At 50.9% G+C, this 69,923-nt stretch overlaps 2 protein-coding genes across 4 annotated transcripts; both read left to right on the forward strand.

Moving 5' to 3' along the window:
• The first annotated feature begins 278 nt into the window (after positions 1–278).
• WNT6 (Wnt family member 6) lies at positions 279–15,685 on the forward strand. Of its 2 annotated transcripts, XR_001438772.3 has the most exons (5): positions 279–1,271; positions 12,142–12,362; positions 12,585–12,919; positions 14,462–15,257; positions 15,477–15,685. XR_001438772.3 is itself a non-coding variant. In XM_001095541.5 (4 exons), the coding sequence occupies exons 1-4, from the start codon at positions 1,192–1,194 to the stop codon at positions 14,921–14,923; spliced, it is 1,098 nt and encodes a 365-aa protein (XP_001095541.1). In that variant the 5' UTR covers positions 279–1,191; the 3' UTR covers positions 14,924–15,685. The 2 variants fall into 2 exon arrangements, 1 of the variants encoding a protein (XP_001095541.1); XM_001095541.5 differs by having other exon boundaries at positions 14,462–15,685.
• A 5,888-nt stretch (positions 15,686–21,573) lies between these two features.
• Positions 21,574–35,531, forward strand: WNT10A (Wnt family member 10A). Of its 2 annotated transcripts, none has more exons than XM_001095740.5 (4): positions 21,574–22,376; positions 23,437–23,699; positions 31,615–31,994; positions 34,391–35,531. In XM_001095740.5, the coding sequence occupies exons 1-4, from the start codon at positions 22,264–22,266 to the stop codon at positions 34,886–34,888; spliced, it is 1,254 nt and encodes a 417-aa protein (XP_001095740.1). In that variant the 5' UTR covers positions 21,574–22,263; the 3' UTR covers positions 34,889–35,531. The 2 variants fall into 2 exon arrangements, with proteins under 2 accessions (XP_001095740.1, XP_077813792.1); XM_077957666.1 differs by having other exon boundaries at positions 21,870–22,376; positions 23,520–23,699.
• The last annotated feature ends 34,392 nt before the right edge of the window (positions 35,532–69,923 follow it).

The raw sequence follows: 69,923 nt of genomic DNA on the forward strand, positions 1-69,923 counted from the left end.
GGGGGCTGGGGCATCAAAGACATTTTTGTGGCATTAGAAAATCAGATAAACGCCATCTCACCTGCAGCTGGCTCTCCCACCCCTTCTACCCGGGCCAGGTTGGGGGAGGAACTCGAGGCAGAGACCCGTGGACACGGGAGGCCGGGCTGCAGCGAATTCTGACCCCTCGATCTCTTGAAAGTCTGCGACCTGCATTCTCCCGCTCGCTTACACTTGCCAGCGCTTGCGCGCACGCCCTGGAGCGGCTCCTCTTGCCGTCTCATTTCCCCCACCTCCCCGCCCCGGAACGCGGGCTTGAGAGGTGGAATGGCTGGGGAGCGAGAGCGGAGGCCCATGGCTTCCTCCCTTCTTCAAGGAGAGGCTGAGGAAGGGGCGTGCAGCACCGAAGAGGGACACGGAAAGAGATGACCCCTCCAGCATCCGCCTTTCGGGCGGTCCAGTTTGACAACCCTCGCCGAAGCACCCCGCGCCCCAGGCCAACTTCCTCTCTTGCCTCCGCGCCAGCATCTCCCTCTGCACCGCCCCCCGCCCCAAACTCCCTCATTCCTGGGAAGTTTTCTCTCTTTACAGTCAACAAACCTGTCAAACGTCTCCCTTCCAGCCCGTCCCCCATTCCTCAGCTCCTCTTTCTCCCCCCTTCACCCCTCTCTACTCTTCTTCCCCGCTCTTCCTTGCCCCCGACTCCTGGCGGCCGCGAGCGGCGGGGGACTCGAAGTCCGGGAGAGGCGAGGCGAGGGGGCGAGGCGGGCGGGTCCCACAGCCAGAAGCGCGCTGGGCCCCGCCCCGGCACCCCGCTCCCGCCCTCCACCGCGCTCCGCGCCCGCCGCCCCGGGGCGCACGGCTCGCTCCCCAGAGTCCCGCCGCCTGACTGTCGCAACTGCCACCCCCCTTCGGCCCCCTGCCCCCCGCCCCCGCCTCGGCCCCGCTCCCCTCCCACCCCCGCCCCCGGCTCTGATTTCTTCTCCCGAGCGAGCTCCGCAGGAGACACAGGCGCTGGCTGCCCCGTAAGCTCTCCGCCTCCGCCGCGCCCTCCTAGCCCGGGATGGGCCCCCCCGCCGCCGCCGGAGCCCTCGCCTCCCGGCTGCCGCGGTTGAGCTCGCCGCGCTCGCCCTGAAGCCCGGGCCCTCGCGCGCAGCGGTTGGCTCCGCAGCCTCGCCCCCTGCCCACCCCGGCGGCCGTAGGGCGGTCACGATGCTGCCGCCCGCGCCCTCCCGCCTCGGGCTGCTGCTGCTGCTGCTCCTGTGCCCAGCGCACGTCGGCGGACTGTGGTGGTGAGTCCGGCTGTCCTGGAGCGGCTCTGGACGCTGGAGGGTGGGGACTCCGGGACCCAGGACCGATTGGGGTGTTCCGCAGCCTCCGGGCTCTACCTGCTTTCAGAGCCCAGCTTTCTGGCCCCCACCGGGGGCCTTTCTGAACGCCACTTCGAGGTTCCTAACCCCTGGGCACATTCTATTGTGTTTCCTCCTCCCGGATTCTCCCCCCCGCCCCCGCCAAGTTATGCGCTCACCCAGCTCACCAAGGAACAGGCGGGTGGGTAGGAAAGAGCTTTCGGAAAGACACATACCCGAGGAAAAGAATGTGTGAGGAGGGCCCTGGATTCAGGGTAGGGGGCTGGATTTGGAGAAGACAGGAACGAGGTGGGAAGCCACAAGGCAGAGAGGACCACACAGCTGCCCCTTCCCCGCCCTGCTTTGCCTACCAACACACCAGCTTCTCTCCGGGCTCCTGTGGAGTGGATCGTAGTGGCGAGAGAGGGAATATAAAGGGGAAAGTGAGTCAGGACCCTGGTTTTCTCTACCTTGTCCTACCCGAGCAAGGAAAAGGAGGAGAGGAAGGAATGGGACCCAGGCGCCCAGCCCTTCCAGACGTGGGGGTCATGACTGAAAAAAAAAATGTGCAGCCTGGGAGATAAGGGACCGGGAGGGTCCTGCGGGAAGGGAGAGGGGCCTGGTCAGCCAAGGGACGGGGGCGTCTTCCCAGGCTTGGCCCTAGCTAGAAGGGACACCTAGGCAGTGAAGGTTGCGGGAGCTTCGAGCCCTGGGGGTGGGGCCGAAGCGGGGAAGGAGGGTGCCCGGCCGGGACGGCTCAGAGATCCAGATCCAGAGGACTTTTTTTCCCCTTGGTCTCCAGAGCCGCAAACCCTCGCCCGGAATAGCTCAGTGTTTAGAGAGGAGGGACTTGGACTACAACGCTGACGGGTTAGCCAATCTTAAGAAGGCAGGGTCGTGCCTATTTGCATATTGCCACGTGATTGGCTGGTTGTCGACCCTCCGCTCCTCCCTCGCCCCCCAGATTTGAAAGAGAGGCAGATCCCGGTGCTCTGGAGAGATAGGGAGTGGGATGCCCACACAGGGAGCGGCGGGCCGCAATCCTCCGTGATGCGGAGAGCCGTCCCACGCGAGTGTCACGGAAGGGGCGAACCGAGGACGACCCAGGTCCCAACTAGGGAACACATGCCCTTTGATCCGGCTTAGTATAATGCAGTGGCAGCTTCGAAGCAGATAGATCTAAGATCTAAACATTATGTTTGTGATCTTGGGCTAGTCACTTCCTTTCCCTACCTCTCAGTCTTGACTGGAAATAGGATAACAGTCTCCCCACCTGGCAGGCTTGCTGGGAAGGTTAGGTAGGAGGACGTGTAGAATAACAGGACCTTAGGAGGTACTTAGTATGTGCGGTGCCCTCCTCACAACCCAGCTTCTCCTGGCCAGGGTCCCCAGGATTGAAAAAGGGGATTCATTTAAATTTAAAATCCAGAGTTTCAAGGAAAATGTTGTAAAGGAATCTCTTTTCCCCATAAACGCCTTTCCTAACTTTGCCCTTTTTCAAGGTATGGGGATGGGGTCCCTCCCTGATGGCCATTGTCTTCCTTCCTCTCCCTCCCCGTCTGTCTAAATCATTCTTATCCTTACAGTTAAAATACCACTTCCACCCTGAAGCTGCCCCCTTGTCCTCCTTCCATTGGCTTCTCTGTGCTCCCACTGTATCACATACATTGGGCAACTATGCTAGTTACTGCATTTGGCTGACAACAGTCCTTTAGGTCTCTCTTCCCTGCTCCTGGAAGGCAGATACCTTGTCTTTAGGAGCCCTGAGGCCTAGGAGAGTGTTGGTGCTGGAGACGGGTTTGTGGAGTGTCATTGGACAGGCTGATTCACCTTTCTGGGCTCTATATCTGTGGGGGTTCCTTTGTTCAGGAGGGACTCCTGGGTGGCAGCCAAGCCAAAGGAGAGCGGCCTGGTCCCTGAGAGACTGACCCTGAAGCTAGGAAGAAGGGAGTGGGGGAGGAGGTGACACGGGCAGGTGTGGGAGAACACAGAGGCCTTCATGGCCACAGCTGCAGGGTGTGCCGGGTGAGGAGTGAGGGGCCCCGGTGATAAGGTGTCCAACTGCCTTGCTCAGATGTGCCTCAGAGGGAATGAGCCTCTCCTGCCTGCCTTGGCCCCTTCACTCTCCTCTATTTATTTTGTTTTTCTTTCTTTATTTCTATATTTCTATATTTATTTATTTATTTATTTATTTATTTACTTACTTAGAGACAGAGTCTCATTCTGTCGTCCAGGCTGGAGTGCAGTGGTGCGATCTTGGCTCATGGCAACCTGTCTCCTGGGTTCTAGTGATTCTCCTGCTTCAGCTTCCCAAGTAGCTAGGACTACAGGCGCCCACCACCATGCCTGGCTAGTTTTTGTATTTTTAGTAGAGACAAGATTTCACCACGTTGGCCAGGCTGGTCTCAAACTCTTGACCTCAAGTGATCTGCCCACCTCCGCCTCCCAAAGTGCTGGGATTACAGCCATGAGCCACCACGCCCAGCCTCTTTTATTTTTTATTTTTTGAGATGGAGTCTCGTTGTGTCACCCAGGCTGGAGTGCAGTGGCACAATATTGGCTCACTACAGCCTCTACCTCCCGGCTCAAATGATTCTCTTGCCTCAGCCTCCTGAGTAGCTGGGATTAGAGGTGCCCACCACCACGCCTGGCGAAATTTTGTATTTTTAGCAGAGCCAAGGTTTCACCATGTTGGTCAGGCTGGTCTCAAACTCCTGTCCTCAAGCAATCTGCTCACCTTGGTCTCCCAAAGTGCTGGGCTTACAGGCGTGAGCCATTGCGCCTGGTCACCTGTCTGTTTCTGACACTTCATCTCTTTGGTCTGAGCCCAGACCCCCTTCCCCTGGATCTTTGACTCTGCTTACACTCCTGATCCCTCCCCACCCCACCAGTGCCCTCCAAGGTCAAGTGTGGGTTGATGGGTTGGACCAATAATTCCCACTGGCCTGAGGCTCTTCCACTCCCCCAGCCCCCCAGTCTCACTTCAGCTGGCATCTTTCCCAGTAGGGACTTCCAGGCTGTTCCCCGATGCCCAGCACCTGCTTTCACTGGCCTTCTTCTCCCTACTTGTCAGAGAATCCTGGCCAGGTCAGAGCTCCAGTGCTGGCCAGGAAAGCAGCTGCAGCGGCCTCTTACATCCCACTCTGATATTCTAGCAGCAGCCAGGCTGGAAGCAGAGAGGACCCCAGGACCTTTGAGTGACTCGACTGTCTTGGTCAGGAAAGGGGAGTCCTGCAGGGGTGTGGCCCATGCCCTTGGAATTGGCTTGGAGACCTGACTCCAGGTTCCTGAGAAGTTTCTCTCCCACCTTTTTCACTCCCCCTCCTTACTCCAATGTGATGCATGCTTTCTAAACTCTGCCTCCAGGCCAGGCACAGAGGCTCAGTCCTGAAATCCCACCACTTTGGGAGGCTGAGGCGGGCAGATCACTTGAGGTCAGGAGTTCAAGATCAGCCTGGCCAACATGGTGAAACCCCATTTCTACTAAAGATACAAAAGTTAGCCAGGAGTGGTGGTGGGTACCTGTAATCCCAGCTACTCGGGAGGCTGAGGCAGAAGAATCGTTTGAACCTGGGGGGCTGAGGTTGCAGTGAGCCGAGATCCATGCCACTGCACTCCAGCCTGGGTGACAGAGCAAAACTCTGTCTCAATCAATCAATCAATAAAAATAAACTCTGCTTCCAGCCTCTCTGTCTTTCTCTCATCTGTAATAATATCTTTGTGAATTATAGAATCCCAGATTCCAAGACATTGGCCAGGCTCTCTGGAGGTCATCTTGTCCAGCCTCATTGCATCCAGGTTATCCAGCCTATGCTGTGGCCCTGTCAAACCCTGTCTTGGGAGTGAGGCAGAGAAGGAGAGCTTCCCAGTCACCAGTTTCCCGCTTCCGCTCTGTTCCCTGCTCCAGCCTTGCCCACCCCCAGGAAGTTCTTTACAACATCTGACCCATCGTTATTTATACCTCCAATCAATGAATGTAGAAAATAGCTCACTCTCATAGAATGGTCAAATCAATCGCTCTCTTCCCTCTTCCTCTTTCTGTTTTTTCTTTTCTTTTCTCTTCTCTTCTTTTTCTTTTCCTTTCCTTTCTTTTCTTTTCTTTCTTTTTGAGACAGTGTCTCACTCTCTCACCCAGGCTGGAGTGCAGTGGTGCGATCTCAGCTCACTGCAACCTCTGTCTCCAAGGTTCAAGTTATTCTCCTGCCTCAGCCTCCCAAGTAGCTGGGATTACAGGTGCCTGACACCACGCCAGCTAATTTTTTTAGTATTTTTAGTAGAGACGGGGTTTCACCATGTTGGCCAGGTTGATCTTGAACTCCTCACCTAAAGTCATCTGCCTGCCTCAGCCTCCCAAAGTGCTGGGATAACAGGCATAAACCACTGTGCCCAGTCCTGTTTTATATTTTCTATGAAAGAAACTAACCCTCCCCTTGTTCCACTAGGGAAAACACCACCCAGTGTCACTCCCTTCCCCCATCCCATCTTGTCTTTCATCCACCCCCCTCCTGGAAAAGGAAATGGGAGCCAGAGGCCTAGGACAGCCTCATCTGGCCCCACAGGGAGGCAGGGAAAGGACCCCAGCTTCTTTGTGGCAGTCAGGTTTTCTAGCTGCCACCCCCAACCCAGGCTGGGCCTGACCACCCTTTCCCATCCTGTCTTTATCTGGGGCCCTGACCCATTGCGGGCAGTCCTGTTGCTGGCCCCTGCTGAGCTCCAGGGTGGGGTGCAGAAGGGGGTGGGTTGGCCATCCATTCCCCCCTCCAGGCCTCCCGCCTTGGCAGCTTCCCCTGAAGGGAGACAATGGGGCTGTGAGCAGAAAAGGGCAGGGGCAGAAGGAGGCTGGCCCAATCCAGGCCAGAGCATGCCCTGAGCCCACCAGAGTTCTGGCACTGAGACGTTTCCTGGGGGGTGCAGCCCCCTCCTGCCCTGTTCTCATCAGAAGCCAGGAGTTGGTGGGGAGAGGTTAGCAGGAGGTTTGCTCACCAGGCCCAGCAAGGCGGGGTTCCAGAATGTGCACTATGATGGAGAAATGCCACTGTGGAGGGGATGAGGCGAGGGCAGGGTTGTCAGGCTGGCGGAAGGGTGGCTGGAGGCACTCGGAACATAGACGCCTGTCCTTTGTGGGTCAGTGACAGCACCCCCAGCCTGCACCCTCCTTCCTGCCTAGGCCAGGCACTCCCTCGGGTGCTTCTCCAGAACTGCCAGAGGAGGAGCTGAGGGAGAGAAAGGCCTCTGGGAGGCTTCCACCTTGGCCTCTCTGGCTGGTTCCTCCAGCTCCGAGACCTCTGTTTAATCTAGAAAGTAGATCTAGAAAGCACTTAGAGACAATCAGGTCCAATATTTTCACTTACATGTGAAGGCGGCAAGGTCACGGACAGGCAGTGAAAAGATGACTTGCCCCTGGCCACCCAGAATCCAGGCAGCTCAGAGCTGGACTGAGTCCACCTCTGGCTCAGTATCTCATTCTTGTAAGGGGGTGGGAGATCAGGAAAGGGGCACAGGATCTTTCACAGGCCTCTCCTGCTCCCCCGTCCCACCCTCAGATAGGGCGAGTAGAGGGCCCAGGACAGTCTCCTGGGGCACCTTCGCCTGCTTCAGCCCTGACCAATAGGAAGCCCATTGCACAGCGAAGTCTGTCAGAGAAGGGAATGCCTCCACTTCTCCCAAGAGTGATGAAGACAGATGGGTGAGGAAGGGCAGAGGGAACCAAGTTGAGTTAGGAGTGGTGAGGGGGGAATGGGGTAGCTGGGGGGCAGTGGGGAGGCAGGGGTTAATGGAGCTGGGCATCACTGGCTTTGATGTGGTGGTTTGGGTGGGGGTAGGGGCTGGGGGAGGGGGAGCAGTAATTACCGAGTTAGACAGAGCAGGACAGGACAGGCGGGCGGGCACAGGCCCGGGCCCAGCCGCCTCAGCAGCCGTCAGGCAACATTTTTCTGCCCCTTCTCCACCACCAACCTCCCCCACCCCCACCCACAGCCCCAGGGCTCAGGGCTCCCTCTGCTGGCTTGTGGGAGGTGGGGTCAGTGTGGGGACCTTAGGAGCAGGGGCGGGGAAATAGAGGGAGGCTGACTTGGAGATCCTTCAGAGGGCATTGGGCAACCAGTGGGCTGTGATCCCTTTGGCCTCAGTGATCCACCCAGGAGGGCCTGCTGGGGAAGAGGAGGGTCCTAGAGGGTACATTTGGTCCAGGAGCAGGGCTGGATGGAGGAGGAGGAGACGCAGGGATCCAAGCTGAGAAGAAATAGCAGAGAGTTGGAGAAAAGGTTGTTCTTGGAAATCCACAATGCTGCCTGCACCCTACGGTTTGCCCTAAACTGGGCAGGCTCAAAAGATGAATAAGGGTGTGAGTGGGAAGACAAACACCAGTAGTTGGAGGAAGCCCACTCTCTGGACAGGTTCTCTGCATCTGTAATCTGGGAGGGAGGTGGATATTACTATTTTCATCATCCATCTAATGAAGACTAAGTGCCAACTTCACATGCTAGGGACTCACTCAACATCATAGAACAAGCAAATGGCAGAGCCCAGATCCAAACTCAAGTCTGGTGGATCCCAAAAAACCCTGAGTGTACTCCATGAATGCCCATGCATGAGCTTATTGTCTTTTGATGAGTTTTCTACCTAGTTGGAAAGATAAGACAAGCAAACATGAAAAATTAATTATACCACTGGCAGGATAACAGACACTCCCCTCCCCGCCACAAATGAGTGACACCTTGGGAGATGCATGGAGGAAGGTCGGTGGGGATTGGGGCCCAGGGAGGCTCCTTAGGGCAAGTGGGATCTGAGGTGAGTTTGGAGAGATGCTAAGATTTTGATGACTTAGGGTGGGTCTGAGTCCAGAAGTTTAGCGATGTTATCTGGAATATATTTGGAGTTAATCAACCCTGCTAGGAGTACGGGGCTGTGTGGAGGATGCTGTGGGAGGCCACCGGAAGTCTTCTGATATCTAACGTGCCCATTTCCCTACAGCACTGTTTGTGTTTGAAATATTCATCTACTGTGTCTTGCAATAGGGATCCCCCCACCAGTGGCCAGAGTCAGTTGTCTCCTGTCTTGCTCATCTGCATAACGAGGGTGACATGGGTGGGGCTGAACTGGGGGATCTCTGACATTGTTCTTGTCCCTCTGACTCAAGAGATGGAAAGGTAGGTTAGGCCAGAAATCTAGGACCTCCAGGGCTTAGGTCTACAGATGTTGCCAACAGGGACTGGCTGGCCCCTGATACCACATCCCTGGGCAATTGATCCTACCAACCATGGTCCTTAGTAGAGAGACCTTGGTGCAGGCCAAGCCGGTTAGAATGACCATCCATAGGCTTGCCCCTTCTTGTCCGCAACTTATTTCTTTCAGGGGTAGCCTCATTTTTTTCTATGCCCAGGAATGGCTGTTTGATGAGGATCCTAGATCCTATATATTGTGTATGACCACCACTGTGCGTCAGACCCAAAAACAGGCAAATTCTCCCAAAGGAGCACATCTTCTCTGGGCTGATCCCAGGCCAATGCTGACCCAAAGGCCTGAAAAGCAGAGTTCACTGTCTAAGGAAGCATAAAGGAAGGAAGGTGAAAGGTGAGTGGGGATGGGGGAGATATTACTTGATGTGGTGTCAAAAGCCAAAGTTATAGGGGGTATGTGAGTCTCTCATGCTAACTCCTCAGTTTTACTGAAGCCCACAAAAGGAACTGACTTGCTCAGAGTGGCTCAGCCCACACAGAGTTGACAGAAACCAGAGATCGGAAGCAAAGCTTGGTGTTTTGCCCAATGCCCCCTGCCACGCCCCTTCTGGAGTTTCATTTCCTATGTATTTAGGATGGGAGCAAGGACAGGAGGGCAGGGAACAAACTGGTCCCTTGGGATTCTAGCTGCTACTACTGCCCATCCCTCCCCCTGACCAGCTTGTAAACAAGTCTAGTTCCCAGGCAGCCAGCCAGCCTGGGGAGCCAGACCCAGACCAGGAACTGGCTCTGGGGCAGCCCCCCAGCCCCAGCCCCACCTCCTGAAAGTCCCTGGCCTCCATACTCCTCATGATTCTCCCTGTCTCTAGTCCCTGCGAAACAGAGAAGGTCAAGAGGTTTTTGTCTTTCTGTCTTGCTCATCTCCACTCCCTCCTGCCTTCTTAAGGGAGGAGGAGGGAGAGGAGAAGGATGGGGTAGAGTAACCTTGGGAAGATAAAGCCAGTCAACCCTGAGAAAGTAGGGAGTTAGCAGAGGGCAGGGTTGAGGAGGAGGGGCTGGGGAACTTAGAAGTAGGGGCAGCGGGGGTGGGGAAGATGAGCTTGCAGAGTCCCCGACTCACAGGTGGAGCCCCAGACATAAGGAGCTGGATGACTGCAGAGAGGACTCATTCCCTGCCTCTGACTCTCAGTGGGGGAAAAGAGCATGTTTGAGGAAATGAACTAGGAGTCATGAAATAAGATGTGGACAGGGGCCTGGGCTCAAGTGAGAACTTTCTCTTAGATGGCTTGTTTATTCATTCAAAACCACATATTAAATGATGTTTGTTGTATAATATACTACAGGTATTATTCACATATAGCACAGAATTCATACTATACAATTTCATTTGTAATACAAATTGGGGTTGGGGGAGGATATAAACTAAGTACCTAAGTCTTCCAGGAGATGCAAAGGAAAATAAGGCAGTCCTAATGCTCAAAAAGCTCATAGTCTTATCTCCTGACCCTGCACAGCCATGTTGGAAGCTGCCTCCAATCCTTCTTATAATGAGGTAGGATATATGGGCAGCGGAGGGACAGATAGATGGATGGATCCATAGAGACCAATCAACTCTCAAAAGTCACTGGGTCACTGGGGTGCCCTGACCCACCCTCCATTGCTTTACTTATCTAGGCTGGGAAAGGGTGGGGGCCAGTGCTGGGCTGGTCTTAAGTACACAGGAAGGAAGATGTGGACTGTAGCCTCTCCATTGAGAGACATCTGGTTCCTGAGCTACTTGGGTAAGGATGACAGCAGCAACCTGATTTTGTGTGTGTGTGTGTGAGTGTGTGCGCGCGCCATGAGAATGCATGCGCACACACACGTGTTTGTGTTGTAGACCGTAAAGGACTGAGCTTATTACACATCTTCCTGCACCACCTCTTCAAGCACTTCTGTCCTTAGTGTTGAGAGTTCTACCTTAAGACCTAAATTCCTCTTGCTTCTATTTAAGACCATCACATTTCATTGTTGTGGAGCCAGAACATGCCTGGGCAGCCTGTACTTGTGGAGCAAATGGGGACAGTGGGGCGGATATGCACTAAAGCAACACTGAAAAGTAGGCCACCTTGACCTCTGGCACCACCTACCAGCATTCTCTATATTTTCTATCTCCTGGGACCCCTACCCCCACCCAGTTTTTTTTTCTGCCCTCTGCTGAAGAACTTTTGGGTGGTCTCTAATTACCCTCTGTTCCCAAACGCTCTACTCATTCCTTTGAGATGGGGATCCCAGCTAAGTGTTCAAATAGGAGCAAGCTGATGAAAGTGGTTCCCCAGGTGTGAATCCCTACAGAATTAACCTTCAGGGGTCTGCTGTACAGAAACGAAATGTCAGCTCTCTCCTCAGGCAGAATGAATGTCAGGAGTGGAGGGATTTCTGGAAGTGCATGAAACTTCCCATGGAGTCTTCCCCTACCAAGCCAAACATTGCCTGCCCCCCAGCAGTGATGTCACCCCAATAGGTAGGGCTTGGTTCACTGCCATTCTGCTCAGAGAAGGCAACAGATCCTTGGCCGTGTGTGGTGGCTCATGCCTGTAATCCCAGCACTTTGGGAGGGCAAAGCAGGCAGATCACCTGAAGTCAGGAGTTTGAGACTGGCCTGGCCAACATGGTGAAACCTTGTCTCTACTAAAAGTACAAAAAAATTAGCCAAGCGCGGTGGTGCACGCCTCTAGTCCCAGCTATTTGGGAGGCTGAGACTTGAGAATTGCTTGAACCTGGGCAGTGCAGGTTGCAGCAAGGTGAGATCGCGCCAGCGCACTCCAGCCTGGGTGACAGAGCGAGACTGTCTCAATTTAAAAAAAAAAAAAAAAAAGCCACAGATCCTGGAGCAGGAGAAGGGTCAGTGTCACCTACTTTCCAACAATGCTTCAGAGACCTGGCCCCCAGCTCCTTCCTCCTGCTCTCCAGTTCAGGGACACAGAAGATATCAGGGTAGGAGGTCCCACCTTAGAGATGAAAGCCCAACACACCCATTTTACAGGAGAAACTTGGGCTACAGAGGGGGTGTGACTTTTCTCAGCAAGGCTCCATTCCCAACCCATTCTGACATCTTGTGGCATTCTCTCTTCCTGGGATTGTTCTTGCCTTTCATCCGGGCTGTTCAGCTGACACATATCCAGCTTGTGGTCCACTAGGACCATATCATTCCTTGATACTGCTTACTTTTCTTTGGTATCTCTTGATGACACATACTTTCTTTCCCTTGACAGCCTTCTTGATCTTTCTCCTGTGATTTCTTTTCCTTGTCACCCTTTTGGGCTACACGTTTGAGTTTTAACTTTGGTTTACCTGGTGCCAGCTGCTTTCACCTTCAGTCAAGTTTCTATAAGGATTTATTTACAAAGATGTGCGCAGGAAGATAAGATTGAATCTTTGCTCTGTAGCAATTATCAGAATAGACTAGTTAAGAGGGGACGCAGACATGGAATAGTAGGAGAGCCAGGCAGGACAATCTCAAGTGCAGTTTGGGGGTAGGGTGGGAGGGCATGTCTCAGCTCCCGGCTGGGGGCTAAGTAGGGCTGGTCTCCCTCCCTTCCACCCCAAGCCTTTATAAGGGTTATACCCCTGACTTGCTATTATCTGCTTTCCAGGGCTGTGGGCAGCCCCTTGGTCATGGACCCTATCAGCATCTGCAGGAAGGCACGGCGGCTGGCCGGGAGGCAGGCTGAGTTGTGCCAGGCTGAGCCGGAAGTAGTGGCAGAGCTAGCCCGGGGCGCCCGGCTCGGGGTGCGAGAGTGCCAGTTCCAGTTCCGCTTCCGCCGCTGGAACTGCTCCAGCCACAGCAAGGCCTTTGGACGCATCCTGCAGCAGGGTCAGTGTGGGGAGGGGGCGGAAGTGGGGCTGCTTTCTCCAGGCTGGGGGACCCGAGGAGTGGGGAGCTGGTTCGCTGAAGTTGCCTGAGCCCCACTTCCCCGTCGCATGTATCTGGGCACTCTGCAAGGACCCTGCCTCCCAGGCCCCTGGTCCCAGGTTTCAGGTCCCAGGCCCCAGCTGACCGCCCCAACCCGTGCTGATTGCACCTCTGCATTCGCAGACATTCGAGAGACAGCCTTCGTGTTTGCCATCACCGCGGCGGGCGCCAGCCACGCCGTCACGCAGGCCTGTTCCATGGGCGAGCTGCTGCAGTGCGGCTGCCAGGCGCCCCGCGGGCGGGCCCCTCCCCGGCCCTCCGGCCTGCCCGGCACCCCCGGACCCCCTGGCCCCGCGGGCTCCCCGGAAGGCAGCTCCGCCTGGGAGTGGGGAGGCTGCGGCGACGACGTGGACTTCGGGGACGAGAAGTCGAGGCTCTTTATGGACGCGCGGCACAAGCGGGGACGCGGAGACATCCGCGCGTTGGTGCAACTGCACAACAACGAGGCGGGCCGGCTGGTGCGTAGGGGCACGACGGAGTGAGTGTGTGCGGAAATGTGAGTGTGCCCGCAGGAGCGTGCTTGAGAAAGTGTGGGCAGGAGTGAGGGCGTGTAGGTGGAGGGGGCGTTAATGTGTGGGGGAGTGGGCATGTGCGGAAAGACGGGCTGCAAGCATGGATGGACATGTGGGAGGAGGGGTGTCCAACCTCAAGAAGGAGTCACTTGGGGGTCTGAGAAGGCCAGATGCTGGGCGGTACAGTGGGCAGAATGGGGAAGGGATACTCAGGGAATAGGACTGAGGGTCTTTAGTGACCCCAGGTAGAGAGGGCACAGCTTCAAGACAGGACAGGTGAAGCAAAGCTTGCAGTGGGTAGGGGGTCTGGATGCCTGGGCAGGGGCAGAGGAATAAAACAAAGGTGGGGATGAAAGACAGGATAGAAGCTAGGGCAAGGTCTGGGGACTGGGTAGAGGGAAGTCAGGGGGAGTGAGAGAGGCCTAGAAAGAGTTTGAACATGTCTGAGGGGCAATGGAAAAGAGCGAAGGACAGGGAACCAATCCTGGTGGAGGTTGGAGGGAGTCAGGTGGAGGCCAGGACAGCTGTGACCAATTCTGGGCACTTGCCAACTGGCTGCCCAGCAACCCCAACCCAGGTCTCACCTGCCCAGAGCTATGGCAGCCTCTCCTCTCCCCTCTGTATTGAGGAGAGCCCCAGGAGCTCTCCTTCAGGAGCAAGAAGGTTGTCTGGGTGTGATGGTTCCAGGAGGGGGTAGGGTAGACTCAGGCTGTGGACAAAAGGTCAGGTTAGCCCCTGGATTCTGAGCTTCCAAAAATGATTTTCTTGGGCCATCAATCCTTGGTGGGGTTGGAAAATCTTAGACCCTGCTTCAAACAGTGAATAGGGGAGAGGCCGCCTGGGTTCCACTCTCAGTACTGCATTCCCAGCCGGCCCTCCTGCACCCTATGCCTCAGTTCTAGGGTTCTCCAGGGACACCGCCATACATACCGTGTCCTCTAGGGTTCGGGCCTGAGGCATCGGGCAGGGAGAGGAGGGGGCCCGAAGAGGAATGTCCGGACAGGCCCACATACCTGCCGAGAGGGCTGGGGCGGGATGGCGGAGACAGACGCCCAGGCGGCTGGCTCTGCATCTCTGTTCAGCCCCGCCTGGGGCTGTGAGGGGTAGGAATGAGGGGGCCAGGTTGGCAGGGGGCTAGGCCTCCACAGCTGCCACCTCCCCCCTCCTCCAGAGAGAATCTCATCCCTGCTGTCCATTCTGCTTTCTCCCCCACCCCCTGGCTTTGGACCCTGGAATCTCTGCGCTGCATATTGTCCCCCGTCTCCCTGCTTCGTCATCATCATACTACTCCATCCTCACCATTCCTCCTGCTCCTCCCTTCCGAGCTGTCCTTTCCTTGATTTCCTCCTCCTGAACTTGCGGTCTCCTTTTGTCTGCATTTTCCTCTTCCTTTCACTTCCCATTCCCAATCTTATTTTCTGTCCATCCACTGGGCCCTTCCCTGCACCCCCATCTGTCCACATGCGTCCGCCCCTCTGCTCCCCGCAGGCCGTACGGAGCCACACGCGCACCGAGTGCAAATGCCACGGGCTGTCGGGCTCGTGCGCGCTGCGAACCTGCTGGCAGAAGCTGCCTCCGTTTCGCGAAGTGGGCGCGCGGCTGCTGGAGCGCTTCCACGGCGCCTCACGCGTCATGGGCACTAACGACGGCAAGGCCCTACTGCCCGCCGTCCGCACGCTCAAGCCGCCGGGCAGAGCGGACCTCCTCTACGCCGCTGATTCGCCCGACTTCTGCGCCCCCAACCGACGCACCGGCTCCCCCGGCACGCGCGGCCGCGCCTGCAATAGCAGCGCCCCGGACCTCAGTGGCTGCGACCTGCTGTGTTGCGGCCGCGGGCACCGCCAGGAGAGCGTGCAGCTCGAAGAGAACTGCCTGTGCCGTTTCCACTGGTGCTGCGTAGTGCAGTGCCACCGCTGCCGTGTGCGCAAGGAGCTCAGCCTCTGCCTCTGACCCGCCGCCCGGCACCTAGACTGACTTCGCGCAGCGGTGGCTCGCACCTCCGGGACCTCAGGGCACCGGCACCGGGCGCCGCTCGAGCCCAGCCTCTCCCTGCCAAAGCCCAACTCCCATGCCTCAGGAAATGGTGAGGCGACGGACTTGAGAGAACACCCACCTACGAAGGCCCAGGGCGCCGGACGGCCCCGAAAAGGCGCTCCGGGAGCGTTTAAAGGACACTGTACAGGCCCTCCCTCCCCTTGGCCTCTAGGAGGAAACCAACAAGTCAGTCTAAAGGCCTCTGGATACTGGGCTCCCCAGAACTGCTGGCCACGGGATGGTGGGTGAGGTTAGTATCAATAAAGATATTTAAACCACTAGGGCTGGACCCACAGTTTGCGGGGAGACCCATCTTCAGGCTGCCAGGCTCCAGAAGAAGGTAGTTTTGCTAGAACTAGCACCTTAGGGGCCATCACCTGGGTCCCTGTCTCCCGACCAGGTTGGCCTCTCCTGGAAACTCACTATCCCCCCTTGGTATTCTTCTTGTTCACTCCTGTCACACATCTAGGGCCTGGATCTGCAAGCCGGAGAAGAACTAGCAATTCCTCTTTAAAGGGACAGGGGCATCAGAAGCTTCCGATGGTATGCTCAGCTCTCAAACTCGTCCTTGTCTTAACTTTTAGGGGATTGTGTCTGTTTCTGTGACTCCTGGGGAATTTCTGGGTAAACTTTTGGGGATACCTAAGCCCATGGGATTAAAGCACTTTATAAACTGTAGAATGTGATGAACACATGTTATTAGCTCCACCAGGTTTTGTTACCATCAAAACTAACTTCACCCCCATTCACATTGAAAAGACTGCCCAGAACAGCATTTCTAATCACACTTAGAGGGAGAGGAAGCAAGTTTGTCCCAACATTTCTCTTGGCACCCAGTAATATTTCCTTCCTTCTGGTTCCTCTTGGGAAGCTGATGGTGAAAGTGAGGAGACAGAGAGCAGTTCTGGATTCTCCAGAGCTGAAGCTTGAGCTCTCATCTTCCTCCAGAGAGAAAGAGGGAGGGCATAGCCCAACTTCCAGGACTCAGAGCCTCCAACTTTCCTCCAGTCCAAATACTGCAATGGGGAATGATTCGCCCATGAAGGTATGGAAGACAAAAAAAAAAATGAGCTTTGGGGTCAGACACTCTGGGTTTGCAGTTGGTGCTGCTGCTTAGAACTTTACAACATAGGCCAAGTTAGCCTCATTTTCTTTATACAAAGGGATTTCGCTCTGTTTCAGTTATCCATTGCTACATAACAAACAACCCCAAAGTAATTACTTCTCAGGATTTTTGAGGTCATGATTTGTCAGAACTCAGCTCGGTAAGTCCGCTCTATGCAGCAGAACCATTGGCCTGGGTTCACATGGCTGCATTCTGCTGCAGTATTGGCTGTGCTGTGCTGGACAGTCCAAGAAGCACCCACTCACATGTCTAGGACACAGAGCTTCTCTTGTGCTCTCATTCTCTCCATGTGGCTAACTTGGGCTTCCTTGTTGCATGTTAGCCTTAGGATAGTCAGACTTCTTACATAAGACTGACTTTTTTTTTTTTTTGAGACGGAGTCTCACTCTATCCCCCAGGTTGGAGTGCAGTGGCAGGATCTCGGCTCATTGCAAGCTCCGCCTCCTGGATTCATGCCATTCTCCTGCCTCAGCCTGCCAAGTAGCTGGGACTACAGGCGCCCGCCACCACACCTGGCTAAGTTTTTTGTATTTTTAGTAGAGATGGGGTTTCACTGTGTTAGCCAAGATGGTCTTGATCTCCTGACCTTGTGATCTGCCCGCCTCAGCCTCTCAAAGTGCTGGGATTACAGATGTGAGCCACCGCGCCCGGCCAAGACTGGCTTTTAAAAGAGAGTGTACCAAACTTGAAGGCAGAAGCTGTAAGTCTCTTAAGTCCAGCTTTGGAAGTTACATAGCATCACTGTAACTCTGTATTGGTCAAAACAGGTCACAGAGCCAGGCAAAATTCAAAAGGAGGGAAAATTAATTCCACCTCTCAATGGGAGGAGTGGCAAAGAATTTGCAGCCATCATAATCTGTCCCACACCCTCGCAGGATTGTTGGGATAATTTTTTTTTGAGATATGAAAGACTGTAGCATAGCTCATGATACATAATTTGTCAAACATATGTTTAATAAATGATAGTTACTGTGAGAATGGGGATAGACATATGATGCTTTGCAGATATTGGGCAGGCCCTGATTGCAAATGAAGGTACCTGACTTTTAGCTGAGGCCAAACAGAATTAATGAATGGCTCTTATACCAGGGAAGTCCAGAGATTAGTTTGAATTCAGGTACAACTGAACCCAGGGGCTCACATGGTGTCACAGGCTTCTTTCTCATCTCCTTCCCTCTCCCTCACCTCTGCATCTATTGTTTCTGCTTATCTCTGCCTCTCTTGGCATACTGTCCTCATTGTCTCCTCCTGCAGACTTTCTCCATGACAGCTCTATATGCAGTCTTAGATCCAAAAAAAGGAAGAATGACCTTCCCAGTTGTCTCCAACAGAAGTCCCAAGGACTTCTGTTCAGCTTGGTCATTTGCCTATTCCTGAACCAATAATGGTGTCCAGGGAGATGATGTCTAGGGAGATGCCTGCAATTGACAGCCTCTCTAGAACCACAGGGGGGCGGGGTGGGCACCGGGAGCAAAGCACAGTTCTTCAAATAAAACAGAAGGAAAGGGAGCTTATTCTGGATGTGACAGACCGTGGCTTCCAGGACCCCTGTCCTTCCCCCGCAGTGTCCCTGCATTCACTTGGTGACCTAGCCTGCTTCAACCCTCAAGGCTCATGGTGGGGAGGGGTGTCAGGCTGCAGTGGGAAGGTTGAGGCACCAGGGTTTTCCTTTCTGCCTCTTCTTGGCTCCCTTGGGTCAAATGTCTGGGCTTCAGAGAAGTCATGGAGAATTTGGACTTAGAACTCCTTGACCAAAGGAAACTCTGTTAACTTACCAAAGGAGACAGTGGAAATACATTATGGTCCACACAGAGGATAAATGAAGCTCCCTGAGGGCAAGGTTTATAAGATCTGCCTTCCCCAAAGCTCTGCTCTTATCTTCAAACAAAAAAAAACCCCAAAACCCAAACTCCTGCACTTCTCTCAGAGACCACCAGGGGGCATGCGGAGCCCAGCTTCTCTATTAACACAGAGAGACAGGACCTGCAGGACATCTGGGAAACTCAAGGGAGTGGCGGGCAGGAGAGGATAGGACTGAAAGGAAGCAAGGACCTACAAACAGCTTGGGTCAAGCTTCTAGGGTTCCAGACTGTCTGAGACGTCTGGGCAGGCCCAGTCCTAGGGCTGGGATGCCAGCCTTCCGGTCTCTACCACTGCTGGGTCCTGCAGGGGGTGAGATAGGGTGGATGATGCTGGACATCTTCCTCCACAATGCCAGAGAGGGAAGCTGGGAAAGTGGCATGAACTGGCACCACCCTAGGCAGGTTAAAAGGAATTCAGAGGAAGTAGTATGATACAATGAAAAATGCCTCGTTTGCTAGCTTGACCTTGGTCAATCAGTTAACCTTTCTGAGCACTTCCTATCACCTAATAGGGGTCCCTGATTGCTTTTTAGCACATTGGGAGAATGCACTTCCATCTTTAAACTGCTGGTCACATGTTACTAGTCCATCTTCTGTGACCAAGCCCTGAAGGCGTCTGGGCACTGCCTTCTATGAAGATTGGGAATGATGACCTGGGAGGCACCATTGGGACTTCTAGCCTCATCTTCTTTGAGCCCTGAGATAGATCTGTGCTCTCTCCTTGCTGCCTGGGAAGGGGCCGGAAGTAGAGCTCCCACCACCACCCACCCCTGCTCATCCAGCTGCTCAGCCCCAGAAAGTCTGAGCCATCAAAGTCCCCTGCTGGCTGAGTGGCAGGGGACATGTGGAACTGGGGAGATGGGGGAAGTGCACAGAGGCACCCCAGATGTGCGTGTGACCACATCAGGAACAGGCAGAACACAGGCAGATGGGTGAGGAGGCCGAGTGGAAGGCCTAGGATCAGCCTGAGACCACGGGCTCGGGGAACATTTCCCTTCTCTTTCAATGACCAAATACATTAGGAGTTTGGGGAGACTGGAGCAACAAGCCATTCCCCCTTACCTTGCTGAGGGTTGGTGGCCCCTAAGGCCTGGACAACGGAATGAAGAGCCCCCCTATTGGTCTGTGGCTCCTTGGCTTTCTTCTACCCCAAGACAAACTTCTCCAGCTGGGCACCAGGACTGGGCTGGGGCTGGACTGGTCTAGGCTCGGGTTGTGAGGGTCCCACCTGTTCTCACCCCCATGCTTCCCCGGCCCTTCCTCCCTGTGACCTTCTCCAGAGCTGCCACAGCTGGAACCATTCTCCAAGCTGCCTTTCATCCCCAGTGCTCCCCCGCCCCCCAGTGGCCCCTGTAATTGTGGTCTTAGGCGGCGGCTGCGGGGGCTGGGGCTGGGCTGAGGGCCAGGGCCCAGGGCAGGGCCAGGGTGGGGACTAGGGGGTGCCGATAGGGGCTTGGCCATGGTGTGGGTCATATGGGGCTGGAACCCCAGCTGCAGACATTCTCTGGGCCTCACCTACATACTTGCCAAGGCTCTGGACTGACACAGACCCTCCCCTCCCTTCACTGAGAAGTGCTCTGACTTGGGTACTCCTAGACCCTCCTGACACCAGGGCAGAGCCACGCCTGAGTGCAAGCCTCAGGAATCACTGTTTGCCTCCTGAGTTGTTTTTTTTAAGAAAAGGTCTTCTCTGTCTCCTTTGCATCTCTGTATTTCACAGACAGTGGAGGTGGGGGAGCAAAGAGACCCCCCTCATCAGAGAGATGCCAAAAGAAACTAAATCAGCTCCTCAACCAGGTCAGCAGCATTTCCCAAAAGGAGTCCCCACCAGAATCACTGGGGATGCTAGCTAGAAAGACAGACTCCCAGGCCTTTCCCTGGAAAGGCTGATTCAACTGCATGGGGCCTGGAATCTGCATTCCCGCAATGGCCCACCCCAGGGGATACTTGTGCTGCATCAAGCGTGGGAAATGCTAGTGTGAGTGGAGGATGGAGAATAAGGACATCTGCAAGCTGATTAAGAATCCCTTCCCTGTGTCATGTTCTTAATTCTTTCTGGGCCTCAGTATCCCCAACAGCCAGTGAGAACATGACTCTCCAGCTTGCTGGTGTCTTCTCCCATCCTGGGCTGGTGCCTGCCTCCTGTGTTGAGTCTGGTCCCACCCCTACCCTTACCGCTTACCCTTCCCAAATGCTAGTCCCAAGCTGTCCCCGTTTCTGCAGCATGGTGGGGAGAGTGGGGAGGGCAGGGGGCAGTTGGGGTCAAATAAGGCTCTGGCTGACGCAGTCTGCTTGCTGCCCCTGGCTGTTTTCCTGCAGTCCAGCCAGACTGCTCCCCACCCCGCACTGCCCCACCCCCACCCCCAGCAGCCTCAAGCCCTTAATTCCTGACAGCTGCGGTGGCTGCCGGCAGAGATGAGGGGGAAAGGAGGGGGGAGTATGCCGTCAGCCTGCTGTTGCTCAGGCTGCCCCCACCACCTGACAGTCTGGGGACAAGGAGGGCCCCACCCCCCCCTTCAATTCCCCAGGGATGGGCAATTCCAGGAATGGGCACTTTTTTGTCTCTGAGCCCAGAGGCTCCCATAGTTTTGTCCCTAAGCCAGCAGGGGCTCTCTTCAGAGAGAGGGGCGTGTGTGTAAAGTGTGGGAGGCTTGTGCCCATTTTACAGAGGAGGATGCCGAGGACACAGGGCAGGAGCAGGATCCACTATTAAGGCCCAGGCTAGCAGCAGAAACAGAAGGCAGAGCTGCCTTTCCCCTACCTTCTGGCTCTCAGGCCCTTGCTTGGGCCCAGCACACTTGCCCTATATCGAGGAGGGGCCCAGTGTTCAGTTGGGGTGGAGGGACAGGAAGATATCTCAGCGAGAAGTAGACCTGAGCCAGGAGGCTGGTATTAGGGAGCTCCTAGAGGACCATGTGCAGGTGGGGCCAGGGAGGGCCAGGACAAGACAGAGTATCTGCGGGCGCAGGCAGGCGACACTCAGTGTTGGGGCGGCAGCTGCTGCGCTGGGAGTCAGGAGAGCTGCGTTCAGTGCTAGTTCTTCCGCTAATTTGCTGTGTGATCTCTTTGAGCCTCGATATTTTCTTGTGAAATAAAGGGGAGCTAAGTAAACTATCTCAAGGGCCACTTCTAGGGTTAAAAGGCTCTCCAACGCCTCCTCCCAGGGCGTGCCACCCAGGGCGCTCCTACGCAAGCATTTACTGGGGGCCTGACACTGCTGCCTCCCCGGGCTCACTGAGGAGACGAGGTGGTTCCTATGAGCCGCATTTCACAAAGGGGCAGGGGTGTCTCCGTGAGCAGGAGCAGGAGGCACCTGTTTAAGGTCACACAGCAAAGGAGAGTAGAAGCCAGAGGCTGCCAAACTCCTCTGCAGGAGCCCACACCTGCCTAACACCAGGCAGGCCTGGGGGAAGTCCCTCCTCTGGTCGGGGAGGCGAAACAGAGAGGCCGGCCCCTCTCCGCCAGCCCCTGCAGGTGTGTGTGTTGGGGTGGGGTGGGGGCGCTCCCCAGCAGCTGCGTCTCAGCCAGGCACACACACCTCGCGGTAACACATATCCCCCACACAACCCAGCGCGCTCCACGCACAGGCTTCTTCCTGTGCACGCGCGCACAGACCCCAACACCTTTCCCTTTCCTGCCCTCAGCAGGGACGCTCCCACCCCCAGTCCCCAGCGGACGCAGTGGCCTCGGGAATCGTACACGCCTCCACGCCCCGCCGCGTGACGTCACGTGGGGTAGAGCCCTGAGACACTAAATGGTGGGGTGGGGGGAGGAAAGGGAAGGCGGCAGAGCTCCCCGAGCCGGGACAGTCACTTACTCTCCAGGCAGTGGGGCCCGACACAGACCGCGCCGCCCCTGCCAGCCCGCCTCGCACGCCCTCGGAAGCGCAGGCTCCCGGCGCTGCGCTGGAGGGCTCCCCGGCACCCCAGCCTCCCGTCCCCAGCCCGCTGCACCTCCAGGCCCCCCTTACCCTTGAGAGGCACCAGGAGTTGTCGCGGGGGGGCCTCGGGAAATTCCCCGGACCCCTGTGCCAGGAGGTGCCCGGTTCGCCCGCTCTTCACCCCCCGCCCCCCCCGAGGGCGGTGCCCGGGGGTGCTGCCCCATGGAGCGGGGAGGCGGGCGCCGTCTGCTCCGGGAGCCCTGACCCGAGTCGGAGTTGTGTGTCGCAGCCGCCCCGACCCCCCGCCGATCATGCGCCGGCGCCCCTGGCTCTCCAGTCCCACCGGGCTGTGAGCCCCCCATTCCCAGCCCGTCAGGGCCTGCGCGCCATGGGCAGCGCCCACCCTCGCCCCTGGCTTCGGCTCCGACCCCAGCCCCAGCCGCGGCCAGCGCTCTGGGTGCTCCTGTTCTTCCTACTGCTGCTGGCTGCTGCCATGCCCAGGTGAGCCCTCACCTCATGCTCCGCCCTCCTAGAGAGTTGAGACCCCGGGCCCCCCACAGGGGCCTCTGATGCTCTTGCTGGGGTAGAGGACCCTGGAAGAAGGGAGGGACAGGGTCATAGGCAAGTGCTAGTGCCCAACCAAAGGCAGTGAGCTCCCTCATAGGAGGGGGTTGGACTGGTGACAGGATATGGGCAGTCCAGGGAGACAAGGCAGTGCCCAGGAGTATGATGGCAACTAGGAGGGGAGGTGTGTGTGTGGGGGAGCAAGTGCCAGTCTGGAGTTCCTGTCCTGTGGGGGGAATGCACCCCCACCCCAGGAGTAAGCCCAAGCTGCCTCACTCCTTCCTGCAGCTCAGCCCCAGGTAGCGGCAGGGGTTGGAAGGCTGGAAGAGGGTAGCCCAGGTGGGATCAGTGAGAGACTGCAGCTGCAAGAGCTGTGTGTGTGTGTGTGTGTGTGTGTGTGTGTGTGTGCGTTTTCAATCGAGCCCAGGATCCCAGCAAACTGTGTTGGTAAACAGCAGTTTCTGTATGTGCCCATGTGTGCATGTGAAAGCTCATGGGTCAATGTATGTTAAGATGAACACATGTGTAAATGGGAGTGTCTTTGTGTGTGTGTTTGTAACTATGATCAAGTGTGCATGTGTGTAAGTGTGCTGGGGTTGGGTTTGTGTGTCTACCACAATGTGTGCAGAGGTGTGTCTGTGTGAATGTGACTGAAACATATCTGTGGGAGTGGGCTCCTGGGGAACCCTGTGTGTATGGGCATCTATGCCTGGGAATGTGCATAGGAAATACTGTGGCCACAGCATGGTGGATGTGTGTGCATTTGCACGTTTACCTGTGTGGGTGTGCAGCTAGCTGAGTGAGTCGCATTGAGCAGGATGATTGTGAGGAGGTCAAGGAAACAGGAATGTGGAGGAGTGTACTGATGGGCCCAACCTTCAGAAGCAGAGGTTGGAAGAGGGAGTGATTATGGCCTTTGGGACAGAGTGTGTGTTGTTAGATGGGGCTCTCCTGGTCCCCCCAAAACACGTACCCACTCCACCCCACATGTCTGCAGGTCAGCACCCAATGACATTCTGGACCTCCGCCTCCCCCCGGAGCCTGTGCTCAATGCCAACACAGTGTGCCTAACATTGCCAGGCCTGAGCCGGCGGCAGATGGAGGTGTGTGTGCGTCACCCTGATGTGGCTGCCTCAGCCATACAGGGCATCCAGATCGCTATCCACGAATGCCAACACCAATTCAGGGACCAGCGCTGGAACTGCTCAAGCCTGGAGACTCGCAACAAGATCCCCTATGAAAGTCCCATCTTCAGCAGAGGTAGCTGCCCCTCACCCCTGCCCCTCACCCCTCACCCCTGCCCCTGCCTGCCCCATCCAGCATCTCCACCTCAGAATCTATTCCCAGCCTTTTCTAACCCACTGCCTCAAGCTGGCATCCTCCCATCCCCACATGCCCATCTGCTGGCCGTGCTGCTTTCCTTCCTCTTCCTGGTCTCAGGCCATGGGGACAGAGAAATGGGGCAAATTTGTCTCCAGACTGGGCTGTTTAGGCTGAGAGTGGCAGGTTCCATGCCTGAGAACTAGACTCCTGGGTCATCCTGCCCTATCACTGACACTGCATATCTCAAACCCAGGAAATATCTGTACTTGTCGCTTGCCTCTACTTACCCTCTACTTAGAAAACCACATTTAGGATGGGGAGCCCATGAGGAAGAACCCAGAATCAGCATGAGGAGGGGTTGAGGAATTTTTCCAATGGTGCAGGTGGAGGCAGCCTGGACAGGTAAAAAGTCTGCCCTACTGCAGAAGCTCTTCCCGGCGGGGGACACCACCAGCCTGTGTGTCATCCCTGCTGCCTCTGGAAAACCCTCTCTGAATCAGAGGTGCTGGGTGTGTGTGTGCCTGTGTGTAGTGGCTCCTGCCAGCAGGCCTGGTAGGCCTGTCAACTCCTCTTCCCCTCACAGCTCAGAGGAGCCGCAGCCCATTCCCTGTCCTCCCTCCCCGACTTCTGGGTGACCCACCCTGACAATACCAGAGTGGCTTGGGCTGGGGACGGCAGGAGGTTTTGTCACTCACTTCTGCCTCGCACCCACCTCCTGGCCTGGTATCTCAGGCCTTTACTCAGATCTTTTGGGAAGGATGGGGGCCCTGCCTCTGGGATGGGCCTAGCTGGGTATCTATCTCCCCTCTCAGTGGCTTGTGTGGGACATTGTGGGCACCCCTTAGCCCTAGCTTCTTAGGTCTTGTCCAATTTTCAGTGGAGGTGGAGTAGGAGAGGTACGCATACACCTTGTAGCCTTGGGTCTTGAGGCTTCTTGGGGAGTCAGGCTGTACCTCAAATTCGGAAAACTCAGAAAGCCGAGGCCCTTCCCTTTTCATCAGGGCCCCTGCTTGCATCCCCTGGGCCCCCAAGTCAGGGGCCACCCCAGCCTCCACCAGCCGAGCCCCAGGCCGCCCGCCCCGCCCCGCCCCGCCCCCGCGCGCTCCCTCCTCCCTCCCCCGCGCGCCCCGGGCGCTGTTTCTACCCGGCCGAGCCCAGCCCGACGCGTGTGGCGGCATGCAGCCGCGAACTAATCCCCGCGGGCCGCGGCAGACGGCTCCCGGCCCCAGCCGCGCCGCTCTCAGAGGGCGCCCCCCGCCCTGCCCCGCGCTCCCGCCCCCTCCCGCCCCTCCAGCCGTCCAGGAGCGGCTGCCCGGGACCCCCGGGTCCTGCCCAGCTCGGGCCGCACTCTCCTCCTGTCCCGCCGCCCGCGCGCCGACACGAAGTGACTGGCCTCGGCACCATTCATGCCCCGGCTGGGCTGGGCCGGCGCTCACCGCCGCCGCGCGCCCGTTCCTACCCTCTGGTTTCTAGGTCGCCCGCGCTCTCCGCAGCCGCGTTTCCCTCCGGGGCCCTCGGGTACCCCATGAGGACTCCGTAGCCCTGGCTTTGGTTTCTGCCCGCTGGGGACCGGGGTAGGCGCAGAGGTTCTAACTTCTGCAGCTTCGGGTGAGGCAAGGCAAGCTCTGCATCCCTCTCCTCGGCCTTGGTATCCCCTCTGTCCTCCTGTTCCCTCTAGACCCAGTGAACCCAGGTGCCCTGAGAGCCTCGCTGGGTCAGGCCCGCGCGGCCTGCTGGAGGACCTTGGGGTCTTTGAAGCCTGGGGGAGAGTTCAGAGCGGCAGAACAGCGCAGGGCTGGCTGGGTGCCAGGCGCTCCCGGGTTCACCTGCAGTTTAATAAGCGCGAGGTGAGCTGGGGGGACGGGTGGAGGGAGGAGGTTAGGGCTGGAGAGGGACGACTTGCCGGGGCTAGCCAGGGCAGGGAGGTGCTCAGCATGGGGAGGGAGTGGGACAGTGGCTGCCCGGCTCCAGCCGCAGTAGCGGGGCTGGGCACTTTCCCTGGGCCTCAGGACACTGGCCTACCTCTGTGGTTTCCGCTCCCCAGCTCCCCATCAACGCCCCTCATTGCTACACCTCACACCTCATTTCTACCTCTTGCTTCTCAGAAGGGACTCTGGGCTTCTGGAAATAAATCTGCCAATCCTCTCCTCCACTGGCCACCACTGCACCCCTGACTCCACCTGCAGGTTCATCCTCCTGGGGGCAGTCATTTCTCAGTCCATCTTGGCCCATCTTCTGGAGGACTAGCTAAATTGGAATCCCATGAAGCCACCCACGGTGTCAACCAGCCCCTGGTCTACTTCCTTCCACCAGGAATCTCCTTTCTTTCCAAGTTACACATTGCCCATTGTGTGGGTCAGGTGACCTCCGTTTCCTCCAAGTGGAATGTCTGGGTGCTGATGCCTTTTCTGACCCATGTTATCAATGGGTTAGGATCCTGTTAAATGTGGATTCTGCCATGTTTAAACTTCAGACACTGCTTGGGTTGGGGTCCTGGGTCCCTTGGGCCTTCTTTAATGCTGTTACTATCATTGAATTGTCCTGACATCTTCCCTGAGATGAGCTGGGCTGGAGGGATGGAGTTTTGATAGAGGGAGGGGGAAGAGGGCTTGAGCATGTGAAGTGGACAAACCTGGGAAGGCGAGGCATGCAATAGGGCTTTGCCCAGCCAAGCAGAGGGGATGAAGGTGTGCTGGAGCCTAGGCCACGGGGGACAGGGACAGGGGCCTCCGGTAGGAAGAGAGAGGGTCAGAAAAAGCTGTGGGAGGGCCCCAAGTCCATGCTGGCTGCTTCACCTAGTTCAGGAGCAGCAATGACCTTAGTGCCAATGGCACTGGTAGCCCTAGCTTTTCGTGCTAAGAATCTAGATGGTTGGTTCCTGGGCTGGGTACTGGGCAGAACATCTGGTAGAGGGGAGTGGATCATTGTGAGGAACAGAGAACCCCTTCCCTCACTGTGGACACGAGGACTGGAGGAAATTTGAGGAGGGGGCAGCTGGGAGCTGGGCTCAGCACTGGAGGGAGAGGGGAGGAGAGGTCAGGGAGAGGTTTGATGGAGGGAAATGTAGTAGATTCACACAGCAGGCCCTGGGAGCTCTCACACAGTTTAGGTACTGTCTTCCCTAAGGCCCAGACCCATTTGGAACGGATGGAAAGAGAGGGCATGAGGCCCTGAAGCCATGCTCCCAGCCCAGGGGAAGCCAGCAGCGTGGGTTTCCAGGCTCTGCTCTCCATGGCCCTGGCTCATTTTTCTCCCACCTCCTTTTTACATTTATCCTCTTGGTTTTATGCCTAGGCCTCCAGGGATTGGGGTGGTGCTCAGATGGGGAAACCAAGGCATGGGCACTCATATCCCAGGATCACTTAAGGTTCTATTATTCTAATGATACCCAATTAATTAGCCAACATATACTAAGCACCTGCTGTATGGGCACCGCTCAACCACATTTTATCCGTGCTTTAGGACCCCCAAACAGTCCCCATATTGTAGGTCCTATCATTAGTATCATTTTACAAATGAAGCTAAGAGAAGCTGGGTAACTTGCCGTTAGTCACACAGCTTGAAAGTGAGCCATAGAGCTAGGAGTCAAATGCAGGCCAGCTGACTTTAAAGTTTGCACCCAATCCCCTTTTATACTATCTCCCAAGTTGCAAGGCCAACATGAAGTCCCACTGTGTACCCAGAGAGGTGAGCTGGTGCAATGGAAGAGCATGCCAAGAAATGAAACTGACATGCATATGTGCGCGCGCGCACACACCAAACACCTACTCCTGTTTTTACATATGTGTGGCTCCATTCAGTGTCACGCCTAAGTGTTCCCACATGCACACTAGTCTCTCTCTCTCTGCCCAGGCACATGAGCAATGCGCACATTATTTGCATGGAGAGAATGGAGACCAGACCTCTCCCCTTCCCTCCCTCTTTGACTTGAATGGGTAGGGCTCAAGCTTCTCTAACCCCTTCTAGTTTCCATTGGCTCCTGAATCCTCTCTCCTCCACCCTCCCCTGCCCTCCAAACCTCCTCCCCCAGCCCCTTCCCAGCCGTTGGCTGCTGTGGCCTGTAGCAGCAGCTGACTCCACTTAGATGCTGGCAGTCCCTGTCCCAGATCAAAGGCAGGGCGGCTAATTGTGTGTCTTAACGAGCCCCCCTCTCCCTGCTCCGGGCAGCCCAGCTGGCCATGGCCCCACCCGCTCCCCCTCCAGCTGGCCAGATGGCACAGTGCCTGTGTCTGCCCCAGACAGTTGGGGCCAGAACCGAAACTGGGGCCCTGAACAGGAGCTGGGGGCAGACCCAGTGGGCTGGACTTCTATGAGGCCTGGATACTTGCAGCAGTGGGTGGCCACACAGGCCCTGCCTTGTCACCTCTGCACGTGGCTATGACAGCTGTCAGAGGCCACAGGGTGGTGTAGGGAAGGTGTCTTTAGCTGCACGGGGTAGGGGTGTACTCTGCAGCGGTGGGGTACATTTCTCCAGATTTCCCCAGGCTTACCCTTAAATGTGACAGGGCCTAGAAGATGGTGGTCGGCCCTGCACACCTCCCCGGACCAACCTCATCCTCTTTCCTGGTGCCATGCACAGACAAGGTGATAGGAACTAGAAACTGAGCTACCTGGGTTTCCTTCTCAGCAGCAGGACTCCCATGGAGTTGCATGTCCTACAATAGAAAGATGCCAGACCTGGGAGCTGGGAGAGCTGGGTCTGGATGCAGCTCCATAGCCCCTGTGACCTGTGTTTTCTCCTTTTGCATAATGTGTGTGTGTTTGGTAGTGGTGGCAGTGTCTGTGTGGAGGTGATTTCTGAGGCCTGGGCTGCCTCTGGAGGTCTGAGTATTGCCATGTGTCCTAGGAGCAGGCTGATGACTCCCCAGCAATAAGAGAAGTGCTCAGAGTTCCACAGATAAAAGGCAAGGGATAAATGCAGGGTGTGCTTCCCAGGAGCTTGGTTCCATCCTCCTTCTCCTTAGATTCCACTTTCCCAGGGCAGTTTCTACTCCTCTGCATCTCCTGTTAATTCCCAGTATCCCCATAGAAGGTTCCAGCCCCATCCCCAACCCCTCTTCTCTGCTCATAGCTGAATTCCTTATGGAAAAATGTACTGAGATACCATAAGCTGGAAAGAGAGAGAGACAGTCTGCTTCACAGGCATCTGGTGGTCCAAGTGACCTGTTCTAAAATGGGTCATGAGCTGCTGGGCTTTGTCCCTGATCAGGGTGAAACAAAAAACAATGACCCAAAAAATGCAGCAGGATTGAGTGAGGTCAGATAGGAGAAAGAACTTCTCAGTAATAGCTAATGTTGGAGTAATACTTCCTCAATTAGTAAGGCACTATTCTAAGCACTTTAAATTTACCAATTCATTTAATTCTTGGAACAACAATGAGGCAGATAATAGCCCTATTTTACAGATAAGGAAACTGAGGCACAAGAAGGTTAAGTCACTTGGCCAAGGTCACATAGCTATTAGCAGCTAGTAAGTGGAAGAGCCAAGATTTGAAGCAAACTGGTTTCAGGAATCAGTTCTTAACTACTAAACAGCTTGTTCTGTTTCTTTCTGTTTTTTGTTTTGTTTTTCTGTTTGTTTTTTGTTGTTTTTTTTGTTTGTTTGTGTTTTTGGCAGGAAGGGGAGGACAGGGCTCTGTGATGCAGCAGGTGAGGATTAAGGTGGATTGGCCTAGGCCTCTGGCTTCTCTTGCTGCCTGCCCTCTCTCTGGTGTGCGGAGGCTGGTCGGAGACTTGTACCAGAACTTGTTCCTAGCTGGTCCATTCTCAGATGCAGAATAAGCAAAAGATAGCCTGCATGTCTGATAATGCGACCCTCCTTTGCAAGTAGGCCTCCCCCTGCCACAGGTCCAGGTGTTCCCAGAGAAAGGCTCAGGCTGGAGCACCAAGAAGGAAGGCATTGTGGACAAGCCAGTGGGCAGGCCGGCCCAACCGCAGCCCCCAAGAGTGGCTTGGTCAGGGAGAGTCTGTGCCTCCTGAACATCTGGTGGAAGGTATCTGCCTCAGCTTGCCCTTCCTTCTCCATGTTCAACACTGCTACATGCCAGACCCCATGCAGGACCCTGGGCTTCCCTCTAGCATCCCTCCAACAGCCTCTTCAGCTGACCTGGATGGATCACAGGCAAGGTGGCTGGGTAGCACCCATTTCTGAGTGGCTTTCAGGGATGTCCTGTGGACAAGGAAGGGGAAGCCCTGGTGACCCATTTCTTTGCCTCTGGAGTCTGGTCATTAGGGAAGGTCCTATGCTGTGCCTAAGATGGGCATGCACCTATCAGGCTATCTTGGGGCAGGGAGCATTAGGAGCTGACCGTCTCTTCTGACTTACCCTGCTGCCCATTGACATCTCCTCAGGCCTGGAATTTCATCATCGACTATTTATTCTTTTTTTCCCCCAAAATTGTGTATATGAAATATCATTTTATTTATTTATTTAAATAGGTTTTTGGGGAACAGGTTGTGTTTGGTTACATGAATAAGTTATTTAGTGGTGATTTCTGAGATTTTGGTGCACCCATCACCCGAGCAGTGTACACTGTACCTAATGTGTAGTCTTTGATCTCTCACCTCACACCCACCCTTTCCCTGAGTCCCCGAAGTCCATTGTGTCATTCTTATGCCTTTGCATCCTCATAGCTTAGTTTCCACTTATAAATGAGAACATACGATATTTGGTTTTCCATTCCTGAGTTACTTCACTTAGAATAATAGTCTCAAATTCCATCCAGGTTGCTGTGAATGCCATTGTTTTGTTCCTTTTTATGGCTGAGGAGTATTCTGTGACATATGTATACCGCAATTTCTTTATCTACTTGTTGGTTGATGGGCATTGGGGCTGGTACCATGTTTTTGTAATTACAAATTGTGCTGCTATAAACATGCGTGTGCAAGTATCTTTTTCTTTCTTTTTTTTTCTTTTTTTTTTTTTTTTGAGGCGGAGTCTCGCTCTGTTGCCCGGGCTGGAGTGCAGTGGCCGGATCTCAGATCACTGCAAGCTCTGCCTCCCGGGTTTACGCCATTCTCCTGCCTCAGCCTCTCGAGTGGCTAGGACTACAGGTGCCCACCACCTCGCCCGGCTAGTTTTCTGTATTTCTTAGTAGAGACGGGGTTTCACCGGGTTAGCCAGGATGGTCTCGATCTCCTGACCTCGTGATCCGCCCGTCTCGGCCTCCCAAAGTGCTGGGATTACAGGCTTGAGCCACCGCGCCCGGCCGCAAGTATCTTTTTCGTATAATGACTTCTTTTCTTCTGGGTAGATACCCAGTAGTGGGATTGCTGGATCAAATGGTAGTTCTACTTTTAGTTCTTTGAGGAATCTCCACACTGTTTTCCATAGTGGTTGTACTAGTTTACATTCCCACCAGCAACATCACTGGCAATGAATTCTTTAGGTTAAACATTGCCCTCATTCTGTGGGCTTATTTTAAAATTGCAGATACCACCGTGAAAGGTAATAGATTAAGTCCCTGATTGTAAAAAGAATGTGTTTAGCAGATACTTTCTGCCCTACAGTAGAGATGTAGACACACAAATTCTGAGTTTACTAAAGGTGATGTTAAAGAATAGGAGAAGGGCGTACAAAAAGCAGAGGGCTATTGGGAAGCTTCCCTCCCACCCCACCAGGTTCTGTGTGCAGAAGAACTGGCTTCTGGCGTGATTGCTGCCCTTCTTTGACTCTGTGTCCTTGCATACTGGGCTTGCATACTGTCCTTGCATACTGAGCCCCATCTAACAACACACACTGTCTCCTACATACCGGGCTTCAGTTTCTCCTTGGGATGATGAGAAGGGTGGGCTGGAGAATGGGGTGTCGAGGCCCCTCCAGAGTCCATGTATTCTGGGTCTTTAACCACAGGTTTCCGAGAGAGCGCTTTTGCCTACGCCATCGCGGCAGCTGGTGTTGTACACGCCGTGTCCAATGCGTGTGCCCTGGGCAAACTAAAGGCCTGTGGCTGCGACGCGTCCCGGCGAGGGGATGAGGAGGCCTTCCGTAGGAAGCTGCACCGCCTACAACTGGACGCACTGCAGCGTGGTAAGGGCCTGAGCCATGGGGTCCCGGAACACCCAGCCCTGCCCACAGCCAGCCCAGGCCTGCAGGACTCCTGGGAGTGGGGCGGCTGCAGCCCCGACATGGGCTTTGGGGAGCGCTTCTCTAAGGACTTTCTGGACTCCCGGGAGCCTCACAGAGACATCCACGCAAGAATGAGGCTTCACAACAACCGAGTTGGGAGGCAGGTGAGAGCCCCACACCCAGGTCTGCTTCAAATCCCTTTGCCTAGGGCCTACCCCTTGCCCAGGCCTATCTCTCCTCTGAGGACCACATTGCTCCCGCACGTCACACCTTGGCAATCTTCTCATTGACCCTGTCTAACTCATTCAACAAGCATGCACTGAGTATGCCCTGTGCACCAGGCACTGGACTAGGCCTGGGGATACAAGGCTGAAACAAGCCCTGTTGCCCTGGATCAGCATACCACCTGCTGAGCAACCTGCTCCTCCTACTTCCTCGGGAGATCACCCAGGAGAAAGGACAGGGGTGCAGTCAGGACTGCAGGAGTCTAGGCCTGGCACTGCCATCTGACTCCTCCCCTGTGGAGTGAGAAGGTTGAACTAGATCATCCCTAAGGTTCCCCACAATGCTAATGTTCCATGATCCGGTGATCTCTCCCAGCCTTTCTGTGCAGTCTAGAATGAGGGATTCCTGCAAAGTAAGGGGTGTAAGTGAAGTTCCTAGGGTTTACTGGGGAACTGTGTTACGGTGCCTTCCTCCTTTATCCTCTGTCCTCAAATGCTCCTACTACCTCAAAGGTCATTCATTAAAAACAAATACATACACACATACATAAAAAAGTAGAAGAAAGGAAAGGGGTAATAGGTTGCATTTATCGATTGCTTACTATGTGTTAGGCACTGTCTTGAGCACTTTCCTACATATTAACCTATTTAATCCTTACAACTACCTATGAGGTGGGCACTGTTATTAACCTTATGTTGAGATATGGAAACTGAGGCACGGATTGACCAAGAAGCTTACCCAAAATGATGCAACTAGTGAGAAGGTGGTCCAGGCAGCATTCATCCCCAGGAAGTTGACCTCTGAGCCTGTGCTCTTTTGTTCTACAGCGTTGAATCTGCACTCTGATGCTCTGTTGGCTCTCATGGTAGCTCAGCACTGTCCTTTCCTGAACATTCCACCTCCATCATCCCTTCTCTTGACTCTGCCCAGCCTGTTGAGGCCTTTTTCCTGGCTTCCTCTCACTCTGGCTGGCACCTTCTCCATCTCACCCTCCTTTCTCTTGGCCTCTTAGCCCACGATGGGTCATCTTCCTGCACAAAGACTCCAAGCTGATTCAGCAATTCCCATCCTCACTTAGAGGCGGGGTAAACTGAGGCACACTTACCCTTGGGTCATGTCCAGCTCCCACCCAGCCTGCCTTGTACAGCTCTTTTCCCAAGCTTCACCGCCATCCCAGCCCATACCAACGGTGCCTCCTCCTCGTTAAACTGGTTAATTAATGGCTGCTGCCCGTGGGAAGCAGATGTTTTGGAGCTGTTGGCCTGGGGAGGCACTGGGCTGGTTCCCACGTGGTGCTGACAGCACAGGCTGCACATGCACACTGAGAAGCCCTTTCAGACCTCGAGGGGAAGGCACCCTCTCTTATGGCCCTGCCCTACTGCCCAAGTTTAAGGGCCCTGGATCATTGCTGTCCCTGTCTCAGAGTGTGTTTTCGGAGTAGACTGAGGGAAAGGAGGGGATGTGGCCAACTTCTTATGGGGTTTCTGGTGAAAATGTCAAAGGGTTCTTAGTGAGGAGACTCTAGACGAGGTTGTGAGCTGGGTTGGGGGTGGTTAGGTTTCATTCCCATAACCACCTCCCTTGGAGGCCTGAGGGCTTCTCCACTTTCACTGGGCTGTAGAGCCTGGCTCTCTCTGGTTCCTTTCTATATTCAGGTAGAGCTTTGGCCCCTGGTGGCGCTGGCTTTTCCTAGGAGGAACCATGGGTCTCAGCATAGTGCAGAATGAGTCCCAGGCAGCATAATCCGGGGGCAGTCTCCCCAGCACTTGTGCCCCTCCTTTGGCTCTCTACAAAGAGATGTAGGGGGAACGGGAAGGGGAAGCACTGAGAGGGGGACCAAGGCTTTCTCAAACTCACTGAACACCGCCCCCCACCCCAACACACACACACACACACACACACACACACACACACACACACACACACCCTGGAGCGAGATACAACGGGGCCAGCACCCTCCTGCTCCTGGCCCCTACCCCAGGGGTGGCAGGAGAGGGAATTTCCCTGCCGATTTGGGATCCCCCTTCAGGAAGCAAGAGCCTCCAGCCCCAAGGGCCCCCTGCAGCTGCTGGAAAGGTGGGCAGGAGAGGAGGGGAGCCGGAAGGTGGGAATTCCCCCGGGGCCTGGCCTGGTGGGAGGTGGGTAGGAGAGGCAGAGGCAGAAGAGCAGGTACAGAAGTTTTTCTGACTGTCTGGTTGTGGGACCCTCGCTCGGGGCCTCAGCGTTTGCCTCTGTATAATGGGAGTGGGTTTCAGAAGCAGGCCAGACTCAGCGCTGGGAGGAGGGCAGTGGGGCTGGGCGCCGATGTCACCCCTCACGGTGCCTCCCTCCGCAGGCAGTGATGGAGAACATGCGGCGGAAGTGCAAGTGCCACGGCACGTCAGGCAGCTGCCAGCTCAAGACGTGCTGGCAGGTGACGCCCGAGTTCCGCACCGTGGGGGCGCTGCTGCGCAGCCGCTTCCACCGCGCCACGCTCATCCGGCCGCACAACCGCAACGGCGGCCAGCTGGAGCCGGGCCCAGCGGGGGCACCCTCGCCGGCTCCCGGCGCTCCCGGGCCGCGCCGCCGGGCCAGCCCCGCCGACCTGGTCTACTTCGAAAAGTCACCCGACTTCTGCGAGCGCGAGCCGCGCTTGGACTCGGCCGGCACCGTGGGCCGCCTGTGCAACAAGAGCAGCGCGGGCTCGGATGGCTGCGGCAGCATGTGCTGCGGCCGCGGCCACAACATCCTGCGCCAGACGCGCAGCGAGCGCTGCCACTGCCGCTTCCACTGGTGCTGCTTCGTGGTCTGCGAAGAGTGCCGCATCACCGAGTGGGTCAGCGTCTGCAAGTGAGCGGCCCGGGGTCCCCTGGGCCCTGAACGAGGTCCCCTCCTGGAGCCTGGCCCTCTGAGGCTTACGGCCTTGGCAAGGCAGCATCGCCTTGGCTCTTGGGAGAGGAGATTGGACCACATGATCTTACAGGAACCTCTCAGCTCTGAGGTCTGTGATCGCTGGACAGTCCAGGCCTGTCTGAACCCCACCACTCACTTCTGTGGGCTCTAGGACTTACTGGGTTCTTCTTGCCTCCCCTAAGCCCAGACAGTTCGGTTGGGCTGGGGTTTGCCCCATACACTAAAACAAGCGTCAGCCAGGCAATCCCTCAGTCTGTCTCCATCCTTTCACCCCTTCCCTGGAGATGGGAGGTAGGGAATGAATAGAAGCTGATGGGCAGAGAGAGGAAGATTAAAAAAAAGAAATAGACATAACTGAGCTGAAGTAATTCCATAAATGGCCCAGACACCCTCCCCTACCATTCCCCTCATCATTCATTTAACAAATATTTATTTTGCACTCTCTTTGCGGCACTCTGGGGGGCGTGGGGGTGGCAATGTGAGGCACTGGGGCCACAGATGTAAGTGAGACACAGCACTTGTCCTCTTGGAAGTTACATTCTTGCTGGGGGGAGGCATGGGCAATAAACAAGTAAATATGCAAACAAGGTCATTTCAGACAATGCTGTGTGCAGGCTGCTGGGTGTAGGGGGATTTGTGGGGAGTGGGGCTCCTCAGACAAAGCCGCTGGTTCCTCAGGGAAGGCCTTTCTGAGTGGTGATACCCATGCTGGGACCTGCACCATAAGCCATGCAAAGAGTACGGGTAAGGGCATTCCAGGCAGAGGCCATATGAAGGCAGACAGTGTGAGCTGAGAAAGATCTCTGCCTGCTGGAGGAACAGCAGAGGGGCCATTGTGATTGCAGTGAAGAAATCAAGGGACAGACTAGCAAGGGAAGTATTCAGAGGGTGGGCAAAAGTCACATCGTGTGTCTTTCTAAGCCAAGGTAAGGAGTTGGGATTTTATTAAAGAGGAATGGGAACCTTGAGATTCTTAAGCAGGGGAGTGTCATGGTCCAAGTCTCACGTGGATCGCTGATGGGGAACAGGCTGAAGGGGGATGAGGTGACAGCTGGTAAGCCAGTGAGGAATAACAACTATCTTCTAAATCAGAGATGGGGCTTGGACTGGTTGGAAGCAGTGGGGATGTTGAGAAGGGCTCTGGTGCCAGAGCTCTAACCGCCCACCTTGTGCCTGAGCCCTCTGCCACAAGCCAGGACGAGTGGCCGTGCCCAGCAGCAACTGTCTGCAGAGACAGGAGGCACTCAGAGGAGTAATCCTGGGCAAGACCCAGCTCAGCCCAGCCCAGCGCCCCGGGGAGCAGGTGGGGCCAGGAGGCGCGGCTGGGAAAAGGGTGGCGGAGGAGGGCCCGGAGACTCACTGTCTGGATTCTGGTCTCTCTGAGTCCAGGCAGGGTATATAAGTAAGGTACAGGGGGCACATTCTTCCTGGGTCTCTTGTGCTCCCAGATCCCCACATCAGGGTGCTTCTTAGCAGGTCAGCAATCCCTCCCCACCCTCATGTCCCCATGAGGACACTGTTGAGCAGTTTGTGTCCAGTGTTGCACTCTCCTTGGTTCTTGGATCTGATGTTTTTCTGGAACAGACCCTCAAGAAGGAGGGCAGTGGAGAGGGGAGTGAGGTCAGGATCTCAGGGAAAGAACACAACCTACTGCATCCAGGCCTCATGCTGCTCACACTTGGGGATCCTGCTGGCTGCCTCAATTTACCCTAGAATAGCACCCCTCTTGATGAACCAGGCAAGGACGAAGACTTATTCCTTTCCCCAGTGACCAGCCTGCACAAATTCTCCATATTTTCCACCCCTGATCCATGTCTCCTTATCCCTGGGTAGGAATGAGAAGGAAAGGGGGGCCTCTTAGTGATACACCCCAGTAGGCCCACCAGCTGGGAGATTTGCCCCCATGAGCTTGCCCCTCATCTCCTTCCCCTTCAAATGCCAGCAGCTCGCAGGCATGCCTATGGTAGTGGGGCCTTCCAAATGCTCAGCTCTGCTGCTTCTCTGGAGGACAGGGTTTCTTTCCCCATCCCCCAAAAGACAGCCCCACAAGCGGGCGGGTGAGAGTCCCCCAGGAGGAGGGGTAGGCAGGAGCAACCAGACACACCTGCCTCATTCCTTTCCTCTTGATCACCTAGGAGAGCTGTGGGGGCTGGGTTTTCCACCCCCTTCCTCCCTCCCATCCCAGAAAGGAGGAGAGAAGAGGTGGGGTAAATGGAGGCCTGGGGTTGAGGGGGTGCTGCCATGCCCAGCAGTGTCCACTGCAACATTAGTCCTAGCCTAACCCTCCTCTGCCTTCGAGGCTTAAGGAGGACCGAGCTGGGGGAGGGGAGACTGAAGATGAGAGGTAGAGGATCAGGACTGGAATAAGGTAGGAGCAGCCATGCTGCAAAGCATGTGTTCAGTGCAGAGAGAGGGGTGGGTAGTTGGGTGGGGCAGGAGGCTGGACCCGGAGTTGTAGGGAGGGGACATGCTTTAATGACATAAGTCAAGGTGATCTGATATGTGTTAACCTAACTTGTGAAGCCCAGAAGCTGATGAGTTCTGGGATGAAAGCTGACGCCCACAGTTGAAAAGGGGTGTATGGGACTTGATAAGGAACCTAAATTAGGAAAATGTGGAGGTGACGGAGGGTAGGAAAATGGGGCCCAAATGGCACTGAGCTTATGCATACTGGATGAAGGGTGTGGCAGGGATCAATAAACTGACGGGAAATAGGGGAAATGGGCTGGAATAAAGTGGGAGGGTGCAGTTTAGAAGGGAGGAAGAACTTGCCAACAGCCTGCGAAGGATCGGGGGTGAGATTTGGAAATGAGGACAGAAGGTGGGTAGAGATCATTCAGAGAAGGAGAGGACATCCCCTGCCACCAACACCTTTCACCTGATGGGCGCTAGGTTACCTCCTTGCAGGAGGAAAAAGGAGGAGGAGGAAGGGAAATAACAGAATGAGGGTGGTGGACAGATTAGAAGGTAGTGGTGGGGTTAAGGGTCAGGGAGAGGCAGCCAGGCTGGGATGAGATCAGAACGCAGGCATCCTGCTTTGCAGTCACCCAAGGTCCAGGGTAGAGGCACTCAAAGGTAGACTTGTAGTTGTAGGAGAGCCCCGGCGCGTGAGAAGCAAGTTCAGGGTCATCCCGGAGCTCCCTCTACTTCCCCTAAATTAATGTGCCCCTAGCTAGCCCCCGGCAGGGGGCCTTCCACTTTGGAGTGTGGCCAGGCTCTAGTCACAGCCCCCTTCTCTCCTCCTCCCCCCACTTCTCATGTGGTTGCCGGCAGCTGCCTGCGGTCGCCCCAGCCCCTGCGCTCAAGGCACGGGGACTTTCCAACAGGGGAAAAAATGACTTAATGAGAGTGGGAGCTGGGGGCGGGAGGGACAGGTCCCTGTAATCACCGTTCGGCTGTGGGGCCTGCGCTCCTCCGGGCCCTTCCCCAGCTTCCTGCTGCCAGCGCCTCCCTCGAGCTTTGGTGGGGGAGGAGGACAAGCTGGCGACTGGGGTATCCCTTTTCAGGTGCCAGGCTTTCAGGGGCCCCAGATGCCTTTGCTCCCTAGGCTTGCGGTGTATGGAAGCTGGGACACCCCATGATTCTTCTCTGGACCTTGTCCTGGAAGTTAGGGTTGGCGCGGAGGAGGTCTCTCCCTGGAGCCGCTAACCCCTGCTAGTGGGTTGGGGGGTATAGGATCGTGAGGAAGCCCTTTGCCACTTCGCGACTGCGCACTTTGGAATGCCCCCGGTTACTGTGGTAACCAGGGCAGCCGAGGTGTGTCCTCGGGGCTGGGAGGCGCCCGCCCCCCCCTCTTTTCTCGCCGCCCGCGGGGCCAGGCCCGGCTGCTGCGGTGCGCGGGGGTGGGGGTGTGCCGTTGCCATGGCAAGGGTGCGCAAGGAGGGCACATTCTTCCCCAGGGTGGGAGCGCCCTGGGGATACAAGAAGGGGGGTAACCGGGGCAGCAGAAAGGGGAGGGGGGTCAGAATGAGGGAGGAGTCTCGGACTAGACTAACCAGGGCTTCTGGGGTTTGGGTGGGGAGTTTGGAATCTGCCCCCACCACCCCCGCAGCTCTCCCGAGGCATCCCGCTCCTCCGCCTTTCACCCTCGCTGGGGTTCAACCTCCCCCCAACTCACGAAACCCCAGTTTCCGGGGAAGGGATCCCCGGCTACCTACCCAAAGGCCTTTGGCTTCCTCCAAAGCCAGGCCTGCGGAGCTAAGGGGCCCGCTCCCTTCCCCCCAGTGGAGTTGCAGCCTAGACTGCTGGCCAAAGCCCTGCAATTAAGCCCCTCGCCCGCCCCTGCGCCAGGCCGGGTCTGCGCTGCCAATTACAGCAACACGCAGCAGCTGATTACCCCTGCCGGAGCCTGGGGAGCGGCCAGGGGTGGGGACAGCGGGCAGGTCAAGGGGGCGGGGTCCCTGGGGTTGTCCCTGGCCCCGGGGTCCTTCACTTGAGCTTCGGACTCTAGCCCAGCTTCTCCGCCGCAGACAATATGGGGAGAAGAGGTCTGCTCAGTACTCCATCCCGCTGTGCCTCAGTTTCTCACTCCTCCAATGCACACAGCACTCAGAGCAGAAAGAGCTCAGAGACGGTCTGTGTGGATGTTAGAACATCTGGAGTCAAGGGCTGGATTCTCAATAAGTTCAAGGCCTTAAAGTCCAGCTCTCTTTCCCGCTGCAGACTGCCGCGTGGGTCTCTCCAGGCCCTGCACCCCGCCCTGTGGACCCCTCTGGGTTATGCTGAGCCAGCCCAGGGCCACGGGTAGCCCAGACTGCACTTTGGTGGGAATCAGAAAACGTCCCCCCCCCCGGGTGGGAGGCGCCCCTCTTCTGCCCTACAGGAGAAGGCAGTCCAGGAGTCTGCAGAGCAAGACAGTTGGAGTGCTCTGCCACCACCCTTGCCCCCTGCCGTCCCTTCTTCTCCCCTCCCTCCTCCGCCTGCGGGTCTGCAGGGGCTCGGGTAGGGCTTCGCGCCTCCCGCGGTCCAGCTGCCTACATCTGGCCAGCAGCTGGGAGCCGCCCACCGCGAACTGCTGAGGACACAGCGCCCTCTGTTGGTCAGAGGCGGCGGCGCACCAGCTTTCGGGCCTTGGGGCGCGTAGCCCCAGTTAATTGGGTGGGTCTCAACTCAGCCGCTGCCCTTTGACTTTGGGAACCAACCGTCCTCCGCCTCGCGCGGCGCCCAAATCCCACTTCACCGGCCCATTGCTTTCCGCCGGCCGCGGCCTTGCTGGCCCTCTTTCCTCCGTCCCTGTGTGCTTAAAACCCAGCTCAGCTACCTAGCTAGCTGTCCACCAACCTCCCATTTTCGACTTGTCTCGGCTCGGTCCGCAGGTTCTGCGGCACTATCTCTCCGCGCCCAACGTAAAAGTCCTTAAATAGGAACATGATTACATAAGTCACCGTCCATTTGCTCAATGGAATTCCTTGCCGCGTCCTTAAAAATGAGGCGTTTGAAGTATATTTAGTTCCTGAGACCGTGTTTGCTCTAAATGGATGGGGGGGTGGAGGAGAAGATGCAAGATACAAAATAGCACAGGGCAGCGTCCCTCTTTAACTGCAAAAAATTATAGATGCGATTTGCATTTTGAAGTCTAAAATAGACATCAAAATGCTAACAAATTATTTTTGGATGGTGGGCGTATAGGTGGCTTAAAATTTGTTCTCTGTTTATCTGCATTTTCCATCTGTCTATAATGAACGTGTGTTACTTGGGCACATTAATAATTATATATACAGATTCTTTTCTCCCAAAATGTGAGCATCAAATTATATCATTAGATTACACTAAATTTTATTTAAATTAATTTATGTAATTTTGTTTGGGACAGGGCCTCGCCCTGCCGCCTAGGTTGGAGTGCAGTGGTGCAAATCAAGGCTTGCTGCAGCCTGGACTCCCAGAGCTCAAGCGATTCTCCCACCTCAGCCTCCCGAGTAGTTGGGACTACAGGACTACAGGCGCATGCCACCACAATCGGTTTTTCGGTGTGTGTGTGTGTGTGTGTGTGTGTGTGTGTGTGTGTGTGTGTGTTTTTAAGAGGCGGAGTCTCGCTTTGTTGTTCAGGCTGTTCTCTGAACTCCCGGGCTCAAGCGATCCTCCCGCCTCCGACTCCCAAAGTGTTGGGGTTACAGAGACTGAGTCACTGCCCCTGGCCAGAATACACTAAATTTTTAAAAAGATCCCGTCTAAAACTAGGAATTGGGGGACCTGGCCTCCTGACAAGAGCTAATATAATTATGTCATTGTGATTTTCTTTTTAAAACTTTAATGGTTTGTAGTAAGAACAGGCTTCCAATCTCTGAATCCCAGGGCCCAGGGAAGTTAAGAAGTTGTTAGTTGCTTCCATGTGGAAGTCAAATCCATATGCACATTCAGTATTGTCTGTGAATGGAATAATGGGTTTACTTTCCATTGCATTGCACATGTATGAAGATGCTGCCATGATTAATAATGTAGAAAATTTGTAAATAGGTATTAAACCTTTTTAAAAATTATCTTCTTTTTGCAACATTACACATTATTAGCTGCCCTCTCCTTATATATATGGAACCCTTTGGTGTCAGTGGTTAATATTGCACTGCCTCATCCTCCTCTCACTCTCCACTGCCTTAGGGATTTCATTCACTCTTTCCTTGTCTTTTTCTTTTGAAGTAATTTCAAAGGTATAGAAAAGTTACAATGATATACAAAGAACTTCCCCCTTTCCTGAACCACTTATGAGTAAGTTGCCTCCATGATGCCTCATTACTCCCTAATATTTTAATATATATTTCCTACAAATGAGGACATGCTCCTTCATAATCTAACACAATGCTCACAATCAGGAAATTAACATCGATACATTGGTTCTATATAACCCCCAGACCTTACTGCACTTTCATCAATTGGCCCAATGCTGTCCTTTATAACCAAAGGATCAGTCCAGGATTATTCATTGCATTTAGTTGCCGGTCTTTCCAGTCTCCCTCTGTCTGAAATGATTCCTAAGCCTTTCCTTTACTTTCATGACTGGGACAATTTAGAAGAACAGTACAGTGCTATTGTAGAAATGGCCCTTAATTTGGGCTTATTTGTTGTTTCCTCATGATTAGATGTAGGTTATGCAACTTTGACAGCAATATTACAGATGTTGAGTGTTTTCCTCATTACCTCATTATTTATTTTGATGCTTAAAATTTCCCAGATTTTGTCCAGTTGCCAAGCTGGTTTCTATTACCATAATTCTTTGAGCACTTGCTTACTTTCTGTCACAGCAAGATGTTCCAGACTCATCTTGTACTTTCTCTGCCACAGCTCTGGAATCAGCCATTGCTCCAAGGGATGCTTCTTTCTTTTAATAGAGAATGATGTGTAGAAGCCAAGATCTGGGTGCTAGATGTGCTCATTGTTCTAGGAGTGTCATTGTTTCCAGACCTCTCAGTGGACAGTCCTAGAAAATATATGTATTATTATACACACATTTATGTCTTCTATCTATCTTCTATCTATCTATCTATCTATCTATCTATCTATCTATCTATCTATCTATCTATCTATCTTCTATTGATCTTTCCATGTAAAAAACAATGAGTTCACCTTTGATTCCAATCCAACACCACGGGACTTATTTTTGTTTTCTCCTTTTCCATTTTTGTAACTTCTCTTTTTCTTATCAGATTAATCCTGTGTAAGTAACTGGTTCATCATCACTGCTACTGCTCCCTCCACTCCCCTTGCAGACACTGTCTTCTTTCATCTTGGGCTTTCACAACCTATGCCAGCCCAATGTCCCCTCTGCCCTTACATGGGTGCCTTGTCTTGCTTGGCTCTACATTATGGCTTTTGAGTGAAATTATTCAAAAAGAAAGACCAGCAGGCAGGCAGGAAGGCTGAAAATGGTTTCACTATTCTTGGGGCTTTTTAAATTTAATTTAATTTAATTTAATTTTATTTTATTTTATTTTTGAGACGGAATCTTGCTCTGTCCCCCAGGCTGGAGTGCAGCGGCGCAATGTCCGCTCACTGCAAGCTCTGCCTCCTGGCAGAGCTTCATGCCATTCTCCTGCCTCAGCCTCCCAAGTAGCTGGGACTATAGCCGCCCACCACCACGCCTGGCTAACTTTTTTGTATTTTTAGTAGAGACAGAGTTTCACCATGTTAGCCAGAATGGTCTCGATCTCCTGACCTCGTGATCCACCAACTTCAGCCTCCCAAAGTGCTGGGATTACAGGCGTGAGCCACCGTGCCCGGCCTCTATTTATTTAAGACAGGGTCTCACTTTTCGCCCAGCCTGGAGTGCAGTGTTGCAAATACAGCTCATTGCAGCCTTGACTTCCTAGGTTCAAGAAATTCTCCTGCCTTAGCCTCCCAAGTAGGTGAGACTACAGGTGTGCACTACCACCCTTGGCTAATTTTTGTATTTTTTGTAGAGCTAGGTGTTTCGCTACATTGCCCAGGCTGGTCTTGAACTCCTGAGCTCTAGTGATCCACCCACCTCAGCCTTCCAATGTGCTAGGATTACAGGCATGAGCCACTGTGCCTGGCCATTCTTGGAGCTTTAGATGTACTTCTCAATCCTCTCTATTCAGTAAATGGCAAATGCTCTTCCAGTTATTCCCATTAAAAAATATCCTAGAGTCATCAAACTCATTGGCAGATCATGTTAGTTCCCCATCAATTTCTATCTAAAGTCTGATCACATGTCACTTCCTCCATCATTACCTTCCTGGTCCAAGCCATCATCATCTCTTGGCTTAATTGACTACAGCTGTCTCCTAGTTGCTCCCCTTGATTCTGCCATTACACAACCCCAGTCTATTCCATACCCAGCAGCCCAAGTGATCCTTCTAAAGTGTCAGTCATGCAATGTGCCTCCTCTGCTCAAAGGTCTCTAAAGTCTTCCTATCTTACGCAGCACAAGAGCCAAAGTACTTAGTACAATTAGCTGGGTGTGGTGATGTGCACCTGTAGTCCCAGCTACTCGGGAGGCTGAGGCAGGAGAATCTCTTGAACCCGGGAGGGGGAGGTTACAGTGAGCTGAGACTTACAGGTCACCATGACTTACAAGGCTCAATAGGATTGGCTCCCTGCCACCTCTTTCACCTCATTTTCTCCTCCAACTCTCTCTCATCCACTTTACTTCAGCCACACTGGCCACCTGCAAATTCTTTGAACAATCCAAACACTGTCTTGCCTCAGGGCCTTTGCACCTCCTCCCTCTGCCTGAAATAGGTTTCCTCCAGATAACCACATGAATGCTGTTTTCCTTCATTTGGGACCTCACTGAAACATCTCCTTATGAGAGGGGCCTTGCATGGTACATCATGCCTGGAAACCCAGTGCTTTGAGAGGCTGAGGCGGGAGGATCACTTGATCCCAGGAGTTCAACTCTACAGTGAGCTATGATCAAGCCACTGTACTCCAGTCTGATTGACAGGGCAAGACCCTGTCTCAAAAAAGAAAAAAAAAAAACCCACAAAAATAAACAGAAAAGAGGAGCCTTGGCAGAACATCCTGTATAACATAGCAAACTTCCTCTTACCTTTACCTTGCTTTATTTTTCTTCATAGTGTAAATCACATATTTGACCGTATTTGTGTATTTGTTTACTCTCTGCCTCCATGCTCTACAATGGAAACCCTATGAGAGCTGAGACTCTCTTGTTTTTTGCTGTATTTCTAATGCCAAGAATGGTATTGAGTACATAGTAGGAACTCAATAAATATAAGTGAATAAATGAATAAATAAATAAATGTCTATGGAAATGACTACTAACTTCTGTCTTCAGGCCCAATATTCCTTCCTGTGATCTTTCTTGTTTTTTCTTTTGAGACAGAGTCTTGCTCTGTCACCCAAGCTGGAGTGCAGTGGTGTGATTTCAGCTTACTGCAACCTCTGCCTCCTGGGTTCAAGTGATTCTCTTGTCTCGGCCTCCTGAGTAGCTGGTATTACAGGTGTGTACCACCATGCCGGGCTAATTTTTGTATTTTAGTAGAGATAGGGTTTCACCATGTTGACCAGCCTGGTCTTGAATTCCTGAACTCAGGCGATCCACCCATCTTGGCCTCCCAAAGTGCTGGGATTACAGGCGTGAGCCACCACACTCGGCCTCCTATGATCTTTCTTGAAGTTCCAGCTGCCAGCTATACATGTTTTGCTGTATGTGTGTGATACCACCAACTCAAGTTTTATTTTATTTTATTTTATTTTTGAGACAGAGTCTTGCTCTGTTGCCCAGGCTGGAGTGCAATGGCGCCATCTCGGCTCACTGCAACCTCTGACTCCTCTGCCTCCCGGGTTCAAGCTATTCTCCTGCCTCAGCCTCCTGAGTGGCTGGGATCACAGGCACCTGCCACCACGCCCAGCTCATTTTTTTGTATTTTTAGTAGAGATGGGGTTTCACCATGTTGGCCAGGCTGGTCTCGAATTTCTGACCCCAAGTGATCCGCCCACTTCAGCCTCTCAAAGTGCTGGGATTACAGGCGTGAGCCACCACGCCCAGCTCAAGCTTTATTAATGCAGATTCATTATCTTATGCATGTATTTGCTAAGGGCTGAGACTTTGTTTTGTTTACTGCTCTTTTCTCAATGCCTAGCACAGTGCTTGGCATAGACCAGGCATTTAATATTTGTTGAATAAATGAATGAATGACTTTCCCCTCCAAACCAGTTCTCCTTAACTTGCTTGTTCCTCTTTGTCACGTCATCACTTTCTTAGTCACTGAGCCTCAAAAGTGCTGTAAACTTGGACTCTCACCTTCTCTGCTCTTTTCTATATTCAATCAGTGACCAAGATCTGCTTATTCTTCTACTTCATTCACACAGTCAATATCCTAGTTCACCACACACCTCAAACATCACAACGGCCTTCCTACTAGCCTCTCTCATTCCTCTTTCTTCCTCTTCAATCCATCCCTATCTTATTGTTCTGTTTTTCTCTCCCACAAAGTGCTCTGATCATGTCATTTCCTCTGACTAAAGCTCTCAATGGATCTTTGTACCAATTTGGGTTCTTAATTGCAAACAACAGAAACAGACCCTGGTTCACTTAGTAGAAGAGGAATTTACTGGGATGACATCAGGGAACTCACAGAATTGACGGGAAGCCTCAAGACCAGGCTCAGGAAGCAAGCAGGAGCCAAGAGAAGCTAGGCAGCTAGAACTTTAGCTAAATCCTGTCCCAAGTGCAGCCTGATTAAGGGGCTACAGCCCCTGGGCTTGGGGGCTGCTTCCCACATGGCTACCACCACCCTGAGCACTGGCTGCTGCCGCCTCTGGGGTGAATTATAAACAGTCCTGTTCCTCCTTGGGTCACTTACTGAAGATTTAGAGTCCTGATTGGGAGCATTGATTTGGCTGTGATTTTCCTGCCAGGGGCCAGGGGAGCAAGTATCTGACTTCTCACTAAGACTCATATTAGAGAGACTCCACCAGCATATGAAGGGGGCTCAGATGCTGGGCAGCTAAAGACTCCAGTGTGTATCCATATGCAGGTTCCTCAGCACTGAAGCCCTCCACCATCTGCCATAAACGGCCATCTCCAGTTTTTTCTCACTTGCGCACCATGTTCCACTGAAGCATGACTGTGCAGTTCCCTGATCTGTCCCTTCCTGCCTCGGCCCCTGTAATAGCTGGGCCCCAGAGATGGTCCCCTGTGAATCATGCTTCACACTTGTGTATTGTCCCCTCCCCTTGAAAGGGTCGGTCCATGCTTCCTTTTCACTGAGCATGCTGTGGAAGCGAAGCTGCATGACTGCCGAAGAGAGGGAAGAGGAAACTTTGCAGTTTTTGCCTCAGTCTCTCGGAATGTTCCCTCTGGGGCAAGTCAGCCACTGTGTATGAGGTCTGTCTACCCTGAGACCACCATGCTATGAGGAACCCGAAACAAGCCACGTGGGTAGGCTGTATGGAGAGAGAGTAATGCCTGGGCAGGCCCTACCAGTTCCAGATGAGGTGCTAGACATGTGACTTTAAAAAGTCATTTTGGGGCTGGGCTCAGTGGTTCACGCCTATAATCTCAGTGCTTTGGGAGGCCGAGGCAGGCAGATAACTTGAGGCCAGGAGTTCAAGACCATCCTGGCCAACATGGTGAAACCCCATCTCTATCCAAAATACAAAAAATTAGCCGGACCTGGTGGCACATGCCTGTAGTCCCAGCTACTCAGGAGGCTGAGGCATGAGAATCACTGGAACCTTGGAGGTGGGAGTTGCAGTGACTGAGATTGCGCCAATGCACTCCAGCCTGGGTGACAAAGTGAGGCTCTGTCTCAAAAAAAAAAAAAAAAAAAAAGTCATCTTGGATATCCAGCCGAGTTGAGCCTTCATTCAGATGACTCCAGTCTTAGCCACCATCTGACTGAACTGCTTGAGAGACCCCACGTGAGAACTGCCCAGTTGATTGCAGTCAACCCACAGGACTGTGGGATGTAAATGGTTATTTTAAGCCACTGAATTTTGGAGTGGTTTGTTACTCAGTAATAGGAAATGGAAACAGCCCCTCTGTGGTCCATGTGTCCCTCTCTCTGGAATGTACCCTAACTGTCCTGTCTTAGCTCCACGTCCACTCACATCTGCTCTTGTCAAAATCCTTCCAGGGAGCGTGGCACAGTGCAGAGGAAAGAGCCAGGCTTTGGGGTCAGCCTGTGCGGCGGGAGGGGTTGAATCCTAGTTTAGTCTCTCACTATCCCTGTGACCTAAAGCAAAGTCATTAAGTTCTCTGGACCTCAGTCTCTGTATCTGCTATATTGAAATAAAAACACCGATCTGCTGAAGTTGTTTTGAGGACTAGATGTAATACATGTAAAGTACCTAGACATCTCACCCATTTTAGTCTTACCGAATGGTGGTCCTTAGCAGACACTTAGCCTTCTAGCCTTGCATCAAATGGCACTTCTGAGGTCTAATTCTCATCACTTATAAATTATATGGTTTTGGAAAATTCCTTAAATTTCTCTGAGCCTTACTCTCCTCATGTGTAACACACCTAGACCCTTAAGCCATGTCCCTTAACCAGCATGGCATCAGAAATCCTTGGAAAAGGAAGTAAACCATGGCCACAGTTGGGGTTCCCCAGTATCTGGTGGGCTGGGGGACTGTAGTGGATGGCAGACTGCAGGGGAGGAATAGCAGAGGCCTGAGAGCTCATCACCCTGAGTGAGAAAAAAGTTTCACTGGACGGGGAAGGGGTCCGCCAAACAGGGCAGAGGGAGGAGTGCTATTTGGAATGCTGTGAGGCTGGGCATGACCATTGGGGCTCAGTGTACCTCCACCCTCACTCCCTAAGGCCTCAGGCCTTCCTGGTGGAAAGGGAAAGATTTGGGGTATATGGCAAGAACAGGCTCACCAGGACACAGACATCTCTGCTGTGGGAACTCCTTATGAAAGAGCTGAGAATGAGAAACAGAATATGCTTTCCCACCTCAGTGAGAGAGAGATGTCAGAGAACCATGGGCCACGGGGCAGGCAGAGAGGCAGCAGGTGACGGTGAGATGAGCGGCATTTGGCAGCACCCCCGACCATGTAGGGAGCAACCCCACCTGGCTTCTTCTCAGACTGTCACTGAAGGTGAGGGCACATGGAGATCTGGGAAGTTCCAGAAAAGCGCACACTGTATGATCCCAGTGGCATCTGCAAAAACAGGCAAAGTTAACTTATGCAGTTGGAAGGCAGGATAGTGGCCCGGTGCAGTGGCCTGTAATTCCAGCCCAGGAGGTCGAAGCTACAGTGAGCTATGATCATGCCACTGCACTTCAGCTTGGGTGACAAAGCAAGACCCCCATCTCCAAAAAGTAACATAACATAACATAACATAACATAACATAACATAACATAACATAACATAACATTAGAAAGGCATGATAGTGGTTATCCCTGCAGGGGATGCAGTGAATAGAGGGAAACAGGAGAAGGGTTTAGGGAGCTGATAATGATTTGTTTCTTCCTCAGGGACCTGATTACACTACTTTGTTCATTGTGTTAAAAGTTAAGTGCACGTAGGATTTGTGTATTTTTCTGTATGTTACTTCAATAACAAGTCAAGGCCGGGTGCAGTGGCTCACGCCTGTAATCCCAGCTCTTTGGGAGGCCGAGGCAGGCGGATCACGAGGTCAGGAGATCAAGACCATCCTGGCTAACACGATGAAACCCCATCTCTACTAAAAATACAAAAAATTAGCCGGGTGTGGTGGTGGGTGCCTGTAGTCCCAGCTACTTGGGAGGCTGAGGCAGGAGAATGGCGTAAACCCAGGAGGCAGAGCTTGCAGTGAGCCGAGATTGCGCCACTGCACTCCAGCCTGGGTGACAGAGCAAGACTCTGCCTCAAAAACAAAAACAAAAGCAAGTTAAAATACACGCACATGCACACACACACAGCTGTTTTGGGAAGAAGAGGAACAGTCATTCCCCAGTTCAAGCCCTTTGAAGTGGCACCACATAGTGAAGTGGGTAAGAGATTAGGGGGCTGGCTAGGAGCAGTGGCTAATGCCTGTAATCCCAGCACTTTTTGGGAGGCCGAGGCGGGCGGATCACCTGAGGTCAGGAGTTAGAGACCAGCCTGGCCAACATGGTGAAACCCCACCTCTACTAAAAAACACAAAAAAATTAGCTGGGCATGGTGGTGAGTGCCTGTAATCCCAGCTACCCGGGAGACTGGGGCAGGAGAATCGCCTGAACCCGGCAGGCAAAGATTGCAGTAAGCCGGGATCACGCCACTGCGCTCCAGCCTGGGCAACAAAAGCGAAAACTCCGTCTCAAAAATAAATAAATAAGATTAGGGAACTGGAGGCAAGGACCACACGGTGTCTGGCCAGACTCTACATTTCTTCCTCCATTCATTCACCATTCACTCTGGTTTATTAAGCACCTCCTGCTCCTTGAACACTGTACAACACGTGAGAGGATAAAAGATTATCAATAGCAGCAATTTCCATTTATTGAGAGCTTACTATGGAGTAGGCACTGAACCCTCACGATAATCCTGTGAAGTATTATTATTAACCCCATCAGTTGAAGAAAAATGAGCCCCAGAAAGGTTAAGCAAGTCGTTTAAGGTCACAGAACAAAGAAGGTGCCTGGATTTTCCTATGCACCTGTATCTGTGTGGACCCAAAGCCCCAGCACTTCACAATGAGCTCCAGCGTCCCCTAGAAATCTAGGGACCGAAGGACCTGTTGACAAACTGCTCTACGATAGTAATGGGGCCTTAGAGCTGCAGCCAGACTGACTTCGAGTTTTGGCCGCATCCTTTTCTGTGATCCTCGGCAGGTTCCTTCACTCTTTTGAGCCTCACTTTCCCCATTTGTATAAAGAGGGTAAAAAACCACGCCTTTCTCTCGGGGTTATTGTGGGTATCCATTGAGAAGACGTGTGTGGAGCCAGGTGTTCGGCACCCAGTGAGAGCCCAGAACGGTCATTACGACGTCTGAGTCTTTATCACTCGTGCGCAGCACACCACGACCCTGAGCACAGGGTTGAAGGCGTTTCCCGGCGCCTAGCCTCTCGATAGGAACCTTTAGGGACGGGTGGACTTAAAGGAGCCGGTAGGCCTTAACAGTCCAGCCGATGCTGCCACATAACGGGCCTGGGGAAAAGCCCAGATCCCAAGTGCCAACACAGCAGCCGACCTCAGCCGACCTGAACCAAACCGCGGGCGAGGCTGCTCAGGGTCAGCGCCAGCGATGAGAAGACGCGCTATCGCGAGATCTGTGGGACCCACGCATTTACAAGCCGGAAGTGAGGGGCGGGCCTAATGCGGCGCGCTCCTTTTGAAAGCTGAGACTGAGACCTGCGGAGGGCGAGGGCGGGTTGGAGGTCGCTGTCCTTTCTGGGAACCGAGCAGGGGTCGCAGGAGGGCGGGGATGGGTCAGCGGTCCCCTTTGAGTGGGGTTTGGCTGGGAGAGGCCACAGCTTCATCTTTGGGAAGCTACCCTGGGTCGGCCACACGCCGCGAGCCAGACTGGCAAGGCCCCTCCGCCTCCACTGTGCTCCTCGACCCGAGAAACTCAGCTTAGCCCTAGCCTCCCGGCAACCTCCCTTTGGCTCCGCCTTTTAAAGGGCCTTTACGGTAAATAACCCCGACGCTTAGCGGGGCTGCTGCTTCTGGGCCCTCAAACTTACCCAGGCCCCTTCCATGGCCATGCAAGAGGGAGGTCTTAACAACGTGTTCACACGATCATGGTTTAAAAAATATATGTAAGTAGCAAAACTAAGATATTTTAAACCAAATCTGTTCTTAACAGATTTAATGATTTTAACTTAACAGGTTTAAAGAGACCACTGTCTTTTTCCACTGTGACTGCCTATCTGAAGGCATTGGAGTGGCTGTGGCCAGTTTTAGGCATTTTGGAGTAGGGAATACACTGAGTTTGAGTTTATGTGGCTCCTGTGTATGCTTACGTTTTTGCTAGGCTTCCAGGAATACCCCTAAGTCCCTACTGTGCTGAATTACAAGCACAGTGACCTGAGTGTTTCAGAAGTCTTGGTCATAGATGTCCAGCATCAAAAAAATGGGGAGATATATTGGTCACAGTATAAGGTAATGTGAAGTTCCTTGATCGCTTATGGCGCCTAACAAAAGGCTTGGTAGTTTCCCAAGTTTGACAACCATCCTAAAATAAGGAGTTGGAAAACTGGATCTTTTCTAAGCTAGCAGCGATAGCAAATTTTGATCCACCATTAGGGAGAGGAATGACTCAATTATCTTCCTTTTCTCTTCATAGAATGACAAAAATGTTGTTAAAGAAGCCATGAAAGAATACACAGCCAAAAAATGTGGTGAGAAAGTGCTTAGTGATATGCCAGGCAGTTAATTTAACAAATAGTGTTATTTTCAATTTTTTGTGTGTGATGTTTTTGGCATGAGCTTTTTCAATTTTGTAGAATGATGTAATTTCTTTTCTCGTTTTAAATATTTATATTTGTACCTACTTTTGTATTTTAAATTTTCTATTCTTTTTCTTAACGAATACCATGAGATTATATAAGCTCAGGCCCCCAAATCTACATCTGCCCTTGCATGGTTGTTATCCACTGGTAACCACTCTGCTCAGGGCAGGGCATGTGTTTATTGTCCTAATTTTTGAGATGAGGAGATGGAAGCCCAGAGAGGTCAAGTCTCTTACCCAAGGCTTTGCTGCTGAGACCAGCAGAACTAGAACTAGAACCCAGATCTTTTGGTTCAGTTCAGACGTCTGGTCACACCAGAGAAGTGTCCTAATCTAAAACATTTCGCCATCTTCAGAGAGTGGAGTTGAAGTGTGTCTGCTTGGCCTGCCTTTGGGTTCTGGATTGTACCTAGCCCACTGAAGCTAAAAGGGAACGAATTATGTTTCTGAAGTGCCTCCCAAATCTCAGATGATGGCAGCCTACTCTGTGTTCTCCCACCCACCTCTCCCCCAGCAATGAAAGAAGGCTAGCATCTGGTAGGAGACAACCACTGATGAACTTCAGCCCTGGGACCTCGCTCTGTGTCAGGGTGGGAAGTATGGAATCCTTGAACAGAAACAGAATCCGCTGGTGAACCGGCTGTGTGTGAATATGCATGGGAACATGTCTTTGTTATTTCTCAAGCCAAATGTATTTTTGGTCTGTTTCCCTGGAGACTTATAGGGAATAGGGAGAGGCCTTATCAAGTGTAGTATAATTTTGCCAGTCCCACTTCCTTTCCAATTCCCCAAATTAGTCACCCCATCTCTCCACCTGGACTGATTTTTCCAAGGTCACTAACAACTTTTTTTTTTTTTAATCCAACTTTTCAGTCTTTATCTTTAATCAAGTCTCCCTGCTGCCTGTGTTCTGCACCCAGGCTGGAGTGCAGTGGCACGATCTCAGTTCACTGCAACCTCTGCCTCCCAGGCTCAAGCGATCCTTCCACTTCTGCCTTCCTAGTAGCTGGAACTGCAGGCTCGTGCCACCATGCCCGGCTAATTTTTTGTATTTTTTGTAGAGATGGGGGTTTCACTATGTTGCCCTGGCTGGTCTTGAACTCCTGAGCTCAAGTGATCCTCCCACCTTAGCCTCCCAAAGTACTGGTATTACAAGTAAGCCACCGTACCTGGCCTCCCAGTGGTTTTTTCAAATGTAAATCTGATCCACCTCCACTTAAAAGTTCATCATTGCTCCTCATTGCTTTTAGGGTAAAGACTCAGTTGAGCCCAGTCATCTCCATTGTAGTCCCAGTCACTCATATTGATCTTTCCTTTCTCCCACGGGCCATCCACCTCCCTGACACAAGACTTTTGCACATGGTCCTTTTATTTATACCTACTATTTCCAGACATTGTTTTGGTGCTGGGGATACGATGGTGAACAAAGCAGGCAAAAATTCCTGCCATTCTAGAGTTCACTTTCTCGTGGTTGCTTTTTGGTTGGAATGTTCTTGACCTTTTTGTTTTGTTTTGTTTTTGTGTTTTTTTGTTTGCTTTTTCGTAGGAGGGAGTTTAGGATTTATTTATTTTAGAATAACAGCTTTATTGAGATATAATGCACACACCTTAAAACTCATAAAATTCACCCATTTAAAATGTGCAGTTCAATTTAGGATATTCAGAGTTGTAGACCAGGCATGGTGGCTCACATCTGTAATTCTAGCTCTTTGGGAGGCCGAGGTGGGTGGGTCACTTGAGGTCAGGAGTTTGAAACCAGCCTGGCCAACATGGCGAATCCCCGTCTCTACTACAAAAACAAAAAAATTAGCCAGGTGTGGTGGCGGGCACCTATAATCCCAGCTACTTTTGGAGGCTAAGGCAGGAGAATTGCTTGGACCCAGGAGTCGAAGGTTGCAGTGAGCCGAGATCGCACCACTGCACTCCAGCTTGGGTGACAAAGCAAGACTTGGTCTCAAAAAAAACCCCCAAAACAAAAGAATATTCAGAGTTGTGAATATTGATCCTACCATCACCACAATCAATTTTGAATTTTTTTTCATCACCCCAGAAAGAAACCTTAAACCCCTTAGTAGTCACTGCCCCCAACTCCCCCAGCCTAGACAGCCAGTCTACTTTCTATCTCTTTGGATTTGCCAGTTTTGTACATTTCATATAAATAGAATCATGTGGTCTTTCGTGACTAGCTTCTTTCACTTGGCATAATGTTTTCACGCTTCTTCCATGCTGCCATGCCGTAGCATGTATCAGTACTTCAATTTTATTGCCAGGTAATATTCCATGGTGTGATAGACCACATTTTGTTTATCTGTTCATTTGTGGAAGGACATTTGGGTTATTTCCACCCTTTGGCTATTATTAATAATGCTGTTCTGAACATTTATGTACAATTTTTTGAATGAACATACATCTTCATTTTCTTGGGCATAAACCTAGGATTGGAATTGCTGGATCATATGATAGCTTTATGTTCAACTTTTTGAGAAACTGCGAGATTTTTACAAAGTGGCCGTACCATTTTACCTTCCCAACAGTATATGAGAATTCCAGTTTCTCTACATCCTTGCTATTATAGGTTGCATTGTGGCTCCTCAAAATTCATGTGTTGAAATCCTAATCCCCTGTACCTCATAATGTGAACTTATTTGGAAACAGAGTCATTATAGATGTAATTAGTGAGGCTAAGATGAGGTCATATTGGAGTAGGTTGGGCCCCTTATCCAACATTACTGGTGTCTTTTATAAAAATGGGAAATGTGGACACAGACACGCACCCAGGGAGAACGGCACATTAAGACTGGAATTATACTGCCATAGCCAAGGACCTACCAGAAGCTAGGAGAGAAACCTGGAACAGATCCTTCCTTGGGGCCTTCAGAGGGAGCATGGCCCTGTTGATAACTTGATCTTGGACTTCTTGCCTCCAGAACATGAGACAACAAATTTATGTTGTTTAAGTCACTCAGTCTGTGGTACTTTGTTATGGCAGCTTTAGCAAACTGATACACTCTCTGACACTTGTTGTTTTCCATTTTTGTAATTATAACCATTCTACTGGGTGTGAAGTGGTATCTCATTTGATTTTGATTGGCACTTCCCTATGCAAATGATGTTGAGCATGCTTTCATGTGCTTATTAACCATTTGTATATCTTCTGATAAATGTCTATTCAAATCCTTTGCTTCTTTAAAAAAATTGGGTTGTCTTTTTTATTACTGATTTTTAGGAGTTCTTGATGTAGTCTAGATAGAAGCCCCTTATTACATATATGTTTTGCAAACATTTTCTCCTATGCTCAGGTATCTTTTCACTTTCTTTTTTTGTTTTAGAGACAGGGTCTTCCTCTGTCACCCAGGGTGGAGTGCAGTAGTACTATTATGGCTCACTGAGCTCACTGAGGTTGCAAACTCCTGGGCTCAGAAATCCTCCTACCTCAGCCTCCTGAGTAGCTAGGACTACAGGGGTGTGCCACCAGGCCTGGCTAATTTTTTTTCTTTTTTCTTTTTTTTAAGAGATGGAGTCTCACTATGTTATCCAGCCTGGTCTTGAACTCCTCGCTTCAAGCAATCCTCCCACCTCAGCCTCCCAAATTATTAGGATTATAGGCTTGAACCAGTGAGCCCAGCCCTGTTTTCACTTTCCTGATGGTGTCCTTTGAAGCACAAAAGTTTTTAATTTTGATGAAGTCCAATTTATCTATTTTATAACTTTATTGTTTGTTTTGCTGTTGTATCTAGTCCCCTTCTGTCCTGGTCTACCTCAAATGCCACTTCCTCAGGGAATATTGCATTTCTTTAATATATGCAAACTATCTTTGCAATTACAAATTTTTTTTGAGTGAGATTTGTTTGGTTGTCCTCCCATCTGGACTGTAAATTCCAAGAGAGTAGGGTCCAAGTTAGGTTTCTGTCTTCCCATTCTCTCCCTATGCCCCAGCACAGTGCCTGCTGGGTAGCAGGTGCTCAGAGTTGCTGAATGAATAAATGCTGAGTTGACTCTGGACCATTCCCTCCATGAAACGCTCTTTTTTTTTTTTTTTTTTTCCCCGAGATAGGTCTCACTGTGTTGCCCAGGCTGGAGTGCAGTGACACGATCTCAGCTCACTGCAACCTCCGCCTCCTGTGTTCAAGTGATTCTTCTGCCTCAGCTTCCCGAGTAGCTGGGATTACAGGCACCCACCACCACATCTGGCTAATTTTTTGTATTTTTAGTAGAGATGGGGTTTCACCATGTTGGCCAGGATGATCTCAAACTCCTGACCTCAGGTGATCCGCCTGCCTCGGCCTCCCAAAGTGCTGGGATTACAGGTGTGAGCCACCGTGCCCAGCCAACACACTCTTTATTTGGCCTTGAGAATACCCACCTCCTGCTTTTCCTCCTACTTCTCCAACTGCTCCTCAGTCTGTCTGCTGATTCGTCTTCATTTATCCATCCAGCAGATTGAGACAGAAGGTTAAGTAGGATTGGGATTGGGGGCACAGGCCCTAGCCCTCCTCTCCTCTCACCCTTCACACTCTTTGCCTCCACTACCAGGGCTTTAATGACTATTTTTAGACTAACGACTCTCAAATCTGTTAACTACCTAGATGGCTTTCCTAAGCTGCATATCCAACTGCCTACTGGATGCCTCTAGTGGAATGTCATATAGATTGCTAAAATGCAACATGGTCACAGCCTTTATCTTTCCTTACCCCCAGTCCCAATCCTGCTTAACTTTCTATCTCAACCTGTTGCCCCAAACCTGAAATCCAGGCGTTGTCTGTCTTAGGTCAGTTTCCCCAGAAATAGACCCTGAGATGAAGATTAGTATGCAAGTGATTCATCAAGGGAGTACTCCCAGGAGGATGTGGAGAAAGCAGAACAAAACATGGGGGTAAAAGTCAAGCAAGAGTACAGTTTTAGGCCAAGCCCCACAGAGGTACTTGGCCTGATGCCACAGGGGAACACTTGGAACTTGCCCTGACTCCATTCCAATTGTCTGGAAGAGTTTGTATAGAATTGGTATTATTTCTTCCTTAAATGTTTAGTGGAATTCACCAGGGAAGCCAACTGGGCCTGAAGTGTCCTTCGTGGGAAGGTTTTTAGCTACACATTCAATTTCTTTGATAGCTATCCAGTTACTTTGATTCTCTGTTTCTTAAGATTTTTGGTAAATGAACACAAAGAATGTGTGGCAATGTCTAGATTTCAGGGGTTAACAGGTTGAGATCGAAGGTTAACCAGGATTGGCTGGTTATTAATATAGTCACTATGAATTTCTTTTAGTATTGGCATCGTATGTATTTTAACCTATTTGTTTCCTTATATTTAAAGTGTGTTTCTTTTAGGCAGCATGTAGTTGGGTCTTTTTTTTTTTTTTTTAATCCAAACTGACAATCTGTGCCATTTAATTAATGAAATTACATTTAATGTGATTTTTAAAATATGATTAGGTTTGTCAGCACCTTGCTATTTGTTTTCTATTTGTCCTATCCATTCTTTGTTTCCTTTTCCACCTGCTTTTGAGTTGACTATTTTTGTGTTTTTTTAAAATTCTGCTTTATTTTCTTAATTGGCTTTTTGCTATAACTCTTTTTTTTTTTTTTTGACAGGGTCTCACTCTGTTGCCCGGACTGTAGTGTAGTGGTGTGATCACATTTCACTGCAGCCTCCGACTCCTGGGCTCAAGCAGTCCTCCCTCCTCAACCTCCCCAGTAGCTGGGATTACAAGTATGCTCCACCATACCTGGCTAATTTTTAAATTACTTCAGAGACAGTGTCTAGCTCTGTTGCCCAGGCTAGTCTTGAGCTCTTGGCTTCCAGTGATCCTCCTGCCTTGGCTTCCCAAAGTGCTGGGATTATAGGAGTGAGCTACCACATCTGGCCTGTAATTATTTATTTTAGTGGTTGCCATATGGTTTATAACATACATCTTAAATTTATCATAGTCTATGTATTCAGGTTCACTAATCTTTTCCTCTTTTACATTTAATCTGCCAATCCTTTTCAGTGTATAATTCATCTCACACATTGTAGCTTTCATCTCTGGATGATCAGTTTAGGTCTTTAATTTTAGGCATCTTCTTTTTTTTTTTTTTTTTTTTTTTTGAGACGGAGTCTCGCTCTGTCGCCCAGGCTGGAGTGCAGTGGCGCGATCTCGGCTCACTGCAAGCTCCGCCTCCCGGGTTCACGCCATTCTCCTGCCTCAGCCTCCCGAGTAGCTGGGACTACAGGCGCCCACAACCGCGCCCGGCTAATTTTTTGTATTTTTAGTAGAGACGGGGTTTCACCGTGGTCTCGATCTCCTGACCTTGTGATCCGCCCGCCTCGGCCTCCCAAAGTGCTGGGATTACAGGCGTGAGCCACCGCGCCCGGCCAATTTTAGGCATCTTCTAAGTGTCTGCTTAACTTTTGTATGTACAAAATACAGTTGTAACAATTGTTTTACTGTCCTTGTCTGATAATCCTAACACCTATGTCAGTTCCAGGTTGGCTTCCATTGATTTATTTTTCTCCTCCGTATAGGTGATATTTTTCTGCTTCTTTGTAAGCCAGGTAATCTTTGATCAGGTGCCAAACATTGTAAAGTTTACTTTGTTGGGTGCTAGATTATTTTGTATTCCTTTAATTATGTTTGAACTTTGTTCTGGGATGCAGTCATTTGGAAATGGTTTGATCCTTTTGAGTTTTGTTTTAAGCTGGGCCATAAAGGAAATCTCAGGAAATTTTATAGGATTGAAATCTCTGACAAATTAAGCTAGAAATCAATAACAAAAAACAACTAGAAGATTACAAAATATTTGGAAGTTAAGCAACACACTTGCTAAAAATGTTCTCATGGGCCAAAGAAATCACAGTGGAGATAAGACAATGTTTAAAACTAAATGATAACAGAGAAATGGCGTATCAAAATTGTGAGTTCATTGAAAGTGCTTACAAGGAAAAGAAAAAAAACCTGTGGGGGTATTTTGATAATTGTTCAATGTATATTGGAAAAGATGGCATTCTGCAGCTATTGGGTATGATACTTATATGTCATCTAGATCAGTTTGTGAATCATGTTATTCAAAATCTCCTATATCCTAATGATGATTTCTTGTCTACTTATTCTACCAGTTACTGAGAGTGATGTGCTAAAAAAATCTCCAACTATTATTATGGATTTCTGTCTTTCTCCTTTTAGACCTGTCAGTTACTACTATGTTTTGAGGCTGTTTTTAATTGAATATGTAGTTAGGATTTTATATTTTCCTATTAAAATTTCCCTTTCATTATTATGAAATATCTCTTATTATCTCTAGCAATACTTTTTTCCTTATGTTTATGATACCAGTACAGATACACCAGCTTTGTTCTGGTGTTTTCATGACTTACTTTTTTTTTCTTTTTAAAAAAAAATCTTTTTTCTTTCTTTCTTTCTTTCTTTCTTTCTTTCTTTCTTTCTTTCTTTCTTTCTTTCTCTTTCTTTCCTTCCTTCCTTCCTTTCTCTTTCTCTCTCTCTTTCTCTCTTTCCCCTCCCTTCTTTTCTTTTCCTTTCTTTTCTTTTCTTTTCCTTTCTTTTCCCTTTCTTTTTCTTTTCTTTTCTTTTTTTCTTTCTGGAGTCTCACTCTGTTGCCCAGGCTGGAGTGCAGTGGCACAATCTCAGCTCACTGCAACCTCCACCTCCTGAGTTCAAGTGATTCTCATGCCTCAGCCTCCCAAGTGGCTAGGATAACAGGCGTGCACCACCACACCCGGCTAATTTTTGTATACTTAGTAGGAACGGGGTTTCACCATGTTGGCCAGGCTGTTCTCGAACTCTCAACCTCAGGTGATCCACCCACCTTAGCCTCCCAAAGTGCTAGAATTACAGGCATGACCCACCACACCCGGCCAAAAATCCCTTTATTTTCAACCTTTATGCATCCTTATGTTTAAGGTGTGTCTTCTATAACAGCATATAGTTGTTTTTTTCCTGTCCAGTCTGAAAATCTTTGCCTTTAATTGATTTATATTGTGGTAATTACTGATACTCTAGGGTTTAAAGTATACCATTTTACCATTTTTTTCCATTTTTCACATCTGTGTTTTATTATTAAAACAGATGTTTTATTATTAAATAAAAAAATCTGTTATTTATTTTTTACCTCTTGCCTTCTTTGGATCAATCAATATTTTTCTAATTATTTCATTTTCCTGCTCTGTAAATTAGTAGTCACATGTTTGCTCTTATTGTTATTTTATTACCCTAGATATTATAGCATGCATCCTTGACTTAATTAAGTCACCCTTGAATTAGTACTTTCACCCTTTTTAAAATAACTCTAGGGACCTTATGATACTTTAATTCAGTTTAGCATTAGCCTGGCTTTCATGTTATTGTTGTCATGTTTTTTTTTTTTTTTTTTTTTTGAGACAGAGCCTTGCTGTGTTGCCCAGGCTGGCCTTGAACTCCAGGGACAAGTGATCTGCCCTCCTTAGCCTCCCGAGTAGCTGAGATTACAAGAATGTGCCACCACACCTGGCTACAGCAAGGCTTTTGACAGAAATGGTTAAAAGAATTCAAAACTGAGGATCCTAGTGCTGAGGGTGTGATATTTTGTGTAATTGGTCAGTAAGAATGTCTCTTACTTGATATATGAGTCCCGAAGATGGTAAGAGTTGATTTATTTAGACAGAGTTAATTTTAATTAGTGAAAACTAAAGAACTGACTTTTACTTTGGTCTGGTGTATGATTGTTTCACTTTTGCTGCAGTAGCACCTACAAGAGGACCAACATTCCCCAGGAAATTCTGTCCTTTAAAACCATGAGATTAATAACCTTGGTCTGGAAGGTATTCATAGAAAGAAGCTTAGAATGTTTGATTTTTGAGCATGAATTAACTGTACAGTCATCAATTAAATAAGCTGATTCACTGAGTAATTGTTGAGATTATCTTTCTGGACACTGAATAATGCTAGCCCAAAATGGGGATTTGACATTGATATATTCTTTCCTATTAACAAATCCAGTTTTCTTTCTTCTTCCTATCCTCCCTCCCTCTTTCTTTCTTCCTTTCTTTTCCTTTCATTTGCCTTTCTTTCCTTCCTCCCCTTCTCTTTCACAATATTTTACTTTTAAAAAATTATGAAATCCATCATGCACACTTCAATGTGTTAAATGAATATGTACATTTTAAAGATTAATAGTCCAGTGAACATCTATGTACCCACTACTCAGGGTGAGAAACAAATATAACGATTGTCTCGTGTGTTCCCTATGGGCCCTTCCCCAATTCTTCCTTCTCCACAGAGACCACTTCCACCTGCCTTCTGTGGTAGTTATCTTATAGTCCTCTTCATAATTTCTAACACATCTGAATTCTTCATATATATATATAAAATATATATTCTTTATATATATAAATTTTATATATATATAAGTTCTTTAGTTTTCGCTAATTAAAATTAACTCTGTCTAAATAAATTAACTCTTACCAACTTCAGGACTCATGTCTTAAGTAAGAGACATTCTTACTGACCAATAACACAAAATATCACACCCCCAGCACTAGGATCCTCAGTTTTGAATTCTTTTAACCATTTCTGTCAAAAGCCTTGCTGTAGCCAGGTGTGGTGGCACATTCCTGTAATCTCAGCTGCTTGGGAGGCTGAGGAGGGCAGATCACTTGTCCCTAGGAGTTCTATATATATGAATAATTTACTCTCTATATAATAATTTTTGTGTATACACACACACACAAAAAAAAAACTGGATCAGTAAGGAATTTACACTTACTACTTTAGATGAAGAACCCCAGGAGAAGGTAAGATAACAGAGTCTCTGGGACAGAAGTGACCTCATTTTCCCTGAAAGTTTACAGGGCAAAGTCACAAGTGAGTCTGTTATGTTTGGGGTGTTTGTCCTCTTCAAATCTCATGTTGAAATGTAACCTTCAGTGTTAGAGGTGGGACCTGGTGGGAGGTGATTCGATCATGGGGGTGGATCTTTCACGAATGACTTAGCACCATTTTTTGGTGATGTTCTCTCCCAGTTAGTTCACATGAGATCTGGTTGTTAAAAAGAATCTGAGACCTCCCCCTTCTCTCTTTTGCTCCATCTCTTCACCATGTGATGTGCTGTCTGCCCTTCACTTTGTGCCATGATTGAAAGCTTCCTGAGGCCTTCACAAGAAGCTGATGCTGGCACCACGCTTCCTGTACAGCCTGCAGAAACATGAGCCAAATCAAAACTTGTTTTCTTTATAAATTACCTAGTCTCAGGTGTTTCTTTATAGCAGCACAAGAATGAACTAACACAGAGTCTATGGGAAATAGGACTCAAAAAATTGGTGGCAGGGTGAAGTGTCACCCAAATACTGGTCATCGGGCAGGAATATGGTCAGGGGAGTAGGCTGCTCTTATTTTCTCACTCAGAGTTCCCGCAGCCTACTTTCAGCTCTAGGGAATGGGTCAGAACAAAACATTTTTGTGGGAGTGAAATAAATATCTTTAGATAATCCACATAGGAGGGTAAGGAGGGAAGAACAGGAACTTCATCAACACATGATATATTAATCCATTTTAACTACAAAGAACTACCTGAGACTGGGTAATTTATGAAGCAAAGAGTTTTAATTTACTCACAGTTCCACAGGCTTAACAGGAAGCATGGCTGGGAGGCCTCAGGTAACTTACAATTGTGGTGGAAGGGTTAGGGGAATCAAGCATGTCTTACCATGGTGGAGCAGGAAAGAGCGAGAGTGAAGGGGGAAGTGCCACACACTTTCAAACAACCAGATCTTGTGAGAACTCATTGACTCTCACAAGAACAGCAAAGGGGAACTCCACCCCCATGATTCAGTCACCTCCCACCAAGCCCCTCCCTGACATGGGGATTACAATTCGAGATGAGATTTGGGTGAGGACAGAGCCAAACCATATCGTTCCACCCCTGGCCCCACCGAAATCTCATGTCCTCACATTTCAAAGCCAAGTATGCCTTCCCAACAGTCCCCCAAAGTCTTAACTCATTCCAGCATTAACTCAAAAGTCTAAGTCCAAAGTCTCATTTGAGATAAGGCGAGCCCTTTCTGCCTATGAGCCTGTAAAGTAAAAAACAAGTTAGTAACTTCCAAGATACAATGGAAATACAGGAATTAGGTAAATGCTGCCATTGCAAAAGGGATAAATTGGCCAAAACCAAGGAACTACAGGTCCTATGCAAGTTCAAAACCTGGCAAGGAAATCATTAAAAAATATATATATATATATTTTTGGAGATGGAGTCTTGCTGTCACCCAGGGTGGAGTGCAGTGGCATGATCCTGGCTTACTGCAACCTCCGCCTCCCGGGTTCAAGCAATTCTCCTGCCTCAGCCTCCCAAGTAGCTGGGACTACAGGCACACGCCGCCACACCTAGCTAATTTTTTTTTTTTTTTTTTGAGACAGAGTCTCACTTTGTCACCCAGGCTGGAGTACAGTGGCGCGATGTCTGCTCACTGCAAGCTCTGTCCCCCTGGGTTCATGCCATTCTCCTGCCTCAGCCTCCCGAATAGCTGGGACTACAGGCGCCCGCCACCACGCCCGGCTAATTTTCTTTTGTATTTTTAGTGGAGACGGGGTTTCACCGTGTTTGCCAGGATGGTCTCAATCTCCTGACCTAGTGATCCGCCTGCCTTGGCCTCCCAAAGTGCTGGGATTACAGGCGTGAGCCACCGCACCTGGCCATTTTTTGTTGTATTTTGTTAGAGACAGGATTTCACTGTGTTGCCCAGTCTGTTCTCGAACTCCTGAACTCAGGCAGTCCACCTGCCTCAGCCTCACAAAGTGCTAGGATTACAGGCGTGAGCCACTGCACCTGGCCGGAAGTCATTAAATCTTAAAGCTCCAAAATAATCTCCTTTGACTCCATGTCTCACATCTAGGTCATGCTGATGCAAGAGGTGGGCTCCCAAGGCCTGACCCTGTGGCTCTGCAGGGTACAGCCCCCACAGCTGCTTTCACGGGCTGATATTGAGTGCCTGTGGCTTTTCTGGGCACATGGTGCAGGCTGTCAGTGGATGTACCATTCTGGGGTTTGGAGGACGGTGGCCCTTTTCTCATGTTTCCACTAGGCAGTGCCCCGGTGGGGACTCTGTGTCAGGGCTCCAATCCTGCATTTCTCCACTGCACTGCCCATGAGGGCTCTGCCCCTGCAGCTGATTTCTGTCTGGACATCCAGGCATTTCCATACATCCTCTGAAATCTAGGTGGAGATTACAAAACCTCAACTCTTGCCATCTGCACACCCGCAGGCCCAACATCACATGGAAGCTGCCAAGTCTTGGGGCTTGCAACCTCTGAAGCAATGGCCAGAGCTGTACCTTGGCCCCTTTTAGCCATGGCTAGAGCTGGAGTGGCTGGGATCCAGGGCATCATGTCCCAAGGCTGCACAGCGCAGCTGGAGCCTGGGCCTGGACCATGAAACCATTTTTTCCTTCTAGGTCTCTGGGCCTGTGATGGGAGGGACTGCCTCAGCGGTCTCTGAAATGCCAGGAGACATTTTCCCCATTGTCTTGGCTATTTAACTCTTCTTTACTTATGCAAACTTCTGCAGCAGGCTTGAATTTCTCCCCAGAAAATGGAGTTTTCTTTTCTACCACATGTCCAGGCTGCAAATTTTCTAAACTTGTATGCTCTGCTTCCCTTTTAAATATAAGTTCCAGTTTCAGATCATCTCTTTGTTCATACATATGAGCATACACTTTTAGAAATACCCAGGTTACCTCCTGAATGCTTTGCTGCTTAGAAATTTCTTCCAGCAGATACCCTAAATCATCTCTCTCAAGTTCAAAGTTCCACAGATCTCTAGGACAGGGGAAAAAATGCCACCAGTATCTTTGCTAAAGCATAGCAAGAGTGACCTTTACTCTAGTTCCCAACAAGTTCCTCATCTGCATCTGAGACCACTGCAGTCTGGACTTCATTGTCCATATCACTATCAACATTTTGGTCAAAACAATTCAACAAGTCTTTACGAAGTTCCAAGCTTTCCCACATCTTCCTGTCTTTTGAACTTTCCAAACTGTTCCAACCTCTGCCTGTTACCCAGTTCCAAAGTTGCTTCCACATTTCCAGGTGTCTTTATAGCTGTTATAAATAATTTTCTGTATAGTCCGTTTTCACACTGCTATAAAGAGCTACCTGAGACTGAGTAATTTGTGAAGAAAAGAGGTTTAATTCACTCACAGTTCTTCAGGCTTAACAGGAAGCATGACTGGAAAGCCTCAGAAAACTTACAATCATGGCAGAAGGTAAAGGGGAAGCAAGCATGTCTTACCGTGGCAGAGCAGGAGAGAGAAAGAGTGACGGGGAAGTGCCACACACTTTCAAACAACCAGATTGCATGAGAATTCACTCAGTGTCAGGAACAGCAAGGGGGAAGTCCATGCCCATGATTCAGTCACCTCTCACCAGACCCCTCCCCTGACATGTGGGGATTAAAATTCAAGATGAGATTTGGGTGGGGATGCAGAGCCAAACCATATCACATGGTCAACACAAGCTTCTTGGTGATGCCCCAAACTTCAGAACCAGCTAAAGGTTTACCATCAGCCAGAAGAGCTGTGGGAATGAGCCTCCCAGAAAGAAGACATGAAAGGCGTTTGGCATCTGCAATGATGATGATGATGATCATGATCATGATCATGATCATGATGCTGGCTAAATGCTGACTCTGAGCCCTGCATGATGGTAAGCAGTGTCTATGGACTGGCTCATTTAATCCTCATAACAATGTCTATCTAATATCTATCTAGAGGTAGATATTAAGATAACGCCTATTTTCCAAATGAAGAAACTGAGCCTCCAAGAGATGAAGTAACTGGCCCAAGGTCACACAGTTGGTAAATTGAAACCTGAGTGCTTACATGGATGTTTTCCAGGTTGAGGCCACATTAACTGGTGGGGAGAGAAATGAAGAGCCCAGCACAAGGGGTGGACTGATGGGAGCATGTTCGGGCTAGTGGGAATAATAATAAAAAATAACAGTCAGCATTTATTGAATGCTTACTAAGTGGCTGGCACTGTTCTAAGCACTTTTACATGCATTAACTTGAGGTGAAATAAAACCCAAATACACAGAACTGGCAAATGAGGGTCCATGCTTGAAGGTTTGGAAAGACTTGGAAATACCCTTTGGGCACATCAAGCAGGCAAAAAAAAAAAAAAAAAAAAAAATTCAGCTGCATTTTGGAAGCTTCCTCTGATCAAAGATACCCATTCACCCAATATTTATTTATGAAATGCCTATTGTTTCCCAGGCAGTGTTCTAGGCACTGAGAACAGGACAGATTCCAGGAGAAGGAGAAGTCCAGGAACACAAAAAGATATAAAGAAATATTCAGAAGTGCCATATTTTTGACCTTTTCATCGACACTACCAGAAAAGGGAAAACATAAATACTGTTTGATTTTGCCACCAGGCACCACAAAACTGCGCCCTTGCCTGATTTCATTTCAGCAAGCTTTACTGTGAAGTGTTTATGTGCCAGGCACCATGTATAGAAGCGCTGGCCCAAAGATGAAGATGAAGTTTCTATCCTTAAGGCATGCGGTGTGGGAGATGAACAGGTAAGTGGATAATTACATTACAAGTGATTTGTGCCATGATTGAGGTGTGAGCAAAATTCCATGGGAGCAAAGAAGAGTGACTAATTCTGCTTGGGGGTGTCAGATAATGTTTAATGGAGGAGGGGGGGGCATCTCAACTGGGCCTGAGGGAGGACGAGGAGATTGCCAGGTGGAGATGGGGAGAAAAGACCTCTAGAGAGGAGTAGTTTGTGGATAGAATGATCAAATTGCAGATACTAAGTTCTGAAATACGGACTGTGCATGGACATCCTAGTACCCTCACAATTGTGAGGGCAGGGGAGTCCACAGAGATTACTAATTTATTTTATTTTATTTTTTTTGAGACGGAGTCTCACGCTGTTGCCCAGGCTAGAGTGCAGTGGCGCGATCTCGGCTCACTGCAAGCTCCGCCTCCCGGGTTCCCGCCATTCTCCTGCCTCAGCCTCCTGAGTAGCTGGGACTACAGGCGCCCGCCACCGCGCCCGGCTAATTTTTTGTATTTTTTTTTTAGTAGAGACGGGGTTTCACTGTGGTCTCGATCTCCTGACCTTGTGATCCGCCCGCCTCGGCCTCCCAAAGTGCTGGGATTACAGGCTTGAGCCACCGCGCCCGGCCTGATTACTAATTTATTGAAAAAGAGCACTGAGGCTTATGTTGGTGCCAGCTAAAATGACTGGGTTGATAAACAACCCACCTTTGTTTCTCTATGCAGAAATCACCTAGGCACCTGCCATATTTTTTCTAGCCTAGGTTTAAGTTAAGGTGTCAAAAAGACTTGAAATGCTCCTTTACACATTTGGGGAGGGGAGTATGTTGGTACAACCCCTGCAGAAGGCAGATTGGCAACATCTGCCAGAATTACAAAGGCATATAGCTTGTGACCCAGCAAGCTCACTTCTAGGAATTTATCCTTGGATGCACTCAGTCACATGTGAAATAACTTATGTACGAGTATTCATCACATCATTGTAACAGCAAAAGATTGGAAACAAAGTAAGTGCTCATTACAAGGGAATTGGTTAAGTATATTATGATATGTCTTTAAAATGGAACACTATTCAGTCTGAAAACAATAAGGTAGCTCTTTTCGTCCTGTTGGAAATGATTTCAAGGATATATTGTCAAATGAAAAAAGCAAGGGCAGAACCACACATATAAAATAAGGATGGAAAGAATTCAAGTCCTCCATGGAGTATGCAAACTGCTCAGTTAAAAGTCCCTGGGTTGCCCTACCTCCAGCCTCCTTGTGATGTGTGATGCAAAACTCACTGTTTAAGTCAGTTGAGAAGGAGTTTTCTGGTTTTGTAGCCAAAAGCATCCAGACACAGAACTCTAAGGTCAGGAGAGGCCTTTGTGTTTGGACCCAGAAAAATGCAGAAGCAGGAGGTAAATCTTTGACTTAACAGAAATTCCCCAGTGTACTCCATATTAACTCCAGTGGGCACTCTCAAGTGCTTTCCCCTCTAGAAATTCCAAGCCCTGAACCGCAGAGCAGCCAGGCATTCACATGATGCAGCCATGGGGCTTTCTATGTAGAGATGCAATTTGGCAGGATTCAACCTGCCTGGCTTCTTTTTTTGTAAATACAACCTCATCAGAGCAACAAGCTAAAAGCCTGGCAGAATCTATTTGCAGTCAGGGAGCAAGAGTGCAATGCAATGAATATTAGAACCAAGCCTTATGAGGCAGAACTTGAACAACTCGCTCTATCCACAGGAGGCCCTAGATAGCCCAGACTCTCTATAGAGACTAAAAAACAGATCTCTGGGTCAAGCCATGTAGTCTGAGACCTTGTCTACATAGCTGAAATTGTCCTGTTAGTATCATCCAGACAATTTTAAGGAGTCTTTGTCCACTTATTCAAGAAAAACAAATATTTGTCTCTGGCACTCTGCTAGGTGCTAGGGATACAACAATGAGCAAAACCAAGATGATCTGTCCTTTATTGACTTACTGTCTAGAGAAAGAGATGGTAATTAGTTAAATGGTTATTAAACAGGTGTACAATTATAACTGAGGTGAATGTTATAGAGGAAAGATTCATGGCAGATCAGAGGCTTAAAAAAACACGTACATTAGAATGGAATCAGAGAAGCCCTGCCTGAGAAAATGACAGCTGAGACATCTGAAGAATGAGTAGGAGTTAACTAGGTGATACAGGAGAAGAGCATTCCAGGCAGAAGGAATGTTTCATGCAAAGGCCCTGGGGTGGGAGGGAGCATGGAACACTCAAGGAACTGAAAGGTCACCGTGTGGTTAGAGGGCAGAGAGTTCGGGGGAGTGTGCGGTTAGAGGGCAGAGAGTTCAGGGGCGTGTGCTGGGAGGGGAGGCTGGAGCAGCAAGCAGGCGCCAGGCAGGGCAAAGCCACGGAGGAGATAGAAAGTATTTTTGTAAAAGCAACAGAAAATCATTTGTGGTACAGAGTGTCAGTTATCCCCCAATATTCATTTCCCCCCTTTAATATTCCCTTCCAATATTCCTTTAATATTGGAACCCCTAAGTTTAGGCTCAGCATGCAGCTATCCAATTAAAAATCACTTCCCAGACTCCTTTGCATATAAGCTTTTCCATGTGACCAAAACAACCTGGCCAATTGCTCTGGCCAATGGGCTGTGAGAAGTAAGTGCAGGCTTCCATTTCCTACCATTCTCTCACTGGCTCCAATGCAGACATGATGGTGGGACTGGAGGAGCCATCCTAGGCCAGGAGATGGAAGCCATATGTTGAGGATGGCAGGGCAACAAAATAGAGGGTAACTGGATCCCCTCACCATGGAACAGTCATTGCAGCCCTGGACTATTAAACTCAGACAACATGTGACAGACTGATACACTTCTAGCTGCTGTATGGAGGGTAAAAGCAGTGGGCTCAATCTGGAGCTATTGCAGCCACCCATTGAGGAGGATGGTGTCTTGAACCTACCTGCAAAGTAGCCATGAAGATAGGACCGGACCCCATTAGAACATCTTTTGCCTCATATAGTGGAAACAGCACAAACTCTGGCCTCAGTGAGAGCCAAGTTCTGCTCTTGGGTTCATTACCTTTTAGCTGAGTGAGCTTGAACAAGTTACTAAGCATCTCTAAGTCTCATTTATAAACCCAAAGTAAGGTTCTTTTTTGGGGGTGTGATGACTAATTTTGAGATGGCCTTCAGACAGACTCCAACACTGGCTTTTTTGTGGGTCCTCAGGCTGATGATCTACTCTGGAGATTGTGGACTTGCCAGCCTCTATAGTTACATAAGCCAATGCCTTAAAATCTCTTTCCAAATATGATACATACACACACACATCCTATTGATTCTGTTTCTGGAGAATCCTGACTAACATGGGGGTTAACTTCCTATTTATATATGTAGAACAAACTGCACACACATGAAGGGCACAGATCAGTGAACTTTTACAAAGTGAACACAACCACCATTTACAAGAATATCTAGAATATTAGAATTCTGCGAAGAAAGCTATAGCAGTGGTGTAATGTGTTACTCTAAATCCCTACATTGGCTGGGTGCAGTGGCTTACACCTGTAATCCCAGCACTTTGGCAGGCAGAGGCGGGCGGATCATCTGAGGTCAGGAGTTCA

Source organism: Macaca mulatta, chromosome 12 (genome assembly GCF_049350105.2).
Source record: "Macaca mulatta isolate MMU2019108-1 chromosome 12, T2T-MMU8v2.0, whole genome shotgun sequence".
NCBI lineage: Eukaryota > Metazoa > Chordata > Mammalia > Primates > Cercopithecidae > Macaca > Macaca mulatta.

What these genes read in the sequence shown, in the direction of transcription:
- WNT10A (XM_001095740.5), top strand. Translation starts at nt 22,264, where the DNA reads ATGGGCAGCGCCCACCCTCGCCCCTGGCTTCGGCTCCGACCCCAGCCC. An exon ending in AAGTCCCATCTTCAGCAGAG is followed by an intron (nt 23,700 to 31,614) that starts GTAGCTGCCCCT and finishes CTTTAACCACAG; the next exon opens with GTTTCCGAGAGAGCGCTTTT. An exon ending in ACAACCGAGTTGGGAGGCAG is followed by an intron (nt 31,995 to 34,390) that starts GTGAGAGCCCCA and finishes CTCCCTCCGCAG; the next exon opens with GCAGTGATGGAGAACATGCG.
- WNT6 (XM_001095541.5), top strand. Translation starts at nt 1,192, where the DNA reads ATGCTGCCGCCCGCGCCCTCCCGCCTCGGGCTGCTGCTGCTGCTGCTC. An exon ending in CACGTCGGCGGACTGTGGTG is followed by an intron (nt 1,272 to 12,141) that starts GTGAGTCCGGCT and finishes TCTGCTTTCCAG; the next exon opens with GGCTGTGGGCAGCCCCTTGG. An exon ending in ACAACGAGGCGGGCCGGCTG is followed by an intron (nt 12,920 to 14,461) that starts GTGCGTAGGGGC and finishes TGCTCCCCGCAG; the next exon opens with GCCGTACGGAGCCACACGCG.